The following is a 72,089-nucleotide window of genomic DNA, read 5'->3' as shown; positions in this document are numbered from 1 at the left end:
TACTCAATGAAGCAATGCTTTTTGCGTGGCAGAACAAGTAAGACGCAAGCTGCTCAAAACATGGATTACGCTACCGCAATTGAAATATTTACAGAATGAGAAATATTTACAGTTCCCCAAAATCAGCCACCTTGCACTATCAGTACCAGACTGCGAACAGAAGACAAAAAAGTCCAGAATCTTAGTTCACAATCCTCAACTGCTCAGCTTTCAAAAAACTCCACATGGAGTGGGCGACTCAATGCTGTTGCCAGAATGAAGAACGAGAATATCGTTTATTTCAAGTAAAAACAGGCGAACTTACCGGTACCTCGCTCTCTAGGCATGCAAAATGCACCCTATCAAACAAGAGGTTCGTACTGACATGTAGCGGTGCCCCACCGATTAATCACTCCCTTTGTTCCAGTAACGTCGGTGGGGGCGATTCATTCTACTGGATACAGGAAAATTTTTGAGTGAAAGCAATCGACCACGCTGGTCGGACGGCGGCGTAGAGACCTGTCCTTTGTAGCCCGTACATAAAAGGCAAAACATTGTGCTCAATTATTCTCCGGGGACAGCTGTGGAGGCTCGGAGTTACTGGCCTCCAGAGAGGGCAGAATGTCGTTTTCGCGAACAAAAGCACTGAACGGGCCTTGGCTTCAGTTCTGTCAAATCTGTTCAAACCCAGGACACTCATCCCTCCTATTGAGATTCACTGACCGCCTTCTGGCAACAAGCAGGAACTAGAAACTAACTCACTAGTGCACTTTTCCAGCGAGAAATATGTTAAACTTCCCTCCCTAGGAAATGTACCCAGTATTCTCAATAAAACAACAAGTAAATAGTGGCAGAAAATATGGAATTATCTCCCGAGCGGGAAGCCGTGCCGGTCCCCGGCACGAATCCGCCTGGCGGATTAGTGTCGAGGTCCGGTGTGGCGGCCAGCCTGTCAATGGATTTTAGGCGGTTTTCCATCTGCCTCGGCGAATGCGGGCTGGTTCCCCTTATTCCGCCTCATTTACATTATGTCGGCGATTGTTGCGCAAACACTGTCTCCACATACGCGTACACCATCATTACTCTACCACGCAAACATTTGGGGTACACTCGTCTGTATGAGACGTTTCCAGGGTGGGGGACTGCGGGGGGTGGGGAGGGTGGGGGGTGGGGGGGTGGAGTCCACTGGGGATTGAACCGCACGAAAATATTGTGGGTTCGGTGTGGAGCGGTGGTGGGGTGGGTGGACTGCTGTGGCCTGTTGTGGGGTTGTGACCCAATGAGGGCTACTGCGGGACGAAGTCTCTCCGTCGTGTCTAGGTCCCCGGTTTAACACACAATACACAAGGCAATATCTCATAACGATATGCGACAGTCATATCATAATATGTAGACTGGTAATTTCTACTCGTCACTTTTTACCTACCACACTAGTAGAAATTCCGCTTTAGAATAGAAGAGTTTGTCAAGGACAAACTTTTGCAGTTTGTTTTCAAATTTAACTGTTCCGTCTTTCGGACAATTCGTATCATTAAGTAGGTAATCTAAAGTCTTGGTGGTAGCATTTTTCATATTTCGCTCAGAATGTCATACGTGGACCTTTAACAAGACTTGAAAACCGCTTGCTGTAAATAACTTTCTGTTGTGTATTCGTACGCGTGTTGCAAAGCACTTGTGTGACTCAAAGAAACTATAGTCAATGTTTCCGTCTGCTAGAGTGGCCTGCCTGTGGTCTAGGGGCATGCAGAAGGCAAGCAGGCAGCGTACTGTAGCTCACTTAGCCGATCAGAGGGGTGGCCGCCCTCTGTATAAAAAGAAAACTGAGTAGAGGCCGCCAGCACAACCAATAACCAGCTGGCCGCCACTCCCAGCATCAACACTGGAATAATAATGGAGACATTATTCCCCGGACGCACGACCACTGAAGTAGTGATGAAGATTATGGAGTAGGTCTCGCGACTCTTTACACAGTTCATGTCGGGCTCGTACTTGTGAACGAAACACTCCTTACGTTTCACAAACAGCTAAACATCCCAGGTTATTGCGTCTATCGTACCGACCGATCGGACGGCAGGAAGAGCTATCATCACACACAAAGAAACGGAACACACGAATACAGATCTCCCTGTACTTTCGAGACCAGAGGCAACGCCGTCAGGGTTGAGTTCAACGGAGCTAACACCACACCACACTGATATCGCTATATAATCCACCTAAAACCGTAGTAACAAGCGATATCAGCACGGTTCTCAACACAGCACCGCGGGTAATCGCCTCTGAAGACTTAAGGGGAGCCGGAGGTGTCTATGCTGCCCCTGTTAAAATCACTAAGTTTGAGGAACATTTATGAATAAACCACTAAATAGAAAAATTTGAATTTTTTTTTACATATAGAGTGGTTTAGTATTGCAGTTATGACAGAGGGATTTTGGATATCTTTTCTAGTTTCCTTCGAATTATTTTTTTTTATTAATGACCCATATTTGTTTACAAATAATTGCTTTTTAATTAAACTGAATTGAAACTACAGAACATATTGCCAAATGACTGTGTTGCAATGTAAGTTTGACCACTAGGAGTGCTGTATAAAAATTTCATCTCTCTAGCTTGAGTGGATTTTGAGAAAATGTTCCTTATATTCGTAAATTCTAATTTACGGGAAATGGCTATCAAAGTTTCTCAATACATTCCTGCACTATAGGATGGATTATCAGGGTCTTCTTCTTCATCCTCCAAAAGCTTCCTCTTCTGTCTTCTTTTCTGGCCTGTTGTTCCATCATACTTGATACGCCTTTCTCTTCTTTCTGCTCCTCTTATCCTTTCTCTGTCAATATTTCTTAGTGCTCGTACAATGTTCACCCCAGCTGTAAATCCTAATCCCTTCAGAACTTCACACTTCACACTGTTCCCTTGGTTGTAGGTTGCTATTGCATCATAAATGCCAAAGTGCAGTGTTTTTATGCTTACAAACACCCTTTTAGGAATCACTTTCCAAATCAAATTGTTTACACTCTCATTAGGATTCTGCGTCTTTCCGTGTAGACATTTGTGTAACAATTCTGGCTGTGCTAAGTCATGAAAAATTGATTTTATTGTTCCCTCATGATTCTTGTACATACTGCATATTACCCGCTTTACACAAGAAGTATAATACTGCCAACAACACGCGCAACACTGAACTAATTCGAAACGGTAAACAGCAAAGAGACTATGTTCCGCGCTCTTATTCATTGTAGTATCGCAACTTGGTATTAGTGTTAATTTTCTTTTCCTTACGTTCTTCCTCTTCTTATATACACGGTTACTAAAACGTGGCATCGTAACCAGAACAAAAGTGTACGAAAATATTAAATGGAGCAAGATGTTCGAAATTCTGAGGAAAATAGGAGTAAGCTGTAAGGAAATACGGGTAATATTTGTCACAGAAAACAGTGTAGCCAAACCTTGCACACTCGCTGTATGCGTAATATAAGGCGCTGTATGCGTAACAGGCCGAGAAAATCCCAAGCAGTTCGCCAGGAAGTCACGAGAGGGTGTTAGATGCATTCAGCGGCCGCCCATTTGCTCTGCAGGCGTGGGGGAAAATGGTAATAACTCCACTTCTAGAGCGAGTAGAACAATAATTCAAAGTTTACATTAAAGAGGAATGTTCCAATTAATTTTCGGTAGGAAAAAAAAAAAATCGTAATTTTTTGGATTTGACCACCTCCGGCTCCCCTTAAAAGCAAAACACCCCGACTGGAATTAACGAATACGTACCTCCAACGGCAAGAAACTGTACGAACATACATTATCCTTGATCCAGACGTCCCCACGAACGTGCCCACATAAGCCAGACTCAGGCCAGACGTGTTAGACGTAGCCCTCATCAAGGCCATCACAGGCCGGCCGCTGTGGCCGAGCGGTTCTAGGCACTTCAGTCCGGAACCGCGTTGCTGCTGCGGTCGCAGGTTCGAATCCAGCCTCGGGCATGGATGTGCGTGATGTCCTTAGGTTAGTTAGGTTTAAGTAGTTCTAAGTCTAGGGGACTGACGACATCAGATGTTAAGTCCCAGAGTGCTTAGAGCCATTTGAACCATTTGAAGGCCATCACATGCACACTCAACGTTACTGTTGAAAACGATCTGGACTCAGACCACATGCCTGTAATACTGCACACGGAAGAAACACTGCAGGACATAGAATCACTCAGGATACTTACTGAACTAGAAGCGCGCGAATTGGACCCTGTTCAAGGAAATCCTTGATAGTCTTATTCCGGACACTCACGAAGTTAACAACACGCAATAAATTGATGAGGAGGTGGAGGCTCTCACTATTGTTGTCCAAGACGTAATGTCTGAAGTCATTCCACATACAAAACCACAAAAACACTCTACGGCCCTGCCCCAGCAAATCCTGGGCCTTATCTTAATGAGGACCCGCCACAGGAGATACTGGCAGCGTTCTAGGCGCCCGTTCTATAAACTGCACTCCAACAGATGCCAGGGTCTAATACGGGGGAAAATACAAACATTTCGAAACGAGCAATGAGGGCAGAAACTTGCAGGGCTGGATACCACACGACTTGACGTGTGGAAGCTAGCCAGACACACCACCAAGGATAAACATTACGTTCATACTCTACAAGTACCAAACGGCCCTTCATATTCCGCGAGAGAACACTTGCAGTGTCCTTCATGCCGAATCTGGCTGCTTCAGACCCGGTATTCGCCTTGAAACGGGCCAGGAGGTTGCATGACTTGTAGCACAGCCCACGCGTGACGAAATCAGACGTAGTAGTACATACGAAATTACTTGGGCTATCAAGCATATCAATGCTAGGAAAGCCTCTGGTCCCGATGGCCTCCAAAGTCGTGTCCTCCAGGAGTTCGTGGATAGAGCCGTAGAATATCTTGCGCATATAACGAATGATATCGCCAAGGTCCTGATGTTCAGGAAGCCAGGGAAAGACCACTCCCTCCCACAAAATACCGACCCATAGGTGTGCTGTGCTCGCTCAGCAAGATTGTTGAGAAGGTAATACTGAAACGCGTCACTAGACACTGCATCGTCAATACCACCGTAAGACCGGAGCAATTCGGCTTTGGGAATCACCACTCAACAACACAACACCTCCTCCATGTTGTCGAACATACAACACACGGCTACGACACGAACAAAGCCACAGGGGCTGTGTTTCTGGACACCGAAAAAACCTTCGACCGTCTCTGGCACAACGGCCTTATACGCAAACTAAGCGATGCTGGCTTCCTCGACGGACTCGTACGTCTCATACCCTCATATCTCACAAACAGACGTTTTAACACTGACGTGCAGTGCAAACAATCGACACAACACGTATCCAAGCTGGAGTACCCCATGGAAGCATTCTAGGGCCCATCTTATTCAAACTCTACATTAATGATTTTCCAGCAACACAAAAAACGACGTTAGCCATCTACGCGGGTGACACAGCCAACGCAAGACTGGAAACCGTCGAACATAAACCCACGATTACAGACGGTACTCAGAACTGCCGAGCCTTTGTTCGAATGATGGCGTATTAAAGCGAACGTCGGTAAGTGCGAAGCAGTTCTGTTCACATGTAGACGGAAGCTACTGTCCAAGCATCAACACTGTAGACAGATAGTACTACATGTACGCCCTATACGTTTCCAAGAGAAAGTCAGATACTTTGGTGTCTGGCTGGACTAGAAACTTACATGGGGCGACGACGTATAATACGCAGCCAACAGAGCGCACGTGAGGCTCAAACAACCCCACCAAATGCTCAGGAGGGAAGTACACTAAACAGGAGGGTATCGAGGTCCATATAAAAGACACTGATTAGAGCTCCGATGACGCACGCAGCTCTCGTCCGGGGATATGCAGCACCTGCATACCTGCACAGCATAAAGATCATGCAGAACAAAGCGCTTCGCATCATTAGCAACGCTCCACGCTATACATGTACCGTGGATCTTCACGATGAATACCGCCGTGAAATTCTCAAGAAATTATTCAAAAACACTCCCCACACGACTATACAGGAACTCGAGACATTCATCCTTACTCTGAGAAATTATGATCTCGACCATAGGTGGAAGCATAAGCCACTAAAGACACTGCTGGCTGGGGCATAACCACCTATGGCAAGCTAACATACATTCTCAACCGACAACACCGGCAAGCCCCTGCATATCAGCAACACTGACTGGATATACCAGCAGCTATCACAGCCGACCTACAGGCTACAGCAGGAAAGCCGACAAGCTCGAACACTAACGCACGAACAAACCGCCAACACTGTCCTACACTGCGAATCGCATATATGAACTATCGGACACTAACCGAACTGTTACAGGTGTGCTGAAGCTGACCGAGAAGCCAACACCGGTACCCATCTGCAGCAGCAGAGTAACATCGCTCCACAACATCAGACGTATCCGCCTTCATGGTACCCACTACTAACTTACCTAACGCTTACACGATCTATCGCAGTCAGCAAGCAATCCGCTACTGCCCTTAGTGTTGCAGGGTTTTTTTTCCTTGGCTTGCCCTTAGTTTCCCCTTGGCTCTTGCTTTGACACCTCTGCCCTTCAAACCGCTACCCTTCGTTCGACTTTCGTCCCAATCTATCTCCAGATGAACACGCATTAATGCTTAATCATAACCAAACGTACGCAAACATCGCAGTACCCACATTCTGCGAGACCTCACTTAGTGAAAACTATCCAATATGCAGCGACAGCAGTAGGCCTTTTTTGTTGGCCATCATGCCAGTGTGGGCGTGGAGGGGCTCCATCCTATTTAAAAGGAATAAAAAATGAACGTGAACAGGTGTCATGTGAGGTCCGCCCAGACCAAATGCAACGAAGAATAACGAACAAAATGAAGGAAGAAAAAAAAGATGTCGTATTCGCGTCTAACAGTAAAAAAGTGCGGTAGCTTCTTTGATTAGTAATCAAAATGCCTTTGGTCCCGGGTTTGAACCCGCCCTCCGCTTGAAATTTGAATAAAAATCATCATCAATGACGGCCGAAACCTTCCGGCATAAGAAGTCACCCTCATTCTGCCAGAGGACTCGTCAATCGAGAGCGAAGGAGCGTACAGAGGTTCGAGGCTCTCTCTTACCCCTGGGTGGGAAACTGTCCCTAAAGGCGGAAGAATCAGCCATGATCGACAGCACGAGCATGGAGAAGGCAATGTAAACCACAGCATGAAAGACACAAACCGTGCATCCACAGGACATGTTGCCTCTCATTGAAAAAGTGTCATGATGATCTATTCATTGGCAAAAGATTCCAGACTAGCCCCCATTCGGATCTCCGGGAGAGAACCGCCAAGGAGGAAGTGTCCATGAGAGGAAGACTGAATAACCGATGAAAGGAGAAGTTTCTACCAGTCGGGGCGTGGAATGTCGGAAGTCTGAATGTGGTAGGGAAGCTAGAAAATCTGAAAAGGCAAATCCCTCTTAATCCATTCTATTTTCATGTTTCATTATGAGGTCTGAAGATGGTCAGTAAATCTGTCAATCTGGACAAAGTGTTCGATAATGTCAAATGGTGCAAGATGTTCTAAATTATGAGAGAAATGGGGATAAGCTATAGGGAAATTCGAGTAACATGCAATATGTACATCAATCAAGAGGGAACGATAAGAGTGGAACGCCAAGAACAAAGTGCTCGGATCAAAATGAGTGTAAGATAGAGATGTAGTCTTTCTCCCCTGCTGTTCAATCTCTACAGCGAAGAAGCAATGACGGAAAAAAAGAAAGTTTCGAGATTGGAATTTAAGTTCAAGGTGAAAGAATATCAATGATAACATTCGCTGATAATATTGCTGTCCTGAGTGAAAGCGAAGATGACTTACGGGATTTACTGAATGGAATGAAGTCTGATAAGTAAAGAATATGGACTGCCAGTAAATCGGAGAAAGACGAAAATAATGAGAAGTAACAGGAATGAGAACAGTGAGAAACTTAACATCATAATTGGTGATCATGAAGTAAGTGAAATTAAGGAATTCTGCTACCTAGGCAGAAAAATAACCCATGACGGACGGAGCACGGAGAACATAAAAAGCAGAGTAGTCCTATCAAAAAGGGCATTCCTGGCCAAGATAACTCTGCTGGCATTAAACATCCACCTTAATTTGAGGAAATAATTTCTGAGAATGTACTTCTGGAGCACAGCATTGTGTGGTAGTGAAACGTAGACTGAGGGAAAACTGGAACAGAAGAGAATCGAAGCATTTGAGATGCGATGCTACAGAAGAATTTTGAAAATTAGGTGGACTGATAAGGTAAGAAAGTTCTCCGCAGAATCGGCGAGGAAAAGAATATGTGGAAAACACTGACAAGAAGAAGAGACAGGTTTATAGGGCATCTGTTAAGACATCAGGGAATAACTTCCAAGATACTAGAGGGAGCTGTAAAGTGTAAAAACCGTAGAGGAAGACAGAGATTGAAATATATCGAGCAAATAATTGAGGACGAAGGTTGCAAGTGCTGAGACGAAGAGGTTGGCGTAGGAGAGGATTTGTGGCTGGTCGCATCAAACAAGCCAGAAGACTGATGACTCGAAAAAGAAAAATAATAGCCTTATCTTCGGTTGGAAACTGCAGTGGAAGTCTCTATCCAGCTCTTTGAACGTTGAGACTAGCTATCCAATCATGTTGCTTGGGGCAGAGACTTGAGACCACCACAAGGACGGTGTGATTCACCGAACAAGGACCCTGTCTGACGCTTTGACTTGCGATACAGACAGTGAGGTGAGCATATTGAAGCTTCATCGCCCAGGAATTTATCGTGATGGCTGCTTGTCGCGCTGCATTTGCATAATTACATGTTTCATGATTTTTCAGGTTTATTGCGTGACGTATTTTGCAGTTGTTCTTTACGTGAGCAAAACTAGTGTGATGATCGAATTCGTGTCTTTCTTAGAACACGAGGAATCAATATCTGAGTTTTCTTTGGACCTGGGCATACAAGTCTATCATCTCATTCTATTCCCATTCACTAAATAACTTCAAGGACATTTTTACGAATAGTGAGCTATTTTTCTGACTTTTGTAAATGTGTGGTTCTGAAAAGCAACGTGATCCGTTGAAAGACGTTTGTATGTACACACAACAAAAAGTTTTGTATCACTTCGGTTCCGAGAGTTCCGGAACCTGTACAGAAAATTGGAACAGAGATCAATATGAACATCATTTCCGACCTTTCTATTGCTCATGAAAACCACACATTGCATGTTGTACCACAATGCAGCGAGACCTTCAGAGGTGGTGCTCCAGATTGCTGTACACACCGGTACCTCTGATACCCAGTAGCACGTCCTCTTGGATTGATGCATGCCTGTATTCGTCGTAGTATACTATCCACAAGTTCATCAAGGCACTGTTGATCCAGATTGTCCCACTCCTAAACGGCGATTCGGCGTAGATCCCTCAGGGTGGTTGGTGGGTCAGGTCATCCATAAACAGCTCTTTTCAGTCTATCTCAGGCCTGTTCGGTTGGGTACATGTCTGGAGAACATGCTGGCCGCTCTAATCGAGCGATGTCGTTATCCTGAGGGAAGTCATTCACAAGATGTGTACGATGGGGGCGTGAATTGTCGTCCATGAAGACGAATGCCTCACCAATATGCTGCCGATATGGTCGTACTTTCGGTCGGATGATGGCATTCACTTATAGTACAGCAATTACGGCATGTTCCATGACCACCAGCGGCGTACGTCAGCCCCACATAATGCCACCACCTTACTGCACTCGCTGGACAGTGTGTCTAAGACGTTCAGCCTGACCGGGTTGCCTCCAAACACGTCTCCGACGATTGTCTGGTTGAAGGCATACGTGCCACTCATCGGTGAAGAGAATGTCAATCCTGAGCGGTCCATTCGACATGTTGTTGGACCTATCTGTACCGCGCTGCATGGTGTCGTGGTTGCAAAGATGGACCTCGCCCTGGACATCGGGAGTGAAGTTGCGCATCATGCAGCCTACTGCGCACAGTTTGAGTCGTAACACGACATCCTGTGGCTGCACGAAAAGCAATATTCAACATGGTGGCGCTGCTGTCGGGGTTCCTCCGTAGGTAGCTGTCATTCAGTAGTAGCCGTTGGGTGGCCTGAGCGAGGCATGTCATCGACAGTTCCTATCTCTCTGTATCTCCTCCATATCCGAACAACATCGTTTTGGTTCACTCCGAGACACATGGACACTTCCCTTGTTGAGAGCCCTTCCTGGCACAAACTAACTATGCGGACGCGATCGAACCGCGATATTGGCCGTCTAGGCATGGTTAAACTACAGACAACATAAGCCACGTACCTTCTTCCTGGTGGAATGACTGGAACTGATCGGCTGTCGGACACCATCCGTCTAATAGGCTCTGCTCATGCATGGTTGTTTACATATTTGGGCGGGTTTAGTGACATCTTTGAACAGTCAAAGGGACTGTGACTGTGATACAATATCCAGAGCGAACGTCTAACTTCACGAGTTCTGGGAACAGGGGTGAGGCAAAACTTTTTTTGATGTGTGTATTATTCATGGAGTTTTATATACATTTTACGAACAATACATCAATTTATATTTAGTTTTCAGATATAGAATGTTTCACAGAATGATTTTCACTCCTCTGCTCATGTTTCTAAAGACCTCATATGTGCATACTTTAACGTTGCCCATGGAAGACCGACATTAGAGTGCTATGTGATCAAACGTGAGAGCACATTAACTGCCTGCACCAGAAACAGCTCTTCTTAATTCCAAACGGACTTTTCAACTATATAATGTAAGTGTGAGTTGAAGTGAATCTTCAAGACACATTTTCTGAAGCGATCAAGATTTCGAGACTTTGGCTTTAAGTGAGGCACTTTCTAGTAGTTAGATATTATAGAAAGTGGGGTGCAGTTTGTAGCGGAACAGCTTAGCGGAACAGCTAACCCAAACACATTAATAATAAATCTTTTCAAAATCGCTTTCGATACAACTATCGATCGATCCCTAAAACTCTTTGAGGAGGTTCGCAATAGATATATCTTTGAAAATTTGTAAAATTTATTAATTTTTACTTGTCCATTGGTTTAAAGTGATGAAAAGGTGTAATTTCTATTTCTTTAACTGTAAGAGTCTGCTCTACTCCAATGGTTAAGACAATAAGCTATTTAAAATGAAAATCAATACCGCAAAAAGCAAGTAATCTTATGGACGGTTAGCCTGGAGTGCTCTCTGGTGCCGTGTGCAACAGAAGATGGGAGACAAATAGTGACGAGGCCTTGAGCTGTGTAGACACTTTATCGATGGCCGAGGATGTATAATCGTTGTGATGTTAAAAATTTCGTCGAATTTTCATAGAAATGATGTGACTTTTCAGTTACACGCTGTTAGCCATCTCTGAAATCATCAAGTTGCGAATGCAAAAATTTTTGGACACACGGCGCTGTGAAAACCTGTAATCCATGGCTGCCGCTGGAACAATGACTCTGCTTGGCGTGTATTAATTTATCGCAGACATGGAGAAGATGTGTGAGCTCATTGTCCACCACCGTTCGACGACCCAGCCACAAGCGCACTTCCGGCGATGCAAACCCCAAGACAAGACTTTCACTTTGTTCAGCAAAGTAATTTTGTAAATGGAATAACAGTCACGACATACGAAAGTGAAATAACAATTAATCTGATGATTATAGTTTGTTGGTAACAATGATTAGACTTTTAGTTGATCATTCCATCACCGTTGTATCTTAAATCCTTTGTCATTTATTACAAGTAATGTATAAAAATTAAGATCTTTCGGCTCTTAATAATATTTTCAGAATTTGGTACTTCAGAATAGAATACTAACAGTTCGCATCATTCAAGGAAGCTCTATGCCTTGGTCGTCTTTACTTTTCCATTTATTGGTGTTAATTTTGCTAATTGAAAGTCCACAATCCAGTTAATAATTTTTAATAATTCATTACTTAAAGCACTTAAAGGTAGATACCAAAGCATGGTATTAGAATCAGTATGACTTGCTTCCATCTTACAGTTTCTAGTGTTGAAACGTTCCAAGTGTAACGTTCTTGTAAGTAATAGTTTTCAGCTATCAGTCGTCCTTTTGAAATTTTATTGGCAGATCTAGATTTCAGCTAGAAACTAGCCATTCTCAATGCACCTGAATATTCAATGAACTGTGGATGAAGCCCGACCAACAGGCATTACATGCATTAATCAAAAATGATAGTGCATTGAGAATGGCTAGTTTCTAGCTGAAATCTAGATCTGCCAATACAATTTTGTTGAAATCTATTACTTACAAGTCAATAACAGTCGCTGCGTGCAACAGCTTCTGAATGGAGGGTAACCTGATGTAACGTTCTTCAAAAAAATGAAATAATAAGTCTTACGATTACGTTGAATGAATGTCTGATCTGTGGAATAAGTATTGAATTCGAATTGTTGTGTCGCGTGTTGTAACTGCAAATTGTGTGCTTACTCTGTGTTATTGTTTGCAAAATTTTACACGAATTGATTTGGCAATGCAACTCCTAATACCATTAAAAAATACTGTCACTGCAAAATACATTCAGCCCTTTAGGCACTGAATCATCTGGCCCCGTTCGAAACTGTTAACTTTGGTCCCTGTGCACACAACAAATAAATTAAATTCTCTTACCTCTAAAGCAGTCAGGGTGGAACGCGATATATTCTGGTCTCTCACAAAAAAATGTAAATATGCTAACTACAGGCTCAGTAGTGTGCAATGCTGGCATTAATACTTAAAATGCACATGAAATTCATTTGGCTGATAAACGAGAACATTTAAGAAAATCCAACTTCTTTGAAAAATATATGACCTGGACTGGGAGGCGGTACTGATTATGGTGAATTTACTAACACTCAGTTCTTTAGCAAAATTATGTTGCAAGTTAAGTTTGTCTTTTCAAAAACATCTCACAATTGAAGATACATTACTCAAAACTGATCCACAAACAATGAGATTTGAACACCAAGTATTATCTAACTTCATTAATCCAACATAAATGCAAATCATCAAATTAAATATGGCTATGTTAACAAATCTTAAAAGCATTACAAAAATGAAATATTTAACTATCCTTTTTACCAAAACCGTTTACGTACATTCTGGGGTTACGCAACAATTACAAATTATCAGCCAACTCATCTATACTAACCCGCTGGCAAAAACAGAAATCATCATTAGTGAACATCTTTGCCCTATTTGAATGAAGGCTTCTACTTCCATGTTCAACAATATTGGCATACCTACATTAATCTAACTCTTGGTGGCTTCAAACAGTACACCACAAAGACTGCCTCCTCCATCGTCTTTCCCTCACAGACAGCTACCTACAACTGAGCGCCAAGCGCTCTCTTACTTCTACACTACATCTGCATCTACACCTACATGGATACTCTTCAAATCACATTTAAGTGCCTGGCAGAGGGTTCATCGAACCACATTCACAATTCTCTATTATTCTAATCTCGTATAGCGCGCGGGAAGAATGAACACCCATATCTTTCCATACGAGCTCTGATTTCCCTTATTTTATCGCGGTGGTCGTTCCTCCCTGTGTAAGTCGGTGTCAACAAAATATTTTCACATTCGGAGGAGAAAGCAGTATCTTTGGCTCTACTGTCGCGCACAGTCAGCGATCCACGTTATCGAGCCTTTCAGAGACGTTCATCGTTTATAGTATACTAGTTTCATTTTCATTTATTAATATTCTTATCTTATTCTGGTGCCACATACAAGTGTGCCCCAGTATACTCCTTTCAGTATAAAGGATAGTTAATAAATTAGTTTTTAAATTCAGAGAATGTCTCAAAGTCAATAGAAATTAAATTAGCTTCTTCGGACCTTGGTGCCCGTAAGAACCTAAACATAACATTTATTTTAGAGGGTTTAATAAAGTAAGACATAATCATCTCTTTTTGTGCGCCTGCAACACGAGCTGTTCAATGGATGGATGTATTCATACCACGAAAACGATACTAAAGTTAGGCAGCGCTATGAATCAGACGGTGTTTTAGTGAGGGTGGTTGAATTTTTACGCTCGAGTCCCTACATTCAGTAGTTACTTTGGAACTGATAGTCGATCGCCTTAATTGTTCAAGAACAATCCATATAGTACGTACACGTTTAGGTTCAGAAAGAAAGGTGATATAATGTTGTTAGTTGTCCAAATAAACACAATACAAATATTCCAGTCATGATGGGAAGGATGTCTTGTGTGCACTGGTAACTTTTGCGAAGGCTAGAACGTAGCTACAGCGAAGGCCACGTGTCATGGCAACGCAGACAGCAGCTACAGCGTCCAATTTCGCGATCAGTGTCAGATGACGCGAAACAATAGCTTTCGTAATTCAATATAAAAGTTTTGACCACACTTGATGCATTTCAACGACATTAACACTGAGCGAGGTGGCGCAGTGGTTAGCACCCCAATCCGACTGGACCGATAACTTAGCTGTTTGGTCTCCTCCCTCATGTCAACCAACCAACGATATTAACGTATGAAACAAACAATTATAAGACAACATTCGGGAGGACAACAGTTCAGACCCCGCGTCCGACTATACTGAATTAGGTTTTCCGTGATTTCCTTAAATCGCTTCAGGCAAATGCCGGGATTGTTCCTTTGAAAGGGAACAGCCAATATCCTTCCCCCATCCGACTGGACCGATAACTTAGCTGTTTGGTCTCCTCCCCCATGTCAACCAACCAACGATATTAACGTATGAAACAAACAATTATAAGACCAACTGGCCACAAAATTATCAGTTTTACAACAACTGTCAAATAAGAAAGATGAAGTAATTGTACGCAGTTTATTGCCACTTAAAAGCACAAATTGAACTGACGTAAAATCATGAGGTTTCAGTCACAAGATCCATATGAATTGCACGTTTCACTTCTGTAAGGGGCTATACACCAACACTGATAGTTTGCATTGGATCAGCTGAAAATTTTTGTTGCTATTTATCTCGACTCATCCTATGTTAAACACCCCTGGAGTTGTTCTTCGGTTGCAATATGAGAAAGTTGGTTCATTGCAGCATATTCATTAATAATAGTCAGACAGCGCTATTGTTCATTTGTGCATCTACGTTCATGTGAAGGGAAATGTTACAGGGTCATTAAAACTGTCGTCATAATGTATTGAGTACTCACAGGTTAAAATTTAAATTTAGTGACCGCTTTCAGACTACTAGCTGATGCGATGCCCAATTACTTATTTGTCCTAATCTTATACTAGGTAGTGCACAGCGTGAAACAAAATATTAACAGCAATCGTTTCCTGTCTTTTTTTTCACGTGTCTCCCCTCCGTACCTCACTCCCATCACAAGGAGAGATATGCCATTACGGTTTCCTCTATTCCACCTAGCGACCTAAAAAACTTTGGGTTAGAGACTAATTTCATTCAGCTTCGATTGTTTTTTACATTCCTCCCTCTCTAACCCTCCTCCTGCATCTCGACAGTAAGGGTGCACTGTCACTGCCATTGCCACAAGCCAACCAGTCAGCCAACGACCCCTTTGGATATGGTACACATATCTGTCACTTCGACCTATTTTTCTACGTCATCTCCTTCTCATACCCAAATCTCGTGCCTTGGTAGGCAGAAGGGTAGAGGGGTTGCTAAATATACCCAAGACCAGTTTTCTTGTCCAACATACTAATACATATCTAAGTTTGTAAGCGTTACAGATTCATGCTTTATATGCCACGCATTTCTACTATCATCCCAGCGCCAAAGGGTTAAATGTCATCACGGCTGTCACCAACCAGCGTAGTAACCACAAAAATACTGTGGATTCAACGTGAACATGTTTCAATTTCGATCATTTTTACGTGTCACAACTTTCACACATATTGGCGTTTTTACAGGTTTGTTCATAAATCTGGGGTCGCAGAAGACAACTGCAACGAAAACTATAAGATATAAATTCGACAGAAAAAAAAGATAGTGGACAGCACACTCTCCAAATTTTGGTTCATAATACGAGCAGTGGCGCAGTTGCATTAGGGTGAAGCCGTGCCAGAACACGTAGACGAATTATCCGCTCCATATCGTCGTATCGAATTTTTGCGTGCAGATAGGCAACCCAATAAACAGATTTCGAAAATGGGTTGCTGTCGCGCCTTCCCAGATGATTCATGCCAACACCTTCAAGGCATGAAATGTATACGTAGTTGCGAATATAGACCACCATCAGCTGAATAATGGAATGATGACAGTAAAAAACTTGCCGGGCCGGGGCTCGCACCTGGATTTCCCGCTTAACGCGAGCGGTCGCCTTACAATTAGGCTATCCGAGCACGGCTCACGGCCAGATCCAATCTTTCGATTGTCATCAACCATGTGTGTACAACCTACATTCGTAAATCCAATACGTATAGTCCGGTACAGGGGCCACATCTGAATTGAAAAATTGGTTGCGTGATGTTTGCGGGTAAATACGATATTGCAGTGTTCTGTCGACACCGAGCAAGCGGCTTTTCAATTAAATTGTTTCCCCTGTATTGGAATATGCACAATAGATGTGCGAGTGTAGGTTGTAGACGTATGGTTGACGACATATGGAAGTGTGGGTATGGCTATGAAGCGTTCTCTGATAGTCTAATGGTACGGCGACCGCTCGTGTTAAGCGAGAAACCCGCGTTCGAGTCCCGGTCCGGCACAGATTTCCATTGTCGCTATTCCGTTACATAACTGATGGTTGCCCATAATCGCAACTGCGAATACATTTCATATATTTTATAATGACTACAGTCACTGCAGTACCTGTTCCTTTGGACATGCGTGCATATCCGAAGGAACATTGCATTGCTGAACAACACAAGCACTGCAGTGTGGCATCTTCAACGAGTTGCACGCAGTTACTGACATCTGCCGCGACACAAGAAGTGCTCATACGGAGCACCTGTATGTGAGTGATCTTCTCTCCACTGATGTGTGTTTGTTTCCCGTACGGCTCGTAATTTTCGCACAGTCATCTTCTGAAACACAGGAGGTAAATAAATGTAAATGTTGTGTGACTAGGGCCTCCTGTCGGGTAGACCGTTCGCCGGGTGCAAGTCTTTCGATTTGACGCCACTTCTGCGACCTGAACGTCGATGGGGATGAAATGATGATTATTAGGACTACACGACACCCAGTCCCTGAGCGAAGAAAATCTCTGACCCAGCCGTGAATCGAACCCGGGCCTTTAGGATTGACATTCTGTCACGCTGACCACTCAGCTACCGGGGGCGGACAACATAGTAGGTATTTATGATTGATTAACTCTGTATGTGCACCAAGTTACGCCAAAATAGGTCCACGCCTTTCACAGTATTGCGTTACGAGTCACTCCTTTCCTACACTTACCCCGCAAATATCAATGCTAGGGTTGTCTTACCCAGACACAATTGTTTTCCTAGATTATGAGTCACATGTGTAACTCATCAGAAAGCGTTCCAGAATTATGCTTTCCTACTGGCGCCCCCTTATGGAGGGACTGAATATCTTCAGGAGCGGCACCAATGATCCAACGATAGATTCGATAATAGTATTGTTCGTTCAGAATTTCGACCACCAACTGTACCCTAAGGGCATTAGGGGCGTTTTACCACAACAATACATTTTTCTCTTTGAAATTGTTCGAGACGTTCCAGATTTATGCTCACATGTTGCCACCTTGCCACCGCACAACCTCCTTAAATAGGCGTGTGTTACTCCTAGGGTAATTGTCCCCAGCTGCCGAATCGTATACGTATCAGCACTGGGTGAAATTACTCCATATTTTCCAGATCTGTGCTGGATTATACACACACACATAGAGAAGATTCGGTTACTATGGAATACCATTTACTTGTGAGAATAATTTACTACAGCATTGATTAAATTCCCAAAAACCAAAACGAACAGAAACTGCAACTTATAGTGATCAGTTACATATCCTGTGAAAGTAATGTGTGTAAATTGTTCTTATTAAAGACAAATGAACTAAAAAGAGTATAAGACGGAGGGTACTACGAAACAGTCGGGTAATGTGGAATAGTGGGTCGAAACTATAAATAAAAAACTACATTTTGTAAAAAAGAAGAAATGAGAGACAGACAATACATTATGTCCAGTACAGCTCACAACACAGTTTCGCATTTCAGTAAGGCGACTTAGCTTGTTTTGTTTGGTATAATCATAAACATAATCTTCCTTCTCTGCGAGAACGTAATCGAGATGAGCGCACAGTGAGCAAGTCAAACAATACACCCAGCTGTCTCCTTGTTCACCCTACAAAAATTTTCCGTCACAGAACAGACGTCCAGCATGGTTGTCTTCCCGTAAAGCAGCGTGCGATTTGCAGGGGGGGATGGGGGGGATTTCCCCCCCCCCCCCCCCTCTGCATCAGACCATCCCCTCCTCTGGTTTTAGTTTATACATCCCAACCTGGGATGTTTACTTCCCACGCACTGGAGTAAAACTTTACATATAATATAAATTTGTGGAGCCGAACACTGAAAGTTTTAACACAGTCTTACTATTAATACTGTTAATATGTTTGCTTATTAATTTTGAAAAAGTGTTATGCAGTAGTTAAGCATTTCCAAACATTTAGAACTAAGTGACAAGACGACGCACGCCACATTTCCGTAGGATGCCACAATGTTGCAAGACGTCGCCCCAGCGTAAACGAGGCTTTAGAGACAGGTCTGTATTGTATGGTGGATGTGATGTATTGTGTACGAAACTAAAACCTGCGATCAGATCGAAACGTTGTGGAAAACTGAAGAGGCGTCATCCTGCAGCAAGATAACGCTCACCCACATTCTGCCAAACGGACAGCCGACGCAATAAATGAGTTGAGATTCGAGGTGCTGGAACATCCACTATACAGTCCAGACCTGGCCCCAAGCGATTTCCACATGTTTGGACCCTTAACGGAAGCACTACAGGGAAGAAGATTTGAAAGTGAAGACGTCATTGCTGGGGTGCAAAATTGGTTACAGATGCAACCAATAAACGTATTTTCTGATGAAATAAAAAAACTCGTACAACGTCGGGAAAACTGCATTGAAGTACAGGGAGGTTACGTAGAAAAATAACGCATGTTTCAGTTTTCTATAATCAGAATAAGTACATCTCTCACAAACGTGCCTTTACTTTTTGAATTCCCCTCGTATACCTGTATGTAGATGATTTTGTAAATAAGCTTTACCTATAATGTACTTTTAAATATATAACAAGGGATGGCTTTTCTGATAGTGCATACACGTGAATAGTGAGTTTCGGCATTAACATCTATTTATAAATAACTGTTTAACCGTGGGTAACGCCACGGTCCAAGCTAGTAACATATGTAATTATACTAACCCCCTAAGACATCCCCCCCCACTAGTAAAAGCACAAATCGCACACTGCTGTAAAGTAGATGAATCGAAGTACATTTCAACGATACAAGAGAATGAAAGATTCATCGCCACTTAAGTCATCCTTAGCAGCAAACGATAACTTCTTTTGCTAGGAGGTTTCTGGTTCTTCCGTTTAAATTTTCACCTTTGGGACCTTTCTTACCCTTGGGCTGTTTCTTAGCTCTTGGTTCGACCTCTAATTGACGTTTTTTGGATCTCAGTACATACTAAATCCCAACTGTCTCTTTTTATGCGGTGATATATACAAGGACAGAAACAAAGTTTTCTGTGAACAACGAGTGGTTACATAAGAACTCTTAGAAGAACAAGAAATAGATCCATCAGAGCACTTACATGATTCATATAAGCTGACATGCCAACTTGGAAAAAATTCTTTCTCTCTCTAAAGAAGAAGTCGCCAACTAAATATCGGCCAATCCATAATGAATATGAATGTGCGTTGCACTTAATGTCTAGATGGAGAATTCTATCAAGGCAACACTTGGAGAGACCTTACCTCAAGTCGCACGCTACATGTCACGTAGCGTTGCCACCTTTTAGCGTGCTACGTGAAAAGTTGCTTCAAAGTTGCGGTTGCACAGAAGATGTGTTGTCTGCTGTCGCATGCTGCAAGTTGCCTGCGTTTGTAGCACATACCTCAGTTAGTTCCACTGAAGGAACATCACAACAGTGCACCATGTCTGTGCAAACGGTAACAACGGCAGCATTCTAATAAAAAGAAAAATTAGAAAATTTTAGAAAATTTATTAAATACGGGGGTGAAAGGTTATATACCCTCTGCGGAGAAACCAGAATGAAACATAAGACACGACAGACATGCATGCGAGGCGGTGATAGAGAAGTGAATGAGAGAAGAGTGTAACTTATCGTCCATGCTATTCACTCCGTGAAGTGAGCAAACAGTAATGGAACCAAAGATAAATTTGGAAACGGTTATTACATTTTATTTATTCGTGTAGCTCACATGTAGTCTAAAATTACAGGTATACAGGGTGTTACAAAAAGGCACGGCCAAACTTTCAGGAAACATTCCTCACACACAAAGAAAGAAAATATGTTACGTGGACATGTGTCCAGAAACGCTTACTTTCCATGTTAGAGCTCATTTTATTACTTCTCTTCAAATCACATTAATCATGGAATGGAAACACACACCAACAGAACGTACCAACGTGACTTCAAACACTTTGTTACAGGAAATGTTCAAAATGTCCTCCGTTAGCGAGGATACATGCATCCACCCTCCGTCGCATGGAATCCCTGATGCAGCCCTGGAGAATGGCGTATTGTGTCACAGCCGTCCACAATACGAGCACGAAGAGTCTCTACATTTGGTACCGGGGTTGCGTAGACAAGAGCTTTCAAATGCCCCCATAAATGAAAGACAAATGGGCATCTGCCAACTCCGCATTTGTAAACATTGCACTGACTGCAAAATCACGTTCGTGATGAACAATAACCTGTTGATGCTACGTACTGATGTGCTTGATGCTAGTACTGTAGAGCAATGAGTCGCGTGTCAACACAAGCACCGAAGTCAACATTACCTTCCTTCAATTGGGCCAACTGGCGGTGAATCGAGGAAGTACAGTACATACTGACGAAACAAAAATGAGCTCTGACATGGAAATTAAGCGTTTCCAGACTCATGTCCACATAACATCTTTTATTTATTTGTGTGTGAGGAATGTTTCCTGAAAGTTTGGCCGTACCTTTTTGTAACACCCTGTATAACATTAGTAATATTATATACAACAAGAATGTTGTTGTTGTTGTGGTCTTCAGTCCAGATGCAGCTCTCCATGTTACTCTATCCACAACAGGAATATGAAAATACAAAACTACATACAAAACTAACTAAATGTCAATATCTTGGTTCCTAATCTAAAGGAATTAAAGATCAGCGAGAAGAGAAAAATTGTAAGGCTTCACAACGGTATTGTAATTCTGTCAGAGGCTTGTAAGATCATTTGAACTAAGGTCATGGCATGTGGCCGAATTAATTCAGTTGGTGCTGAGGGACTGACATTAGGGAATTAGACGCTGAAAGTAGTATATGGGTTTTGATACGTGGGCAGCAAAATAACTGTCGATGGCTGACGTAAAATGGAAAAGAAATGCTGACACGAAATAGTTAGAAAAGCTTTTCTGAAAAAGACAAATATTTGAACAAACGGAAACCTCTTTACACGACGTAATTAACACTCCTGTAAACATAACAATACAGAATATGAAAATCATTGGACACACTATGAACAGCTTCCATTCAGAGTTAAAGGCTTCTGGATGCTGTCTTGGTCGACGACAGATCATCGAAATTGTCTACACGTTTATTATGAGCTGTGTTTCATGTCAACTGGATAAACTGTGCTGTGCCTAAACATCAGCGACAGGTTTAACATGTGCCTCATCTAAAGTATCAGATATGACACCGATTACATGGAACAATGCACTGCCAAAAGCATCCGTCAGCACATTGACGGAGACATGCTTCCAGGTTCCCGGCTGTGGAGTCGGCACTTAGTAAGCATGTGTGTGTGCGTGTGTGTGTGTGTATAGAAACGAATGTGGTTAAAATGTCTCATATGTTGCAGAAACAACAAAGTCATTCTTACATAAAACCGTACTCACACTACCAGTCACACTCATTGTCACATGCATAATCGCAATATTTCACATTCTTTAAGTAGTGAAAAGTTGGTGAAATGTTCTCACAACACTCTCCCTGCGCTGGCAAAACACGCTCCGGCCTCTAGTTGTACTAGAGTAACCATATACACAGGACTGTCGTTGGTGACGTGCATATCCGCCACATCTCACGAATTTTCTGATATCCACTAACCCTGAGTCTTCAGAGATGCCCCTTTACTACTTGATTTGCAGTAAAGAGCACATAGTTTAACTTTACAAAAGGACGATATTTAATGATTCCTGTGGCTTTAATCACATCATAGTTCACCGAACACTTAATAAACTGCACGAGATAGTTGTTACCAATAATTCTGCACTTGTGGACAGATTCCAAGATACTTCCAACGCACATACGCGACAGCATTACATACCGGCCCGCCACAGTGCACTCATAAACTATATTTTTAAGTATATTTCTCTACAGCTGAAGAGAGCCACGACCGATCCGACCATCATCGGTGGCCCCCACTCCCAGACCGTAATAATTAACGCTAAGAGTGATCACTGCGACAGCTGCTATCAGACTGACACTACCAGCCGTGAGCCGCAAGTTCCTGCCGACACAAGGGAGCTTTATAGAAAGTGAGAGAGTAGACAGTAGTGCAGAAATCTAAAATAAGGAAACAGCACTGCTGTACTGCTGCAGCTTAAGGCCCTATAATCTTGCGGGCTTTCACAATAAAAATGTAGTGTAATGAGAGTGGTGGCCCTCAGCTACGTGCCCTCTGACTCAGAGTTGAAATATTGAAAGTTTTGGCTGGTTTCGTTGTCTAGGGACTGGGATACGTAGTTGCCACATTACAAGCCAAATACTGCTGAGTCTACAGTATACAATATGAATATACACAAGAATCGAATGGTCGAAGGTTCCTATCACTCGACAATTGCGAATTTTGAGCGTAACATAAACATTTACACATGAAAGATTGCAAATAAATCTGCAGGTACTGTTTTAATGACTTTAAATTATGAATACGATAGCACAAGTACCTTTAAGAATGCCTTTTATTACTGTAAAACACTTATCGGTGTCGATGGTCCAGCAATTAAATAATATATAAGATGAATAACAGGGAAACAATAGATTCCTACTGCACGTAATTCGTTAAGAGTGACAACATAGCTCCCGAGATATTCACTTCTAAACGCATACTACGTCTTCACAGTAGAAGCCACGGAAATCTGACAAGTGCCGAAGTCGGCACTACGAAATACGAGGTGCATTCAAGTTCTAAGGCCTCCGATTTTTTTTCTAATTAACTACTCACCCGAAATCGATGAAACTGGCGTTACTTCTCGACGTAATCGCCCTGCAGACGTACACACTTTTCACAACGCTGACGCCATGATTCCACGGCAGCGGCGAAGGCTTCTTTAGGAGTCTGTTTTGACCACTGGAAAATCGCTGAGGCAATAGCAGCACGGCTGGTGAATGTGCGGCCACGGAGAGTGTCTTTCATTGTTGGAAAAAGCCAAAAGTCACTAGGAGCCAGGTCAGGTGAGTAGGGAGCATGAGGAATCACTTCGAAGTTGTTATCACGAAGAAACGGTTGCGTAACGTTAGCTCGATGTGCGGGTGCGTTGTCTTGGTGAAACAGCACACGCGCAGCCTTTCCCGGACGTTTTTGTTGAAGTGCAGGAAGGAATTTGATCTTCAAAACATTTTCGTAGGATGCACCTGTTACCGTAGTGCCCTTTGGAACGCAATGGGTAAGGATTACGCCGTCGCTGTCCCAGAACATGGACACCATCATTTTTTCAGCACTGGCGGTTACCCGAAATTTTTTTGGTGGCGGTGAATCTGTGTGCTTCCCTTGAGCTGACTGGCGCTTTGTTTCTGGATTGAAAAATGGCATTCACATCTCATCCATTGTCACAACTGACGAAAAGAAAGTCCCATTCATGCTGTCGTTGCGTGTCAACATTGCTTGGCAACATGCCACACGGGCAGCCATGTGGTCGTCCGTCAGCATTCGTGGCACCCACCTGGATGACACTTTTCGCATTTTCAGGTCGTCATGAAGGATTGTGTGCACAGAACCCACAGAAATTCCAACTCTGGAGGCGATCTGTTCAACAGTCATTCGGCGATCCCCCAAAACAATTTTCTCCACTTTCTCGATCATGTCGTCAGACTGCCTTGTGCGAGCCCGAGGTTGTTTCAGTTTGTTGTCACACCATGTTCTGCCTTCGTTAAACTGTTGCACCCACGAATGCACTTTCGACACATCCATAACTCCATCACCACATGTCTCCTTCAACTGTTGATGAAATTCAATTGGTTTCACACCACGCAAATTCAGAAAACGAATGATTGCACGCTGTTCAAGTAAGGAAAACGTCGCCATTTTAAGTATTGAAAACAGTTCTCACTCTCGCTGCTGGCGGTAAAATTCCATCTGCCGTACGGTGCTGCCATCTCTGGGACGTATTGACAATGAACGCGGCCTCATTTTAAAATAATGCGCACGTTTCTATCTCTTTCCAGTCCGAAGAAAAGAAATCGGAGGCCTTAGAACTTGAATGCACCTCATATTTCAATCTTTCGCGACCATGCGTCCGTCGCGCCGTGCTGTCCAGCACTCCCCGCGCCCCTTGCGACTGTCCCTCGCGCCATACTGTTAAGCCTCTCCTGTCCTTTCTCGGAACGATGCTCTTCTCCCACTTCCGTCCAGTCTCCCAATTCACGAGCGCTGTGATTGGCTAGAGCACTCCCACATATCTTCAAGCCAACGCACATTCACAAACATAATGAAACACTTTCGAAATATTGGATTTACATTTAAATAACTTGAAATTAAATAAATATTTCTATGGCAGGACCATAAACACGCTCCAACACACATTATTAAATACATAAACGAATCAAATAGAGATACATGAAATGAATAGAAACAAAAGGTAGGCCAGTAGCCACATGTCTCTGTGCTTTCTAAAGCACAGTAAATATTTAACCAATTTCTTCGTAAGTAGTTTGTATCGGATATAAACAAAGACATAGACGAATAAATGTATTTATAACCATGCTGCTACCGTTTTTTCGTGTAACTATGGAGTACTTATGGCCTGACGCGATTAATAGTAGCCGGCCGGTGTGGCCGAGCGGTTCTAGGCGCTACAGTCTTGAATCGCGCGACCGCTACGGTCGCAGGTTCGCATCCTGCCTCGGGCATGGATGTGTGTGATGTCCTTAGGTAAGTTAGGTTTAAGTAGTTCTAAGTTCTAGGGGACTGATGACCTCAGAAGTTAAGTCCCATAGTGCTCATAGCCATTTTTGATTAATAGTAATTGGCCACTTTGACCTCCAATAACTCGTGCACTATTCAAGTTACATTCCTGTAATTTGTACCAATTTAGGTTCCCGCTAACAGCTTTCTAAAGACACGTCGATCGACAAAATCGGATGAACCGTTTAGATTTTGGAAATTCTTTACTGTGGTGTTACTTGTATAATTTATCGTCAGGTACTAAACTTTAAATTAATAAAAATATTGAAAATCTGACTACCCCATCAGAATCGTCGCGCAAATAATGGTAACGTACATGTTTCTTTTTAAGGTATCATGATTCCTCTGGCTATTATTAATTTCTATACGAACTGTGAAATGTCTGCCTTTAAGGCTTCACAAAGTCCGCCATCTTTGGCTCTCCCGGCATACAAGTCTCTTTCATCGACACAGAGTCACCAAGGAATTCCCAGCCATATGTTCGGCCTGTACCACCCGCTGGGGCTATCCCTTCTGTCCGGCTAATGTTCAGCAACATGTGTTTGCTGCCGGGCCTCGGATTGCCGAGCGCCCCGTGTGGCCATACCAACTCCCAACTTAGAATATTTCCAGAGCGTCGCAACTCGCCAGTTACCTCAAATCTACAATTACATACCCACAAAAGAGCTGCAAGTCCTCTGAGATTTTTACAGTGTTGACCACTGTGACATTAACATATGAAGATTGTACTCTGATATCAGAGTTATTTAATGGGTCTGTTTCCTCATAAACTGCATCCATATTCTTGTCGTCGTGTATGAAACCAATATAACTTTTACTGATCTTTTGTTTCTCGTTTGTTCTTTCTTTACAGTATGACTTGTCCTCCACTCAACATTTTCAACTGATCTACATTCTATTTTGTAACAAAACTCTATCAGATCTCTGTGAACTCTTAGCTCAAATGGAGCGTTGTGAATCTTTTTTGCTTTGAAGCACTGCTGCTTATGTGGAACGTGATAATTCTCAGTTCTCATTTGCTTTTTAATCAACTGTACATCACTAATTTCAGCTACATTAAAGTTACTAACTTCTAAAGCAGACACATAAATCTCATTTGCTTAAGTTATTTCTTTATTTTTTTTATTAGATACTGACCCGTTAATTTCAAAACAAATTAAGATTTCTAAGTGACTTTTATTCACAAATGATACATGATACAGTTAACTTTTAAGCAAGCTACTGTACACAACCCCCCCCCCCCCCCCATGAACCATGGACCTTGCCGTTGGTGGGGAGGCTTGCGTGCCTCAGCGATACAGATAGCCGTACCGTAGGTGCAACCACAATGGAGGCGTATCTGTTGAGAGGCCAGACAAACGTGTGATTCCTGAAGAGGGGCAGCAGCCTTTTCAGTAGTTGCAAGGGCAACAGTCTGGATGATTGACTGATCTGGCCTTGTAACAATAGTCAAAACGGCCTTGCTGTGCTGGTACTGCGAACGGCTGAAAGCAAGGGGAAACTACAGCCGTAATTTTTCCCGAGGGCATGCAGCTTCACTGTATGATTGAATGATGATGGCGTCCTCTTGGGTAAAATATTCCGGAGGTAAAATAGTCCCCCATTCGGATCTCCGGGCGGGGACTACTCAGGAGGATGTCGTTATCAGGAGAAATAAAACTGGCGTTCTACGGACGGAGCGTGGAATGTCAGATCCCTTAATCGGGCAGATAGGTTAGAAAATTTAAAAAGGGAAATGGATAGGTTGAAGTTAGATATAGTGGGAATTAGTGAAGTTCGGTGGCAGGAGGAACAAGACTTCTGGTCAGGTGACTACGGGGTTGTAAACACAAAATCAAATAGAGGTAATGCAGGAGTAGGTTTAATAATGAATAGGAAAATAGGAATGCGGGTAAGCTACTACAAACAGCATAGTGAACGCATTATTGTGGCCAAGATAGATACGAACCCCACACCTACTACAGTAGTACAAGTTTATATGCCAACTAGCCTTGCAGATGACGAAGAAATTGAAGAAATGTATGATGAAATAAAAGAAATTATTCAGATAGTGAAGAGAGACGAAAATTTAATAGTCATAGGTGACTGGAATTCGAGTGTAAAAAAGGGAGAGAAGGAAACATAGTCGGTGAATATGGGTTGGGGCTAAGAAATGAAAGAGGAAGCCGCCTGGTAGAATTTTGCACAGAGCACAACATAATCATAGCTAACACTTGGTTTAAGAATCATGAAAGAAGGTTGTATACATGGAAGAACCCTGGAGATACTAAAAGGTATCAGATAGATTATATAATGGTAAGACAGAGATTTAGGAACCAGGTTTTAAATTGTAAGACATTTCCAGGGGCAGATGTGGACTCTGACCACAATCTATTGGTTATGACCTGTAGATTAAAACTGAAGAAACTGCAAAAAGGTGGGAATTTAAGGAGTCGGGACCTGGATAAACTGAAAGAACCAGAGGTTGTACAGAGTTTCAGGGAGAGCATAAGGGAGCAATTGACAGGAATGGGGGAAAGAAGTACGGTAGAAGAGTGGGTAGCTTTGAGGGATGAAGTAGTGAAGGCAGCAGAGGATCAAGTAGGTAAAAAGACGAGGGCTGGTAGAAATCCTTGGGTAACAGAAGAAATACTGAATTTAATTGATGAAAGGAGAAAATATAAAAATGCAGTAAATGAAGCAGGCAAAATGGAATACAAACGTCTCAAAAATGAGATCGACAGGAAGTGCAAAATGGCTAAGCAGGGATGGCTAGAGGACAAATGTAAGGATGTAGAGGCTTATCTCACTAGGGGTAACATAGATACTGCCTACAAGAAAATTAAGGGGACCTTTGGAGAAAAGAGAACCACTTGTGTGAATATCAAGAGCTCAGATGGAAACCCAGTTCTAAGCAAAGAAGGGAAAGCAGAAAGGTGGAACGAATATATAGAGGGTCTATACAAGGGCGATGTGCTTGAGGACAATATTATGGAAATGGAAGAGGATGTAGATGAAGATGAAATGGGAGATACGATACTGCGTGAAGAGTTTGACAGAGCACTAAAAGACCTGAGTCGAAACAAGGCCCCTGGAGTAGACAACATTCCATTGGAACTACTGACGGCCTTGGGAGAGCCAGTCCTGACAAAACTCTACCATCTGGTGAGCAAGATGTATGAAACAGGCGAAATACCCTCAGACTTCAAGAAGAATATAATAATTCCAATCCCAAAGAAAGCAGGTGTTGACAGATGTGAAAATTACCGAACTATCAGTTTAATAAGTCACAGCTGCAAAATTCTAACACGAATTCTTTACAGTCGAATGGAAAAACTAGTAGAAGCCAACCTCGGGGAAGATCAGTTTGGATTCCGTAGAAACACTGGATCACGTGAGACAATACTGACCTTACGACTTATCTTAGAAAGATTAAGGAAAAGCAAATCTACGTTTCTAGCATTTGTAGACTTAGAGAAAGCTTTTGACAATGTTGACTGGAATACTCTCTTTCAAATTCTAAAGGTGGCAGGGGTAAAATACAGGGAGCGAAAGGCTATTTACAATTTGTACAGAAACCAGATGGCAGTTATAAGAGTCGAGGGACATGAAAGGAAAGCAGTGGTTGGGAAGGGAGTAAGACAGGGTTGTAGCCTCTCCCCGATGTTGTTCAATCTGTATATTGAGCAAGCAGTAAAGGAAACAAAAGAAAAATTCGGAGTAGGTATTAAAATCCATGGAGAAGAAATAAAAACTTTGAGGTTCGCCGATGACATTGTAATTCTGTCAGAGACAGCAGAGGACTTGGAAGAGCAGTTGCATGGAATGGACAGTGTCTTGAAAGGAGGATATAAGATGAACATCAACAAAAGCAAAACGAGAATAATGGAATGTAGTCGAATTAAGTCGGGTGATGCTGAGGGAATTAGATTAGGAAATGAGACACTTAAAGTAGTAAAGGAGTTTTGCTATTTGGGGAGCAAAATAACTGATGGTGGTCGAAGTAGAGAGGATATAAAATGTAGACTGGCAATGGCAAGGAAAGCTTTTCTGAAGGAGAGAAATTTGTTAACATCGAGTATAGATTTAAGTGTCATGAAGTCATTTCTGAAAGTATTTGTATGGAGTGTAGCCATGTATGGAAGTGAAACATGGACGATAAATAGTTTGGACAAGAAGAGAATAGAAGCATTCGAAATGTGGTGCTACCGAAGAATGCTGAAGATTAGATGGGTAGATCACATAACCAATGAGGATGTATTGAACAGGATTGGGGAGAAGAGAAGTTTGTGGCACAACTTGACCAGAAGACGGGATTGGTTGGTAGGACATGTTCTGAGGCATCAAGGGATCACCAATTTAGTATTGGAGGGCAGTGTGGAGGGTAAAAATCGTAGAGGGAGACCAAGAGATGAATACACTAAGCAGATTCAGAAGGACGTAGATTGCAGTAGGTACTGGGAGATGAAGAAGCTTGCACAGGATAGAGTAGCATGGAGAGCTGCATCAAACCAGTCTCAGGACTGAAGACCACAACAACAAACAACAACAACAACTGTACACAAGGTACTGACGGACGTAAAGCCGTGAAGAAGGGTCGTGGGCCGTGCTTGGGTAGCTTAGTTGGTTAGCCAGCACGGAAGTTCAGCATGTTCGGTCAGGGGCTTAGCTGCCCTCTGTAATAAAAAACTGAGTTTATTATCAAAGATGAACAAGTGTCATGGGACGTCCGCCCCAAACAAACAGAACGAGCAATAACTAATAAAATGAGATAAAAAAAGTTGGAAGTGCACTTGCCCCCAAAAGGCAAAGGTCCTGAGTTCGATTCTCGGTCCGGCACAGGGATTAATCTAAAAATGGCTCTGACCACTATGGGACTTAACTTCTTAGGTCATCAGTCCCCTAGAACTGAGAACTACTAAAACCTAACTAACCTAAGGACATCACACATGTCCATGCCCGAGGCTGGATTCGAACCTGCGACCGTAGCGGTCCGCGGTTCCAGATTGTAGCGCCCAGAACCGCTTTTTTTTAAATACCAGGAACAGGGTAAATGAACAAAAGATCTTTATTGGTACAACCTTAAATACAACAGAAATGCCACCCTTCCGGCGAAAATAACACAAGACATTATACTCGTACAAGGCGAGCAATTTGTTGTTATGAACAAGGTGTAGGAAAAAAAAGAAAGAATAATAATAATAAAGATGTAAGCTAAGAGGTGTGAAGCAATATACAGTGGAGTGAGGGAAAACCAGTGTTTTCTGGTATAGTGCATAAAAGAAAGGAGGCGCGTGTCCATGCGCCTACTCCACTGTGGGTTACAATGTAGAGAGTAGCGCGGCGGGTCTCAGATTTCAGCAGGGTGGGGAGGGGGGTGGGGGGAGTGCTGTCGGCGTGTGGCACCATCCAACTGAGTGGGGGTGACGTAAAGATCGCATGTAGGTAATTGGCGAAGAAGGCGCGGTAGCGTGGTCGGTGTTCGACTTCACAGTGGGCGGTTTGTAAGTACTGCCAGAAATCGAGGCGTGATTTGTCGCCATCATTATACATGTAGGTGATCGTCCATCCCTTGACCCATACAATCGCATGATTTTTGGTGGCTGGGAAATAAGTGTTCTCAGGATGGATAAAAGTCCATGGGTCAATCGAGTCCGGCGGAACGCGGAGGTAACAGGCAACGAACTGTCGGGCAAGTTTCCAGACGTCACTGGTGGCAGCACAAGTCATTTGATGGACATCGTCATCCACGAGGTGGCAAATGGAACAAAGTGGAGAGTCCTTTAGTCCGATGGCGTGAAGATGATGATTTGTGGCGAATTTTTCATTTGCGACTTGGTACCATGTTGCCCGGACGTTGGAGGGAAGAAAAGGCTGGTGGATGTGACGCCAAACCGTGGGCCACCGCGTGGATGGATGTCTCAGTTCGATATTGTTGCTAGATATGGAGCGCAGGAGTGGGGTGTAAAAATCTTTAGGTCGAGGAGAACGCGTGGTCGGTAAGTGTGTGTGAGCATAACTGAAGTCGACGATGAAATCAGAAATGTGCGTCAGATGGTGCTTGATGTGTCCCACTGGTACTGGTGGTGTTATGGTCGCGGGCACAAGAATTTCCAGCAAGCTGCGCGTAAGGGAGGTGCCCCCGTGCCACTGCTTGTGCATGGTGGACATGTACAAGGACGCCGCGCGGAGTCGCACATTGACAAGGCCATGGCCCCCCGCTGGCGGGGGAAGGGTGAGCGTGTCGTAGCGGACCTTAAAGAGCGTACCGGCCGTAAGGAAGTATCCGAAGGCAGCCTGGAGGCTGCGTCCAGTAGTTGATGGCAGCAGGAGGACCTGTGCAATGTGGACCATTCTGGACACCACATGTTGATTGAGGTATTGGACACGTTGTAAAGAATCGAGTCGTCGGAGAAGATTTTGTCTCACCGTCGTGCGGATAGTTTGGAGTGCACGCCGAAAATTGATGGCAGCGGAGCGGCGCACGGTGGAGGTGAAAATGATACCAAGGTGTCGTAGTTTTTGTACACACGGGAGAGGTGCTAAGTCATCGTGTGAGAGGCCGCGTCCAATGGGCATCGCCGCGGATTTAGCCACATTCATGTTACTGCCCGCTGCAGTGCCGTACGTTGATATCAAATCAAGTACAGTGTGTGTTTCACTCCGTGAGCGGATCAAGAGGAGGAGGTCGTTCGCATACGCACGACATCGAAAACTGTGCTGTCGCAGAGTGAGACCAGAAAGGTGGCTTGTCAGACTCCCTTTGAGTGGCCACAGGTTTATGGCATAGAGTAGGGTCGAAAGTGGGCAGCCTTGCCGTACGGAACGCCGGTTCACCACTGGTCCCGCCACACGGCCATTAACCTGAATCACCGATTCGGCGGTGCCGTACAGGCGCCGGATCACGTCGATAAAGGCTGGTGGAAAACCCATGCGGTTCATCACTGAGAACAGAAAAAGATGCCGCACTTTGTCGAATGCGCTGTTAAAATCAATGGCAACCACTGCGGCGCGAAGTCTGCACGGCGCTGCCAGTGCAATTAAATCGCGACATTCTCCTGTGGCCGTTTGTATATTAACTGAGCCGCCCGGAGTTGTCTGTTCCGGGGATAGAATGCTGGGCAGGACCTTGCGGCATCGCGTTGCCAGTAGGCGTGTAAAAATTTTACAGTCTGCGTTAAGCAGAGTAAGGGGACGGTAATGGGCAGTCGTCACACCTGGTGTCGGTTTGTGGATGGGTATAATTATTCCCGTGACGAAGGACGGCGGTACGGCGTTCCCCATCGTCAGCAGTTCATGAAACATCGTTGTCCACCGTGACGCCATTAGTGTGAAGAAAGCGTGATAAAATTCTATTTTCAATCCGTCGACACCAGGTGACTTATTCAGAGCACCTGTTTTGATTGCAACGTGGATTTCGTCACACGTAATGGGCTCCATCAGCTCATCCGCTTCGTCGCTCGTGAGGTTGCGAGTTACGTGTGGTAACACAGACTCCTCAGCGTGGTTGTTAGTAGTCTCCTCCTGGTACATTGTGCGATAGTGGTCGACAAAGGCATTGACGATTTCGGCCTGGCAAGTGACGCGCTGGCCGCGACAGGTGGTGATCTCGGTGATGAGTTGTTGTCGTCGATGTTTCCAATCGGAGGCGATATGATGCATGGTCGGATGTTCTTGTTCCGCCGAATCTTGACATCGGGTTCGCACCATAGCCCCCTGCAGTCTACGGCGTGTCAAAGTTACAATTTGCGCCTTAATCCTGCTGCGTTCCCTCTGGGTGTCGGGGATGGGCGGTTGGGCGTCCAGGTCGCGGAGAACGGCGTAGAAATAGTCGGTAGTGTGCCGGCGCCGCGTAGCAACTTCCTTTCCATACTGAATCAAAGTACGTCGAATGGCAGGTTTGGCACATTCCAGCCACCAGGTCAAGGTCGTGCAGTATTTAGGTAAGCGACGTTCACAGGTGGCCCATGTCTCGGTAACACGTCGAAGACATTCGGGATCATGAAGATGGGAGGTGTTTAGCTTCCACGGTGCACGACTACGCCAGACCACTTGCTTGGGGAAGAGAATGTTGCAGATGTAGGCACAGTGGTCCGAAAAGGCCAGGGGCCAAAGTTCTGCACCTTGGACTGCAGGTGTGAGTTCCAGAGAGACGTAAATTCTATCAAGGCGGCTCGCGGAGTGACTCGTCTGGTAAGTATGTCCAGGTGCGTCACCGTGCTGAACTTCCCAAGTGTCGCGGAGCAACTGATCTCGGACGACAAGACGCAGTTCTTTACAGGTGTTGTAGTGGGGCACTTGATCTTTAGGGTGCAATACTCAATTAAAATCACCCCCAAGCAAGTAATGGTCGCAGCGTCCAAGAAACAAAGGAGCGGTTTCTTCTGAATAGAAGAGTGCCCTGTCGCATCTGCGGGTGGAGCCTGACGGAGCGTAAATGTTGACGATACGCGTCCCCATGACGGTGACGGCCATGCCTCTGGCAGATGGAAGGTATGTGATATCGGCCACTGGAATGCCTTCTCTGGCGTAGATGGCTACGCCGCGTCCCAGGTGGTCATCAGGAGAAGGATAAGTATTATATCCCGCGACGTCCGGAAGTGTGGCCAAGTGTAATTCCTTTAGTAGTGCGATATCGACGTCCGACGCCCATATCATCTCTCGCAGCAGTTGAAGTTTCACTGGTGAGCTAATGGTGTTAGTGTTGATCGTCGCTATTCGGTAGGTTTGGAACCGTAACCCGCCGTGGAGGGGAACTCCACCGGCGGAGGATGAAGAGTGGCAAGGCAACGGCGAGATGTGCCGTACGCCACCTGACGGCATTATCAGCGGCGTAACGATGCTGCCGTCTGAGGTAACTCTGTCCTCAGCGTGTGGTCCGGATCCTCATCGACGTCCTCACTCCACACCATTGAAGGCGCTGTCGTTGTGATGGTCGTACGTTCCACTTCGGTCGCAGGGGCTGTGGACGTCTCGGCGGCAGTCGCAACGGTGGAGTCCATTGGTTCAGGAGCACCTGAGCGAGCCAGTAGAGTAGGCATCGACACAGCCTCAGTCGGTGTCATGTTGTCGTCATTCCTATCGCCGTGCTGGTTCTCCGAGGCCTCGTCGGGTCGGACGGCCTCTGGAGCATCAGGGGAAGGTGATCCGCCTCGTTCCGAGACCGTACGGCGCCTCCTCTTGCGCCTCTTAGGTGAACGTTGCTTGCGGGTTCGTCCCTCCGTGTCGGAAGACGGAAGGGAGTCGCGTCGCTCTGAGAGGAAGGCCGTCCCGGGAACGTCAAATGAAGGGGCGTCCATATGTTCAGGCGGGTGGGTGTCGGAAGTCGTCGCTGTTGGTAGTGGCGCCGGAGTAGCGTCAGGCTTTGAGCGCGACGTGTCGGCCCCGGTGGTATCCGTAGCAGCTGGAAGGGTCACCGGTACGTGGTCCGATGGGCGGCGGCCGGTGGGAGGAGAAGAGAGCGCCGATGAGTAGGTGATCGGTAAAACCGTCGTCGGAGCCGGAGGTGCCACGGTAGCGGCTGGCAATTGGGTGATTCGTCGCTGAAGACACTCAGATCTGAGGTGGCCTTCTTTGCCGCACCCGGAACGGGTCTTGGGTTGGCCGTCGTATATGACAACCGCGCGGCACCCGCTAATTTGCAGGTAAGATGGCACGTGGCGATGGAGGTCGATGGTGATCTGCCGTACACCGTTAAGAACGGGGTACGTTTGGAATTGCGCCCAGCGTTCGGCAGTGTGGCCATGTACAGTGCCATAGGGGCGGAAAGCCGCGATAACGTCTTCCGCCGGGAGCTCGAACGGGAGTTCGAAAACTCGTATGGTGCGCATTCCTAAGCCGGCATGGTCGACAGTGACCGCCCCGACATTGCTGTCGGCGTGGCAAAAGCGTAATCCATGGTTGGTGTCACGAAGTATTCTTTCACATACCGCGTCATTGGCGACTTTGACGTACACAGTACTGCTTAATATGGACAAGTGGATGCCCAAGATGTCTGAAGCTGGGATCTTAGCAACGTCGCGTAGGAAGCGTTCCACTTCCAAGGCCTTTGGTCGTGCGTATTCGTTGCAGAAGTTGAATCGTAATGTTGATTTCCGAAAACGGTTGGCCATGGTTCTAGTGCACGTAAGCGACACGTAAGTGACGGCCGCTGAAATGTAAACAACAGCGAGCGCGCGCGCTCTGCACTGCACGGCGGCGAAAGCCGGACTGGGTTTTGGCCACTCCGGCCGGCGAGATTTAATCTGCCAGGAAGTTTCATATCGGCCCACACTCTGCTGCAGAGTGAAACCTCATTCTGGATACTGCACAATCGTCTCCTAAAAATTCTCTACTCTTACCCGCTTTTTATGGTGATGTATTAATTACTAAATATTGACTCGCATCAAGCCTCTTACATGCTGTTGAGGTCTCTAGTGAATCTCGTCTTTCATTTGGTCCATTTTGAACCCTGTTAACTAATTATTTCTTTAATTGGTTCTTTATTTTCTGTAACAGCGTTTTTTTATTGCTCGTTTATTCTCCTTAAGAGATTTTTTTTATTATTTTTAAAGTTTTCTGCAATTCTCGTTGATATGTCAGCAACATATCGTCCCTATCAGAAGAATTTAATACAATATTTTCAGCAGATGATAGGTCATTTAATTCTGAACCATTTTTGTCTGACATTTCTGAAACATTTTGCACTGAAGACCTATTGTCATGTAATTCTGATGCGTGCAAAACTAACATTTCTTCCTGTAGATTTGACGCAATTTCGCACTCATAATTTATTCCACTAGCAGAATGACGCACTTCCCTATTCCTCAGGACAACAACTTTTTTGTTGTCACCCATATTTCAATGTTTCTGATTTTCTATAGTAATATCAAATTAGGCACTACTTGCTGTATATGGGCATCTACACTGATGCAGTGAATTCTGCGCTGCTCGCATTACACTGCTGCACTATGCTAGCCGCTAAGCCTACAGTGATACGATCATACAACCTTAGCGTGCTTTACGACACAAGGCCGTCCATGAAGACTGCGCGTGTTGGCTGCCCAGGTGGACTTTCGTTTGCCGGCGGCCGAGTCCTGCTGTGAGAAGGGTCGTCCACCTTGGTGCTGTGAGTGGAGCCCCATGACTCCGTAGCTCTCACACGCGCCGAAGAAGCCGCAGCTTTCGGTACCTGCTGGCGCGCGCGCACCTGCCTTTTTCCCACTTCGTCCATCTTTAGAAGAGGCGTCATATCAAAGTCTCGCGGTCTTCTGCTCTTGATGTCAGTCACTTCACACTGCACTTCACAGCCCTTTGCATTACACACATGTTATCCGCCATTACGATAACATAACCTGTCATTCGTCCTCGTCCTCTTTACGACTATTACTAATTATTACTGTACAACTGATTCTTGACACTGTTCTACGGATTGCTGTTGTCATATATGCACTAATTAATTCAATTATTCAGTTACAGCCTATATCCATCCATATTGATCCCCACCAGTGATGCCATATACAACACTCTCCTTGTGTTCGAAAGACGTAATTGTACACACAAGGTTGTTGAAGATTCGCAAATCCATCGAATGTTACTGTTTTTCTGAAGTCCACTGACCTTGCGTCTTCAGAGACGTCCCTTCCCTGCAGTAATAGCACTCGGTCGAAGACTCGTACAGAAGTGGTGGATGTAGATTTTTAATGGTGATGTTTGGAGGAAATCCTTAACTACTTGTCTTGCGGTAAAATTAACATTTTCAAGGAACGATATTTATTGAATCCTATGCTTTTAATCGGATCCAAGTTCACAATGCACTTAATAGAGAGCAGAAGATATTTGTTACTAATAATTCTGCAAATGTGGGCACATGACACTACACTCACGTGACTGCAGTATATACCGGCCCGTGCTAAGCGCTCATAGACTATATTTTACATTAAATTTCTCAACAACTGACGAGAGCCACCACCGATCCGGCCGTCTGCAACGGACCCCACTCGCATACTGCTTTTGTAATGCAATACTAAACATAACTATCAGTAACCACCACCGATACGACTGTTCAGTGTGGCCCTCGCTATCTAACTGACACTACCAGCCCTGACGTTCGATTTCCTGTCACAATGGTGTTGCTTCTTTCGGTCAGTCATAGCCACCAAAATTTTATGTCATTATATGTACTCGGACCTTGTTCAACCAATAGCAAGCTTCGGACATGAGTGATGCTATGACGCCAGGCGACGACACTAAGGTACCATGCTATAACTTCCATCTCATTCCGACACCATATTGTCCCTCTACGCAGACAGTAGGCTCTGTGCAATACTGCACAATATTATGAAGTCTTAGATACATGGTATATATGTTATGATGACGACGAACGAGTCGTCGCCAATGTGAATGACTGGTGGCCAATGCTAAATAGAAACATACAAATCTCTTCTTTGCATACACAGCAGGTTTGTGAGTGAAGTCGATAAGGGGCTGGCTGCATGGTCTGGGTCTACAACGACTGAAATAAATGGAAGTCGTTGGTAAAAAAATAATATATTGTACTTAATTGGTGGTACAGGAGTCTTCATAGTCAGGAGGAATATAATTACAAACAGAGAGCTGTAGAGGCATCACATAAGCCATACTTTATTTCCTACTTGATGTCCCTAGCAAGAGTGGCAGAGCGCACGCTAGAGACTTGTTGCAAGCCGCGGAGCGGCGCTAGTCTCGACTCCCGGATCCAGCGATGCTAGTACGGGCCGCGGTCGATAATTGCAACCCCTAACAAGTGTGGTATCGAACGTTGGCACCACAATATAAATATAAAACTGTTAAATAAAACACAAGTAACACTAGAGAAAAGCTAAAACAATTACACAGGGATATATGGCTGGCTGATCACTTAAGAAACATGGATGTATAAACCATGCTGACAACACATTGCTTCTCCCTGAAATTTTGGGAGCAATCGGACGTTTCAGAGAACCTTGAAACTCGAACTACATTCGTGTCATTGAGAGTTACAACAGAGACCAAATCTGTACGTAAATTACCTGCAGCCCTTTTGTCCAACTGTAAAACGTAGTCACCTACAATGTGACGCACTGTGATCTGTTCACCTCACATTGGAGTGTCACCCCTCTGGAGCAAGAAGCCATGCGTCACAAGGCAGTGCCTTATGCAAGTGAGAAAGACGTCATCCCATCTCTGTGGCTGCAAAGTGTCATGCCATGGCCGAGTTGTTGACTTTACTAGACGCAGCTTACTGTCTGTTACTTCCAACACGTCCTCTTCCTGCCTATGCATGAATCTGTACGCCAATAGTGAGGTAGTAGCTTGACGGGGGAAGTATCTAATTATCTTATCTGATTGGAACTGTCGCACCACCTCGTCTGCTATATCTGTCATTTTGTTTCTCCTAATACTCACGTACCCCGGCACGCAACTAAAAGACACCTGCTTCCCCAGTCTTTGTAGTTGATTAAGAGTGTCCTGGACATCCAGAACTACTTTATCTGCTGGGTACATGTGTTGTAGAGACTGAAGAGTACTCGGGTAGTCTGCACAGCCGAGGAATTTAGCAGGTGCAACACATCTCATCTGCTCCAGTGCCCTCGAGAGCGCATAATAATTCTGCATCCAACACAGTGAATACTTAAGGTGAGAGGATCTTGAGAAAACGATCAAGCAGACGAAAATAGCACTCAAGATAATCCTCACTTTTAGAGTCACCCATGAATCCAGCTATATAGTTACGGTCTTCATCCACAAAGGAAAACGGTTCAAATGGCTCTAAACACTATGGGACGTAACATCTGAGGCCATCAGTCCCCTAGACTTAGAACTACTTAAACCTAACTAACCTAAGGACACCACAAACAGCCATGCCCGAGGTAGGATTCGAACCTGCGACCGTAGCAGCAGCGCGGTTCCGACTGAAGCGCATAGCTCAGCCACAGCGGCCGGCTCCACAAAGGAGATGCAATTACAACTAAAAGGAATTTGCTAAAATGCGATAATCTCTGTATAAGTAGTAAAGACTTCTGAGATTTACTCAGACAGGTGTTTACACGCTGAAATGAAGTTTTCGACCTTCAACGGGCACGCAAAAGTTTCGTGAAGGGTCGTGCACCAATTTGCTTCTTCCCCACTCTACACCCATCTAAGTCGTGATCCCAGACAGAAGCTTGAAATAATAATGTGAATCAAGTGTTCTCAAAGAAGCCGCGGTTGCAAGACAAAAAATTAACAACAGCTCCAAATAAAGCTACATACATGCTGCTTATGGCTAAACCAGAATCCTGCCCTTAAGATAAAATCTCAGTCACAAGTAAAATTGCATGCAGATATTTAGATGTTTTCTTCGATGGCTGAAGAAACTTGTTCAGCACATGCCGACACAATGCATCAACAGGTAGCTAAAACCACGCACCAACGCTGGCAGCTACAACTTACCTCTGGAGGCTGTAAAACTATACCACAATCCAATAGCAGTTGTCATTATGGGCTTCCCAGTAACTGCTGGGGCTCACCAGCTCCGTCTGGTTCTACACAAATCCCACTAAGCCGTACGCAGCGAGGGGGTCTGCTAAGAATGACGGAAGCTTCCCGTACTACATCAGCGGAAGCTCTGGTCGTCATTTTGCGAATATGTCCCACTGACGTAGCAGTCTGATATCTTTGAGCAGCATATTGGTTGTGGCGACATGTTTTACATCATGTCACTACCTGATCAAAATTATCTGGACACCTATTAGTGCGCCGGCCGGAGTAGCAGAGCGGTTCTAGGCGCTTCAGTCTGGAACCGCGCGACCGCAACGGTCGCAGGTTCGAATCCTGCCTCGGGCGTGGATGTGTGTGATGTCCTTAGGTTAGTTGGGTTTAAGTAGTTCTAAGTTCTGGGGGACTGATGACCTCAGATGTTAAGTCCCATAGTGCTCAGAGCCATTTGAACCATTTTTGAACCTATTAGCGCACATTTATATGGGATGTGACCAGCCTTCGCCTTTATAACGGCTTGAAGGCTGTCTTGGGTACTTTCGGCGAGGTATTTGAATGTCTGTGGAGGAATTGTGACCCATTCTTCCTCAAGAACGAAACCACATGTTAGTCATGTTGGACACTGGCGTCTGGGACGAAGCCCACGTCCTAGCTCATCCCGAGAGTGTTCCGTTGGATTCTGGTCGAGACTCTTGGAAGGTCAGTCCACTTGAGACTGCTATTGTCCACAAAACATTTCCCTTGCAGATGCTGCTGCACAACAAGGTGTACTGTCATGTTGATGTGAACAGTCATTCTCTCCGAACTGCTTCTCTTCTCTTCGCATTACACAGTGTGTACATATCTCTTCTCATTTAGCGCTTCCTTCAGCGCAATAAGGGGAACATACCATAACCACGAAAACCGCCCCATATCGTAACACCATCTTCTCCGTACTTCACTGTTGGTACTACACACTATAACAGTTGACGTTCTCTGGGTATTCGTCAGTTGCAAACCATTCCATTTTGTGGCTCGATCTGACCAGGAAGACACCAGTTAAACAAAATGGGGGGGGGGGGGGGGGGGGAGGAACGCCATTACTACGGAAGACACATACAATAATTTGTAAACTACTGACCGGAACAGCTTGGATCTTGGATGTCAAGCTCTAGTCCGATACAACACACAGTAGGCAATACATAAAACTCAGTAGATTGTAAAATGAAGTCTTAAAATAAAAAAAGAACCTCACTTATGACAGTATAGTAGTACTGAAACGTGTTCGAGAATTATAAACCCGAAAAATTTTGTTTTACAGGGCGTCCAGTATTTCATACAGTATTAAACCTGTAAGCGCAGGGAGAGCCACAGATACACCCAATACTGAATAACTGTGTGATTATGCAATGCTCGACGGTCCACGTCCAGTACATAGGTCTGCCTGGTATTGGTGGTTTAGAAGTGGTTGATCCTTCGCTTTTTCACTTCACGGTCACATCACCAACAGTCGACATGGGTAGCTTCAGAAGGGTTGCAATGTCCCTGTTGGGCAGGGTCACATCCAATGACCAGTCCACATTCGAAGTCACTCAGGTATCCCTACGACTCAATCTCCTGTTACTTCTTCTCTGCTGGCAACACAAAACTCCGCTCCTCCTTTCATGCTGGCGGATCCGCCTCTCGTGATATCTAGCGGTTAATTCCGCATTACGTAGGAGTATCCGGATATTTTTCATCAAATGACATACAAAGAATTACTGTTTCCATAATAAGTAAGTCACATTTCCTTCACTGAAAACTTGATAAATGGCAACTGGGGTGGACTCTGTGGAAGTATTTACGCAGAGTATAAAGACTCGTTCTGAACATCAGGCTGAGACTACAAATGACTCAAATCATCCCCAGTGGAGGTACGTTTTATTTTATGAGAGACGTGTCACATATCAAACTTCCTGGCATATTACAACTGTGTGCCGGACCGAGACTCGAACTCGGGACCTTTGCCTTTCGCGGGCAAGTGCTCTACCAATTGAGCTACACGAGCACGACTCACGATCCTTACTCACAGCTTCAATTCTGCCAGTACCTCTTCTCCTACTTTCCAAACTTCACAGAAGCTCTCCTGCGAACCTTGCAGAACTAGAACTCCTCGAGGAAAGGATAGAGCACTTGCCCGCGAAATGCAAAGGTCCAGAGTTCGAGTCTCGGTCCGGCACACAGTTTTAAGCTGCCAGGAAGCTTCATATCAGCGCACACTCCGCTGCAGAGTTAAAATTTCATTCATGCCACATATCCCCATAGTCAGATAGATTAGCGAAGACATAATAATTATTGCGTGACTGTGGTGGTTTAGGATCCTCTCATCACGTGAAGGTCACGTAGAAGCTAGTGGACATGAACCCACTTAGAGCTAAAACCCCTTTGGTAATTAGGAATGCGGATACATCTACGGCATTGAACATTGTAAAAAATAAGATATCTAGGAATAAACTACACAAGTTCCGAGTAAATATTAAAGACACAAATAAAGGTCAGAGAGAAATTAACGGAGGTGATTGAATGGGTAAGAGAGGAGCTGCCAATGATGTGCGAATAGGCGTCAGTAATGGCGATGGTGAAAGAATGGGTTTCGTGACGTAATAAGCAAGAGACAGCGACCAAGACGAGTTAATGTATGAATGTCAACTCATAAGTAACGCAAAAACACATTGTGATCACTGAATTGTTGAGTTTATTGTAAAGTAGCATGCGAAATCGTAATTTAGTTTAGCGTGAATACATTAAAAATTATTCCATTCTATTGTGGTAGGGAGCTACAGCAACCATTTTCGAATTAATTGGGAGTAAAAACAGTCTTGGTCGCGAAATTATTTAATATCAATGACGTGTTTCATCCTTTCTGGACATCATCAGATTGTGTTAAAGTAGCTGGCTATGTAACCCGTCCGCCATAAAGCTATATAAAATTGAAAATAGGCGCAACAGTAGATGGAAATGTAATCCATCCGTCATAAGAACATATAAAATGCAAGGTTGACCTTGAATACACCAGCTGACTGCGTCATAGCAGTACAAAATAGAGCTACGCTTACAAAATAAACGCGGTTTGAGCGGCACGAAGCACAATGTCGCTTTTGGCGACCACGTAAATGCTACTATAATGGCAACAAAGGCTGTTTTCATTCTGAAATAATTATTACATTAGTAGTTAGTAACAGAATAGTATGTCCTCCTACAAAAAAATGTGATGACTCGATGTTTTATCGAATCACTCAATAACTAGGCAATTAATTTTAGTTATAGTATTAAATGTCTAATGTTAGATAAGTAGAATCAAACCTAAAGGCTGCTCATACTACAGAATACAAATTGTGTATATAGGTACAAAATTTGCGGGACATGTACAGCTTAATTTTCCTCTCGGTGCAGGTAAAACTCGAAGACATAGCGAAAAAGCAGCAGTGCAGCAAGAGAAGTCGTTTTGAAAACAAACCTATTACTCGCACATCCATTTTCTTTTGTGTCGTTACTTGTTTTCATACAAAGTCTCTGTAACTGATTATGATGTCATACACTTATGGTTAAAATGTGTGTGGCACAACTTAATATCTTTGTCACTGCGTCAGTAGAGTTAAAAAATTCTATTATTTAGAGACTATCCAATACGTTGAAATTACCTTACGGCATGTTTCAGACAAATAGGAGAGGCGGTTTTCAGAATGCAACAAATGAAAAAAATATTATTAAGCTGTGGGTAGAAAAAAGTTTATATTGTAACAAATTCCATTGCATAAATATGCTAAGAACCAGTAATTAGTGTAGGCAGTTCTCTAGACAGGCTTTTCAGGCCATTGTTAAATTCACATCATAAATAACACGTTTTTTATGCTTCAAGATCGAAAAAAATAGTTTGGTTCAGGAAGTTACCTCAAAAAACGACATCAAATGATATTATGAAAGGGAAGTGGGGGAAGTTTGTCAGCTTTTCTATCATACACCACTTTTGACTGGAAACATTCGCATAGCAAATGAAGCTTTCTATAGTTGTTTTAGCAAGTCATTGTCAAACTCTGTACAAGGCTAGTCTTATCTTTTTTTAATCCAGAGAATTCCTTCAGTCTGCAACTTTTGTTCCTATCCTGGATCTCGTATCAAACTAGAAAAAAATTTCCAAAATAGCATTTGTTAATGTTCATAGATAGAACAGTGACTGCCTCTCCTGAAACTATATTTGATTTGCTTTTTATCGCAACACTTTTATATTATGCAAACTTCGCGTCCAGTTATTTTGATAATGCATCGTTACAAATTGTAGCTACATGAATAAATATGATCTGACTTAGTCACAGTCTCTGTCGAACATGCACAAAACTTCTGTATGTACATCTATAAACAAATAATGTCAGCAGAAATGTGGACAATGAATCGCAAAGTAAGTTTATCTGAATTAAGTGAACGTTGTAGACAGTCGTCTTGATGTTGGGGGCAGGGAATGATGAGGATTAGTAAACTATAATGACATAAAGCAGTCTACGGAATGTACCACAGTTACACTTCATCTCGAGTGACTGTTCGCGTTGAATAGTGTTTATGTTCCGGTACACTACAAAGTCTGTAAGAATGACAGGCACAAGAAGCCAAAATGGTTAAACAATTTGAAATTGTGATGATGGATGCGAGTATGTGTGATTACTAGCTATTTTAACTGTCATTGAGGGGTCCTCACAAAGGCAGCAAAGTATGTATAAACAAAGTCTGGAAATACAAGTAAACTTTCAAGACGGTGAAGGCCTAACAACGGAACTGAAAGATAAATGCTAAAAATAATTTGTATCGTTGTTGTGGTCGATAATCTGAGGATTGGCTTGTTGCAGCTCTCCACGCTTGACTACCCTTTCCCTTGCTTTTTTTTTTTTTTTTAATTGTGCCATCATGTTTGTCACTTCAGTTTCATTCAGTACCTCCTCTTGAGTTATCCTATCACCTCTATAACTTCAGCACTCTTCTGTAACATCACATTTGAAAAACTTCAATTTTCCTCTCGCTTGTACTCCTTATCGTCCACGTTGCAAAACCATATAAGGTTATGTACTCCACACAAATACTTTCGGAAAAGAAATCCTAACACTTAAATGCACATTGAGGATGAACAAATTTCTCTTTTTCCCGACACTTTTCCCGCTTTTCACAGTCTGAATTATATGCCATCTATACTTCCAGCATCGTCACTTATTTAGTTTCTCAGATAACAAAACTCATCTTCTATTGTTAGTTCCTCATATCCTATTGTAATTCCGTCAGTGTCGCCTGATTTCGTTTGATTAGATTACATTATCTTTGGTGAAGTCTTCTCGGGTTATCAGCCGAGTCAAGGCGTCGTTTGCGGCAGCGTTTCTTCAGACCTGAAGATGACGAGTAGGAAACCTGTTGAAAGGTTGCCGGATAACGACGCCTTGGCTGAGCTTATTACCCGAGAAGATTTCATCACCGAGATTTTCCGAGAACGTCTAAATTCGCATACATTACACTCGTTTTGCTTTTGTTGCTGCTCATCTTATAAGCTACTTTCAAGACACTGTCCACTCCGATCAACTGACCTTCCTTGTCCTTTTGCCGTCTGTGACAGAATTACAATGTCATCGGCTACAGCTCTGCCTCACTCCCTTCTCAACAGCTGCTTCTCTTTCATATCGTACAACTGTAATACTTGCCGTCTGTTTTCTGTACAAGCTGTATACAATCCTTCGCTACCTGAATTTTGTCCCTGCTACCTTCAAAATTTCGAGGAATGTATACGGTAGTCCTATTAAAATTACTTGATAGTTGACATCTGTCATTTGCCTTTACAGTGTTGTCTCATCAGCTGGCGGCTAGCGCTCGGTTATAGGCGACATAAGCCGGGCGGGCTGCCACACAAATGCTGTAAATACATAAAGCGAGGCAATGTCGGAAGCGACTCCCGGGAGGTAGGATGAAATGCGACATGATTTGTCGACAACCGGTGTCCTGTGACTGAACTACGACGGACGACGCGTTTTTAAGCCCTCAACTTAATGTCCTGAACTAATCACAACCTCCTGACATGCAATGTATCCGAGAAAACGGCGGTCAACAATCTGTGGCAGAAATAAAATCACAATTGCATTGCTCACGGCCATTAGAGCTAACCCCTACTACCAAAGACAGAAAAAAATCCGGCTTCAGCACTCAAAGCAAACTCTAATTTCTAGTTACCATTGGTTACCTGAAACTATCCTCGCACTGGCTACACGAGCTGCCGCTTTACCAACCTATGAGAGGTTCTCGTTGGCACTTGCTTCTAGATTGCAGGAGACACAGGCAGATACTGAAAGAAAAATAAGAGCAAAAAGAAAAATAAGAGGAAATGGAAAAAGTCAGTATGATGATGAAAATGACGCGGCAAAGTATTAGAAACAAAAGAAATACATTTAAACCAATTAACTGAATAAAAATAAAAATCAAACTGTTTTGATTAGATTTAGAAAAACATGGTTGCATTTGATGGTATTCCTCCCACATGTAAGGCTAATAAACTAACCACAGCGCTACACCACTACCATATGTTCAGTGGTTAGGTTTCTAACTATAGTGACCGAGCGAGGCGGCGCAGTCGTTAGCACACTGGACTCGCATTCTGGAGGACGACGGTTCAATCCCGTCTCCGGCCATCCTGATTTAGGTTTTCCGTGTTTTCCCTAAATCGCTTCAGGCAAATGCCGGGATGGTTCCTTTGAAAGGGCACGGCCGATTTCCTTCCCCATCCTTCCCTCACCCGAGCTTGCGCTCCGTCTCTAATGACCTCGTTGTCGACGGGACGTTAAACACTAATCTCCTCCTCCTCCTCTAACTGTAGTGATGCAATCACGACGACGAATTGAAGTCTTTAAAAATTCAGCTTCACACAATGTTGTGCAAAGCTTATCTTACATAAGCTGATCTCTGAGATTATGATAACTGTATATGTGACTCTGAATCGAGCCATGTGTGGAAGGATCCAGTAGCGTTTGGTTAGTGCTGCAAATGAAACATGAATATTTCACTAGCATTGTTGTGACTGTGTGTGTGTGTGTGTGTGTGTGTGTGTGTGTTGGTTTTGGTGTGGTTATCATGTGTGATGAAATACGAAATAAAAGTGCCAGACTCATGATTCGGGATCCAAAAAAAGAAAGCTAGACAAGGAATCGGAAGCGAACTGGCCAACTGTTGTAGCAGTTTGGCAACTGCGTGCAGTTTGGCCATGACGCTGAGTGCTCTGATTGGAGGGAACTAGCTCCAGTGCGTGAAGTGGCAACTATCAAGTAACTACGATCGGACTATAATCACCAGTTTTCTTGGTTACAGTAACGTAATTATTGGTGGTGTCGCATGCCATTTCCAAACTACTGTGTGCTGTTTGTTTGGGTTTCTGTTTCTCTGATAGGCAAGAAATCAAACAAGGAACGCATACCCAGAGCTGCGATCGACTGCTGGCAGCTCAGGCGACATCCGGTCGCCATCCGACACAGGATGTCCCAAATACCTCGCTGCACAAGGCCGCCCACTGTTTGCTCATTTACCGAGGACAGTCAGCAGCCAATCACGGCAACCGAATAACTGCTGTTTTGTGCTCACCTTGAAACCCAAACATCCTTCAAGCGAAACAAAAATACAAACAAAAATTCCGTAGAGAAGCCAGTTGTCTTCAATTAAGCACAATTTTCTCACAAATATTCATTTCGAAATATATCCGCAATAGGAGAAGAATTAAGTTTTTCTTCTTCTGTACTTCAAGGTTTAGGCAATACGCCTTCTCCGAGTTCACATTTCTGGACTCGTCTTTTCGTCCGTCTTGCAACGTCTCCTTCTCCGCAGCGCTTGTATTTGTTTACAACGACTAGAATTCTGTCTTCTTCCATAATTTAAAATCTTATCTCCGTTTCTGCCTATATTTTTCCTCTTTTTCGTTTAAGTTACATACTGCAAATTCTTCCGATATATTCTCATTTGTTATGAGATCCCTTCTTGAGCAACCTTTGATAAATCTTAAAAACCGAGTTACAGCTGAAGTATGGTGCTTTTGTGTTAAGTTTTTTTCAATTCAAGATTCATTGTCGCAGAGCAAGACAGGCACAACCACTGTTTAATAAACTTGCCCGGGTTCCCGGGTTCGATTCCCGGCGGGGTCAGGGATTTTCTCTGCCTCGTGATGGCTGGGTGTTGTGTGCTGTCCTTAGGTTAGTTAGGTTTAATTAGTTCTAAGTTCTAGGCGACTGATGACCTCAGCAGTTGAGTCGCATAGTGCTCAGAGCCATTTGAACCATTTTGAACTGTTTAATAAACGTTTAATTTTGTCTCTTTCTTCATCTTGTATTTTCCGGTTTTAAGTTCCACACATGTGCTGAAATATATTGATTTCATTCTGTACATCTTTATCGTTACCTAAATTAACATCGCACCCTAAATATCGCAAACTGCAGACTTGTTCCTCTGCCTCGTCTCCATTAACAGTTACCGACGATCAAATTAGGTGTTTTCCATAGTGAACCATAACTTTAGTTTTAGTGGTGGATATTTGTAGACATTAGAATTGTCTTCTTAGTTTATATAATCTAACATTACATGTCGTAAGTTTGCTTCCTTATTCTGTACTACGACTACATCATCTGCATGTCGTATACTGTTCAGATGATACCTTCCTTTCAGTTGTATTCCTTCATATAGTTGTATCCTCTCATATACGTCATTCTTCCATTTTCTTAAGAGATCCTCAATATAGATGCTAGACAGGGTCGGTGAGCAGCTACATGCTTGCCTGATGCGTTGATTTCTTATCATTTCTACTGTTTCTGAGCCGCCTATGTTTGTGATTATTTTCGAACCTTCATAGTATGATTATTAATGACAGATTACTAGTTAGGCTGTAGAACTCTGAGGTGAGTAAAGTCGGCCTAGCCCTTAGAATGGTTCATTCCGTAAATCACTAGACGTGATTTAAGCAATATCTTACACAGCATACTCAAATAAGGGTCACCACTGTAGGGTTTAAATGATGTTGCTTCAGAATACAAACTAATTCATTAACTACAGGCTGACTCAAGTGACGTGGTTAACAATGTGTTAGACATGATTCTTACTGTGAGTCGGTCTGTGGACTTACTCTGCCCCCACAGAAGGCTATATAGGCAAATGAAAAAAAGAACTGTTTAAAGATTTCCTCAGTCACAGACATATAGGACAATGCCTGTGTTAGTAATAACAAAGCTAAAAGGAATTTTAATTCGAGATTAGTCTCGAACTGAGAGCTTTCTGAAGTGTGGCATGTGAGTGGTATTGTTTTAGCTCAGTTTTTTCTGTTGTCTGGATCTCAGAACTGTCCCGCATTTCCGTCAAACGTTGTGGCCGTTGGTTGGTGTTATAAGGCGGCATCAACGCATTAATTAGGCGATGAGATGCTCGATTTCGATGGTAATGCGTGTCTCAGCTGTTGCAAAGAAGGAAGCGTGCAAAATCAAAATGGCTCTGAGTACTATGGGACTTAACATCTGTCGTCATCAGTCCCCTAGACTTAGAACTACTTAAACCTAACTAACCTAAGAACATCACACACATCCATGCCTGAGGTAGGATTCGAACCTGCGACAGCAGCAGCAGTGCGGTTCCGGACTGAAGAGCCAAAAACCGCTCGGCTACAGCGGCCGGCTGTAAAAATCCATAAGACACCTCGCGACATTGACTTAAATTCTGGCATCCGTTTTTTGCAGTTTTAGTCATTCCAGCTGTTCTCTGCTGACCATTAAAATTACAGCATTCTGAAGACGGAATACAACAAATACCAAACTGGAGTTGAATGTTGTATGTTAACCGGGGACCTTGAAACGACGGAGAGGCTCCGTCCCCGCCGCAGCCGCAGTGGTCCACAACCCCACGACGACTACCGCAGTCCACTTCACCCCTCCTCCGCCCCACACCGAACCCAGGGTTATTGTGCGGTTCGGCCCCCGGTGTCGACCTCCCCCCCCCCCCTCCCCCCCAGGGAACGACTCACACAAGACGAGTGTAACCCCTATGTTTGCATGGTAGAGTAATGGTGGTGTACGCGTACGTGGAGAACTTGTTTGCTCAGCAACCGCCGACATAGTGTGGCTGAGGTGGAATAAGGGGAACCAGTGGGCAGGCAGATGGAAGACCGCCTAAAAACCGTCCATAGACTGGCCGGCTCACCGGACCTCGACACAAGTCCACAGGGCGGATTCGTGCCGGAGACCAGGCGCTCCTTCCCGCTCCGGAAAGCCGTGCGTTAGACCGCTCGACTAACCGGGCGGGCAAACTGGAGTTTGTAGTATTGCTTCGAGAGGACGAAGGCATGTAAGGCCTATCAAAGACGCAACGTTGGCAGACATGTGCACTAATCAGTGGGAGAATTACGTTGGGCAGAAGTTATTCCTTTAGGGGATGATATCCCTGAACACAGGACGGGATGGGATGATAAGACTTGGAAGGGCAGGCCAAAATTGTCATTATTTGTCATTTACTAATTCATATTTATTTTCAATAACCATAATACTTTTAAAAAGTGCATTAACAATACGTGTCAATATAAATATGCTCTGGCATAATTACAATCAATGGCACCACAATGGAATTCAAAAATTTTTTTTATAATTTAAAAAATATATATTAAATTATCTCAGACCCTTAAGACCGTAAATTTACAGTAAAATAATAGATTTCTATAAAACATATTCCCCAAGACATCAACATACAACCTTGGTATTAAGGTAGGTAGACACAAATAGCCATAATAAACGATCTAAATCTGAACAAGTGGAACAACAGACAAATTTTCTTCAAAAATGAAATAATATTTTCATGACACAAAATGATCTTATGCAAAAACATTAAGTACTAAAAGTTAGGACTGTAAAACTAACCTTCAGATTAGGGGAAAATTTTGTATGCAAGGCACTGCGGTAGGAACCTTACACAATAAGGCTCACTAGCTATCAGAGTGAAATAAGTATAACTGACAGAATTTAAACCTCAAAACAACCTGAAAACATGATGTCTCCACATACAGGCAGGCGTTAAAACAATAACCTTTAGGCGGGTAAGAGAAAGGCTGATAAAACTCAACTTAATCTGTAGACAGCCGACATAATCAACCTTGCGCACCACAGCGCGACGCCGTCCCAGATCCCAGCCGATACTGCAAACACTGCAGTGACGCATCAACAGGCTCCCCGCTCACGGCAGGCACGCTACAGTCACACGAGGGCCCGGACTTCAGGAACACAATTGGCAAAAGGCTGTCGACAAGAATAACATAACCTAGGCACAAACAAATTAAGCCAAGATAACTCAATCCTCTACTAACGTTACTCGCCAAAAGGCGGCTTCGAAAGCTAATGCGAAGGAGCCAGAAAATTATTCAGTCAGCTGCGCATCTAGAAATGCCTTTACACGTTTTAACATAACAAGGAGTTTAAAACAAGAGAAATTTACAACACCACTCGCCATGTATCTCAGAGGCCAAAGCTAACTCCAACCACACAACACAAAGTGAATAAATTAGAGTCCAGAAAATATACTTTAAATATAAGGTGTTACCAATGCAGATCCGGCAAAAGGCCGTTAATGCAGTCAGCGTCTTAAAGGATGCTTAACCCTTACCTCTACAATTGATGGTAATTAGCATAACGCTTTAGCCACCAACAAATACATCAAAGCCTTAAACTTGCACAATAGGATCTAAAAACAATTCAGACACATATTAACACTGACCTCTCAACTCACAAAGTTTAATTTTAAGAAATATAAATATCTCTAAAAATAATAAATGAGATGAAGCAAATTTTACAACTATCCCTATGTAATAATTAATCTTCCAGTTTAACGCAACAACTTTGGCTCATAAAACCTCATAAATCCCAAAATCGCAAAAGATTAACTAAATGTACACCAACGTATTCTGAATGAACCGCATAGTAACTGTTTCATCAAATTAAAGTGCAGCAAATCTCAGAGAGCCATGCAAGACAGAAATTGAGTGAGCACACAGGTAAATAATACCGAACATTGCACAGGAAATGCTGCCCAATTCTAACACTTGAAATTTCAGTCAACGAACGGACGACCATATCCACAATTAGGGCAATTCAGCATAACCTGAGACGAATCCCAACACCAATAACGGCGACGATTCCTCCAAGTCACACACCGGCAGTCTCGGAGCGCAGGGCTTGTTTTTCAAAGATGGCCGCCGCCATTCAGGGTCGCATTCTAGTACTCGGCTCTTACTAACCCCCGACGGGCGCGCAGCGCTTGTTTTCCACGTCGCCAAGGCAACAAGTCTACAGACACTACGCTGTAATCACACCACCTATCGAGATGCCAGTAAATCAGACAAATAAACGAACGAAAGTTTCGACTCGAGCCGGCACGGCTCAGGGCATACTGTATATTAGCGAAGACGACAGCGAGGGCATTCATGGCAAAGTGGATTTCGCAATTCGGTTGTCCCGCACATGCCACGTTAGACCAGGGGCGACCATCTGAATAAACTTTGCTTCTGGAGCTGTCTAGATTATGTGGCTTCCAGCACCAAAAAAAAAAAAAATGGTTCAAATGGTTCTGAGCACTATGGGACTTAACATCTATGGTCATCAGTCCCCTAGAACTTAGAACTACTTAAACCTAACTAACCTAAGGACATCACACACATCCATGCCCGAGGCAGGATTCGAACCTGCGACCGTAGCAGTCGCGCGGTTCCGGACTGCGCGCCTAGAACCGCTAGACCACCGCGGCCGGCTCTTCCAGCACCACCATACCACGAGCTATCACCCCTCAACCAATGAAACCCTGAAGAGGTGGCGCAGAAATCTGAAAGCCGCGCTGATTTGCCATGCGGCTTTGACCGCCAAAATGGTTTACGGAGAAAAGTTACGTCTTCTGTCGGAGTTCTTTTTCGAAAAGCAGACGTCTGTGGAACAAGAGCTGCCGTACATTTTACAGCAAGTGAAGCTGCAGACAGCCAAGCAACGCTAGGCCCCGGTATTACGTCATGGAGTTCGAAAGGTATTTTGTACACAGGGACATTGCGACATCGGTGCCACGTTAGTGTGACCACCTGTCAAAAGCCAGAATAACCACCTTCTACAGGATAAAACTGCACAATAACGTACAGTATAACAATATGCACAGCGAAAGACACCGCAACAATGGCCCGACAGGCGTCCAGTAAGTGACAAGTTGGCACAGGCTCGCGAGCCTCAGCATAGTCTGACTAACCTGAGTGACGGACCGTCCAAGGTCGGATTAGAGGGGTTCTACTGTATATAAATGTTTGCAAGATAAATGCCAAAAACCACATATGTCTATTACCAAGTCCAAATCGAACTGGATGTCAGCCAACAGTATGTGTAACTTGAAGAGAATACTGCTGTCACCCGCAGCAGGACATAACGCGGAATCAGCGGCGACGAGCGACCAAGAATCGAACCTGGGATCTCCAGCTAACCAGGCAGTTGCGTTAACCAGTACGCCACCCAGTCAGTGAGGTTCTTCGAAGTACCTACATGGACGTGGAGCCATGTCGACTGCAATGTCGTGGTAAGCTGCGTTAGGTTTGGTTGAGGACCCAGGGCGGACAACCCGACAGAGGTGGTTACAGAGATTCTCGACTGGGTTTAAATCCGGGATGTCTGGTGGCCAGGGAAGTGCAGTAAACTCATCCTGGTGCTCTTCGAGCGACGCACGTACACTGCGAGCTGTGTGACATGTTTCATTGCCCTGTTGGTAGAGGCCATCGTGCCGATCAGAAATAAACTGCATGTAGAGGTGGACACGATCCCCAAGGATAGACTCATTCTTGTGGTGACCCCTTGTGCCTTCCAGAATGACGAGATCACAAAGGGAATGCCACAAGAACATTGCCCATCCCATAACGCTCCCTTCTGCTTGCAGCATGTTTGCTTCGAGACGCTTCACGCCGTATACGCAAATGGCCGTCTGTCCAGTGGGGCATAAAACGCGATTCATCTGAAAAGGTCACCTGTCGCCACTCAGTGGGCACCAAGTTGCGGGACTGGGGTGCAGATATCAGCCTTCGTCGCCGATAAACAGCAATCTCATGGGTGCATGAACCACGCGACTGTTGCCGAGGCCCACAGGCAGCGAAGTTCGCTGAACGGCCGTTGAGGAGACATTGTTGGTAGCCTCTTTATCACGGCGGCAGGCGAACAATTTACTAACTTAACCGTTTCGGAAATACTTCTACCCTTGGCCAATGTTCATGCTCTTTTGGACGTCAGCTAAATCGCTCCGTTTCTACATTACCACAACTCCTGCACTGTTGTCCGCGTTCCCACGACGTGCTTTACATACCCTTCGCTGCAGTGCTGCCATCTTCCGTCTGTGAGTGGTTATTGCACGATGACGTCGAACATAGGCGGTGGTCACATCAATGTGATTGGACCGTTTATATAAAGAATGATCTCGTAGAGGATTTCTCATTGGCATTTGAATGTTAGTTCTCTGAGAAGGTTGCTTTATTCCGTGTGGCGGCTATTCAGAAGGAAGACAACGCGGAAACGACACAAATTTACGTGACTTCAATGTTATTACGGTCACCAGTCGTATGAATGTAGCCAAAATGCTCGCTGGTTGCTATAATATCACCATTACGCCGAATGTGGCTGGTCCAGTGCACCAATATCGAACTTAGGACGGTCTACATCTACATCTACTACATACATACTCCGAAATCCACCATACGGTGCGTGGCGGAGGGTACCTCGTACCACAACTAGCATCTTCTCTCCCTGTTCCACTCCCAAACAGAACAAGCGAAAAATGACTGCCTATATGCCTCTGTACGAGCCCTAATCTCTCTTATCTTATCTTTGTGGTCTTTCCGCGAAATATAAGTTGGCGGCAGTAAAATTGTACTGCAGTCAGCCTCAAACGCTGGTTCTCTAAATTTCCTCAGTAGCGATTCACGAAAAGAACGCCTCCTTTCCTCTAGAGACTCCCACCCGAGTTCCTGAAGCATTTCCGTAACACTCGCGTGATGATCAAACCTACCAGTAACAAATTTAGCAGCCCGCCTCTGAATTGCTTCTATGTCCTCCCTCAATTCGACCTGATAGGGATCCCAAACGCTCGAGCAGTACTCAAGAATAGGTCGTATTAGTGTTTTATAAGCGGTCTCCTTTACAGATGAACCACATCTTCCCAAAACTCTACCAATGAACCGAAGACGGCTATCCGCCTTCCCCACAACTGCCATTACATGCTTGTCCCACTTCATATCACTCTGCAACGCTACGCCCAAATATTTAATCGACGTGACTGTGTCAAGCGCTACACTACTAATGGAGTATTCAGACATTACGGGATTCTTTTTCCTATTCATTTACATTAATTTACATTTATCCATATTTAGAGTTCGCTGCCATTCTTTACACCAATCACAAATCCTGTCCAAGTCATCTTGTATTCTTCTACAGTCACTCAACGAAGACACCTTCCCGTACACCACAGCATCATCAGCAAACATCCGCACATTGCTATCCACCCTGTCCTAAACAATATTTATGTAGATAGAAAACAATAGCGGACCTACCACACTTCCCTGGGGCACTCCAGATGATACCCTCACCTCTGATGAACACTCACCATCGAGGACAACGTACCTGGTTGTCGAGAACTACTGACAAAGTTTGGTGACCGTGGTGAAGGACGCGCCGAGAGTGCCTTTGTGTTTCAAAGCATTTAAATTACGAAACGGCAAGCCGGTTGATGGTTCATGGTGCATAGCTCGAGTTGCATGTTGCGTATATAACTTTTCCCAGGGACAACAAAAATTCAGTTTGCAGTATTTCATAAAATTAATGGCCGAATTTCAAAGTTTAAAATAGTGTCAGAATCTACTCATTAAGCGGTATAACTTTACCCTAAAGGTGTAACATCATAAAATAAGTATTACAGTGGGAAACTGTGTATATTGTGTGTAAGAGGTGATCAGAAAGTTTCTGTTCGAAGGCCGTACAGTACAGAATCGGTATGCCAATCAGCCAAAATCGCTGTGAGCACTGAGACAATAGTTTTATGGACGCTCCAACTTGACGGTACCCAGTTGGTAAAACACCGTATGTTGCTACGTGTGGAGTCCACAACTGCCTACTGCACATCCTCTTCCGACAGGAATTGTTCACCCTTCGAGACCTTTTTTTAAGTAATCGAAGACGTGTTAATAGAGTAGGGAGAAATCAGGACAATAGGGCGGTTATCGAGTGTCTCCCACTTGAGCTGGGGTTAACTCTACGTTAAGACATTTGTGTATGGTGTGAGGTAACGGGCGAGTTGTGGCGCCCTGGAAATATTGTATGTTCCGAGTTGGGGCGGCCGCTCGGCCAGCCGGGGCCCGGCAGCAGACTTGTGGTTCCGATGGTTAACCGAATGAGACGGGTAGCCCCAGCGCATGGTCCAGCCCCGTGGTTGGGAATTCTGCTGTGACGAGGACGGTGCCATGTGTCAATGAAAGAGACTTGGATTCCCAAAGCGCCAGTGTTGGCAGACTTTGTGAAACCATCATGGCGGACATTTCACAGTTCGTATAGAAATTATAATAGCCAGATGAATCATGATACCTCAAAAAGAAACATGTACATTACTATTATTTGCACGACGATTCTGATGGTGTAATCATATTTTCAACATCTTTATTATTTTAAAGTTTAGCAGCTGACGGTAAATTATTCAAGTAACACCCAGCAACAAATTTCCAAATTCTAAACGCCTCATCCGATTTCGTCGATCTACGTGTCTTTAGAAAGTTATTAGTATAAACCTGAATTGGTATGAATTTCAGGCTTGTAACTTAAATAGTACATGAGTTATTGGAGGTCAAACTGGCCGATTACTATCGATCGCGTCAGCCCATAAGTATTCCACAGTTACACGAGAAAAACGGTAGCAGCATGCTTACAAATATATTGATTCATCTATGTCTTTGTTTATATCAGATATATACTATTTATGAAGAAATTGGTGAAATATTTACTGTGTGTTAGAAAGCATAGACACATTGGTCTCCTGGCCTACCTTTTGCTTCTTTTCTTTTGATGTACGTTTATTTAATTGTTTATATATTTAATAATGTATTAGTGCGTGTTTATGGTCCAGCCGTAGGTATATTTATTTAATTTCAAGTATTTAAATGTAAATCCAATATTTCGAATATGTTTCATTATGTTTGTGACTGCTTTGGCACGAAGACATGGCGTGAGCGCTCTAGCCAATCACAGCGCTCGTGAATGGGGAGACTGGATGGGAGCATCGTTTCTGGAGGGGACACGAGGTAGTTCTGGCATGGCGGCAGTGCTGGACGGTACGGAACAGGACACAGGAGTGAGTGCCGAGCGCGGACAGTACAGCGCGACGGACGCACAGTCGGCGGAAAGACATGGACAGTGGAGCAGTTTGCGCTTGGTCGCGGAGGATAGAAATATTTCGGAGTGCCGACCTGTTCTCTCGTGTGATTTCCGTGGCTTCTGCAGTGAAGACGTAGTGTGCGTTTAGAAGTGAATTTCTCGCGAGCTATGTTATTGTTCATAACTAATTACGTGCAGTAAGAATCTATTGTTTCCCTGTTATTCAGCTTATATTTTATTTAATTGCTGGACCATCGACACCAGTAAGTGTTTTGCAGAAACATACCGCATTCTCCAAAGTACTTCTGCTATCGTACTCATCATTTAAAGTCCTTAAAATAGCACCCGCAGATTTTATTTAATTGCAATCTTTTATTTATAAATTTCTAAATCAATTCGCAATTGCCGAGTGATAGGAACCTTCGACCATTCGAGTCATGTGTGTATTCATATTGTATACTGTAGACTCAGGAGTATTTGGCTTATAATGCGGCAACTACGTATCCCAGCCCCTAGACAACGAAACCGGCCAAAACTTTTAATATTCCCACGTCGAGTCGGAGGGTGCATAGTTCTTTTTTTGAAAGCTCGCAATGGAGACACGCATTATCATGAACCAGCAGCACTTCTTGCCGCAGTTTTCCCGGACCTGGTGCTCCATACACATTCTCATGCTCCGATGGATGCCTACATGCGCTTGTCCTTCGACAGCCAAGAAAAGAATAACATCGCCTTGGTACTGTTCCGACGCAGATGTTAATAACGTCGCCATAGTTAATTTAATGCACGCACGTCGGAAAGACGAGAATGCCACGCTAATCTCCTATTTATATGTTGGTTCTCATATACCGCTACTCAAATCGCGTTACGTAGCACATACCCTGCAGCAACGCCCTCGAACGGAAACGTTTAAATCGCCCTCTGTATTTAGACAGCGTACCTCGCAGCTTGCAAATTACCCACACTTCACTCGTTTCTACAGTGAGAACGAGTGCACTTAACGCCATACAACTACTTCACACATAATTTCAAACTTTTGAGAAAATTTTTCTTGCTGATACCCTCTAAAAACGCAAGAAAAGAAAAAAGTTGAGCGCTTACTGCATTTTCGTTATTCTTACAGTAAAACTTCAACATCGGGCACGAGGTTTTGATTTATCACTTCTTTACTACAAACTCTGTTCGAAATACATTTTGCAGGCAGTATCCAAATATGCCGCTGAATTTACCTGCAAAATTGTATCATTGTACGACTCGCAGCTCATGAGATATGCCATCACAAACTTCGAGATGCGTGAAAAACCAGCTTTTACTTACCCAGACAACACTCATCCAATGGTTGATAATGAGAACACTTAGCGACTTCCAACAAACTATAATCACAATTTTAAACCGTTTCTAAACTTTTTCTCTTTTATTTACTTAACGACAAATTTTTAACGCGTTAACTTGTTTCGAAAGTTACCAGATGTTTGAAACCGTTTTATGTATAGGGGTACAATTATTCAAACAATCAGAGTTGGGGGTTTACTGGTGATGGAAATAAATGATTAATGCGATCCTAGCACTTGCTGGCTCCGGTCAAAGCTTTGGCCTAGCAGTAACAGATCTCTGCCCTATACTGTTTTGACATAGCTGTGTCCACAGTCTAATAAATACAGTCGTAACACTCCCTGATGTGAAAGTTGTTACCGTTTGACAACTGGGGCTACACTAGCGCTCCAAACAGTGAGAGAGCAGACAGTGACACGTGTCGAAGGATAACGTATATTTTATTTACTTTTCTGATTAAATAACGAAATAATTGTTATATTTTTGTGTTCCATTCATTACTAAATTACCAAAGGACATGAATTATCGTGAAATAAATTTAAAAATAACATAATTTCACTGATTCAATGACATAAGCTGCAACTTGTTCGTGAATAAAGCCCTTCGAATTTGTGAATAACTGCAACTTACTTCGCTGTCTACAAGAGAATATAAATACATATTTCATGTACAAGAAGCATATATTTCTGTTGCTGTCTGTTCTTATTGCAATAGGCACTTCCGTTCACATGCAAAAAATTTTTATAGAGCCCATTTTTAAACTTCATTCGACTTTCTGATACATAAATATTTTTATAAATACAATAAAAGCGAATAAGTTGATGATCCGTGTCGTTTGGGGCTCAGACGTAGCAACAATAGTGGAATTGGTTGCTTCCTTGCTGGGAACCAGTTTTATTGCTTTTCGACGTGTTATTGTGACGTCTGTGCGGTTTTCTCTTCAGCTACATGGGGGTGGCTTATTTGAAACGTTAAATAATATAGGTATTACCTTCCATACCGGTTTACTACATTCCACATTCACTGATTTGGCTGGAAGTGTAGCGAACACAACTTAGTGTTGTATAGATCTGTGACGTCCGTCTGTAGAAAGTCAGGTCTTCCGCTGTTTACCGGCAGTTTTTTGTTATTAAAGGAGAATAACATTCTTCGATAAGTATTCGTACGTTACAAGAGAATCGTAAGGATTAATGTAATCTAACTTTCATACCTCTCAGTGCCTCTAGGAAACTAAAGAACGACAAACGTAGTGTAATTTTTCAGTTATTGTTAATTTTTATGCCACTGCATACGCTCTCTATTGTAAAAGCTATGTTGCAAATCAATATAAAGAATAGTATTTGCACTTATCCGATATCGTACTCAGAAGTGTCACTTGCTGCCCGCTTGGCGCGCTGCTGTCGCAGTGGATAACAAATATCAGACGGAGTGTCGCGACTGTTATGTTAGACTGTTGATGTGTCGCTCTCACAGACGGAGATAACTCGTGATTGACTGTGGATCAAACAAGTGATTTACCCTTAGCGCAGTTGAGCGATGTTTGACAGGACCTCGAGCACAGACTTACATTACTTGATTGGCAAAGACTTATCTTTTACTGAAGCCCGATGTGTGGTGAGGTAAGACGGTGGCCTCAGGAAGTTTGTGAATGGTACTACCACGATTTTCTGAAACGAAATGACGTCGTAAACTTTACGAGTTATGCTTGTACCGAGAAATGTGCCTTTTCTCGCGGGACAATAATAAAAATATGTACTGTGGGCGCCAAAGGCTTTTTAAATTATTGAGATTTGTATGTAACGTTGAATTGAATTGAAATTATTTTTGAGTTTATGCTTTTAATAACTGGCTGCTTAATAAAGATTAATACGAGCAGACTTTTTGTTCACGTTAGTTACTGTAATATAAGCCAGTCTATATTTACAAGCACGGGTTCTTTGTTATAGTTTGCAACTGCCCACACACGCGAGAGAACTGTTCTTACCGCCGTTAACAAATAACTGAAGTCCGAGACGTGGCTCTGGATCTCGGCGAGTAACTGAAAATAAAAATCTTAAAAAGTATGTTTTCTTCCGCTGGGTCAGGCGGCTGTGGAAAAAATATTTGTTATATTATGAGCGGGCGATCGCTTCGCTTCCGCTAAATTCGTGAATTAAAATTGCCACGTAATGGTGTCTGTAGCTGCAGCTGCGGCTGCAACTGTTGCGCTGAAAATTACTTAGAATACTGATTTTAAAAAGGAAGCGGACATGACACAGGACTCAACTTCTACAAATAAAAGTGGACAATAACTTTAAACTATTACATTAATATCACAAATGGGCTTACATTCATCAGCAATTAACAAACATGTCCGACCTCTACCAGATCAGACAAGAAACAGAGAGAGAGAGAAAGAAAGGATAGTAGAAGAAAAATTTAACTCCGTTCTTCTTCACATTAAACTTACATTGATTGTCTTGTACATAATTAGTAATCTTTGCACTCGAAAACTGAAATTAACATTTTACACAATAATAATACAAATGAAAAAAACTTTTTTTCGCCTGTGCGGCCAGTATTTTTATTTATTTATTTTTTATTTATTGATTTATTTAACCTGGCAAGATTAGGGCCATCAGGCCCTCTCTTACATCTAACCAGGCATTCTACTTATTTTACATTCATATGTTTTAGTAGGCATGTTAAACTACATCTAGTACAAAAAGTGAAATAAACAATTTGACAGGTACACCTGGAAAAATACATACATATAGAGTTTATATTCTTAGGTCACAAGTACTGTTATAATTAGACATTATTGAAGAGACAGATTTTAGATAGGAGTGCTGGCAGCAGGGAGTATGAGGGAGACTCATGGTGAAGGGAGGAGAAGAATAGAGACATGATGAAACATAATTAAGGAAATATAAAGGAAAAGAAGATTGCGTGGCTAATAGAGATAGATGAAGAGGAAGGCATCTCAGGAGCAAGATAGGAGACGCTAGCTTTGCTATTTGACAGATGAGAGGATTGGCTTGGTACATTAATTTTGTGCACTCAGTATAATATTTTGCATTGAGATAAAAGCTCTCGTCCATATTAATGCTTATTAAAATTTACGTTCTAGTTTTTTTTTTCAATATTTTTGCTGGGGACGGCACACTTTCCTTGCATCTTCCGTCTGCTGTACGAAAAATTACAGCCAAACACGACGCATGTATTTACCATTAGGTTGAAACTGTAAAAATAACGTAACTATTTCAGTTTATTCCCATTTCTTATGACTGTTTTATCATAAACAAACAGCTGTTTGTACGTCCTTTTTCGCTCGTCGCCAAGTTGTTCAGTGCTGGCTTCAGTGGCACAAGTCATACTGTAAACGCTATTGCCAGTCTAGTAACGTATGTCTGTGCTCCAAAGCGACTGCCATTCAGCTGTTATCTAGTACACCGCATTATAGAAGCAGTTCAGAAGTTTTCCCACCCAAATAGAACAACTATCGTGTTTTGATGAAGACGCACAGCGGAATAAAAGAAAATGAATATGAACACACTGTGGCCATTAAGTAAAATATGATAAAGTGCTACCTTCTGATGTACGAACAATAAGGGCTAGAAACAGAGCCCCGTGGAACGAAAACTTCTATCGCTCTTACGAAATTGAAGGCTGACATTGTGCCGCAGTGGTACCTATTCTGCCATCGCGTCCTAGGTACCTAAACTGTACATACAGCAGAAACTTTATAGTGACAATGGTGCGGCTACGATTCAATCACGGGAGATTCGAGCAACATCTGTGCCACGTCAGTATGTTCACATCTTCCTCGTGTGACTGCGAGGAAGATCTTAACCATATTTTCTTCAGTTGAAACAGAACTCATACGGAAACTGCGAAATTAATGCAGCGTCAGATGCTCCTAAGCAATGCTTTTCCTACTGACTTTAAACTCGTTTACGACTGAAGACATAAAAGCGTATACGCACTTATACGATAAGAAAATAAGAATATCGTAAAATATTTTTTTAATTTTAATTTATCTTAAGTTGTTTCTTAGAACATTAATTCCACAGTAAATGGAGGTCGGCGATAGGCCTATATAGCGGCTCAGGCTGTTAAAAAAAGAAATATATAATTTGAAGACTGGCTGTATGGATACCGCCCAGGAGCCATTAATAAGTAATAAAATAGTAGTTTAACTGAAATATGAGACCTACTTTAATTTTACATTGTCATCCACATAGTGAATATCATTTTAGGGAGAAAATTGGAGACTTCCAGGTAGTTATTTAGCGACTATTTTTATTTACCCAATATTGTAGGGTAAACTGAGAAAAGAATGTTTGACGCGCCAATCTCTTTCTGAAGGTCACAGGAGAAGTGATGCAAAAGGAAAGGAGAATGTTGCACAGTTTCTCTGCCAGGACATCTTCGAGTAAGGTACCCAGTGTCCGGAATGAGCACCAGGTATTTCTCCTAATTGCAATGTGGTCGTCATAGGAAGTGGCATACTTCCTGCACTACGAAAGATCGTATTCACCACTGGAAGACTCTGAATATATGTGAATGCTACAAAGAGCAAGGAGGCAGATAGAAATCCGCTTTTTGGTCACGTAGCAAGAAAACAACGTCATTGCTTCATTTGTCGGCCTCGTTTGTTTATTTACCGCGTTGCGATGTGATCTCAGTATTGCAGAGTACGATTCGCCCTTAATGGTCGTGCTCTTTGTAATAAGCTCTGTCTACGCGGTCGAAGAATGACCATGCGTGGCCTTCACTACTGATGGCACAACATGTCTCTCCACTCCATAGACCCTCTTCTTTTTTGTTGCATGTGTAAAACGGCGTATCCATGTTCTATCGCCAGTAATAACGCAGCTTACGAAATCATTGTCTTCCACAGAGTAATGCTCAATGAAGTCCATAGATGCTACAAACCTTGCGCCTAGTGTAAAGGTGATAGTGGGCATGAAACCTAGCGAGAGCACAATTTCTGATACTGCTAATCATCTCGGGCGTTAGAATGGCCAATGCCTCCTGAGATGCACATCTGCTGACCAATATCTGCTATAGTCACTCTGTGCCTTCCGCGGCTCATTTTCTAGATTGCCTGGACATTGTCATCTGTGATCGATGTAGACGGTCTTCCTTTCCGATCTGCACCGCCCACGTTTGTGCTGCGTTGTTAAAATTGTTGCCACCGTTTCTCTGCAGCTGGATGTGACACTGTATTTGGTCCCTATACCGCCAGAATTTCTCAGTGAATATGTATGCAACTTAGGCGTTTTGTCCATAAGAATCGTACTGTCCCGTCTACTTCGACTTTTGAAAACGTTTCCAGTTGCCGCACCATTTCGCTTGCACACTGTGATACATCTGTTACCCGTACCGCTGAAGAACTGTGTCTGCAGGAGACTGGGAACATTACTTTCGTCTGACAAGGTGCCACTCATGTTGCGCAATGGTCTTAGCGAGGGAGGACGTGTATAATTTGCATTCTGAGGTCCTTAAGAAACCCCAGCCCAGCTGTCAGACGTGAGAACAAACCAACGGGTTGGCAAAAGGAGTAACATCATCCGATGTCGCCAGCTAAGCTCGTCTCACCGAAGTAGTCAGTCCATTCCCGCCCCTGGCGAGCAAAAAATTCCCAGACGGCCTTGCTCGCTGTGACGTCACGCAGAGAACTTTTGTATCCACCAGAACTCGGAAATAAGTATTTACTCAATTATAAGACGAGGTTTCTTTCTCAAAATCGTCATTCGATTTCTTTTCCTTTATTGTCATTTCATTCTCTTCGCCCCATATGGGGGGGGGGGGGGGGGTAGGGGTGGTGAGGGGGGAGTGCTGTCAGCAGGTACAAGCCGTCGCTCTTCAGCCATGTGAGAGTAAAAAGTTTAAAACATACTAGAAAAGTCGTACGGTAGTTGACAAAATGAATGTTTGACATAATAACGAAAAAGATTCAGTTGCACATTTTAAAATACGACAAGAAGAGAATAGAAGCTTTCGAAATGTGGTGCTACAGAAGAATGCTGAAGATTAGATGGGTAGATCACATAACTAATGAGGAAGTATTGAACAGAACTGGGGAGAAGAGAAATTTGTGGCACAACGTTACTAGAAGCAGGGATCGGTTGGTAGGACATGTTCTGAGGCATCAAGGGATCACCAATTTAGTATTCGAGGGCAGTGCGGGAACAGAATTGGGGAGAAGAGAAATTTGTGGCACAACGTTACTAGAAGCAGGGATCGGTTGGTAGGACATGTTCTGAGGCATCAAGAGATCACCAATTTAGTATTCGAGGGCAGTGTGGAGGGTAAAAATTGTAGAGGAAGACCAAGAGATGAATACACTAAGCAGATTCAGAAGGATGTAGGTTGCAAGAGGTACTGGGTGATGAAGAAGCTTGCACAGCATAGAGTAGCATGGAGAGCTGCATCAAATCAGTCTCTGGACTGAAGACCAAAACAACAACAATTTAAAATACCATAGGCGGAGTTGTTGATTAAGTAAGAGATTGCCACAGATGAAATAGCAAATGCATGTTTCACATAAGATAAAAAGACAGAAGGGCAGTTGCATAAGTTAAATAAGTAAAACACCAGTGTGTTGATTGATTGAGACAGAGATATACATGAGTGAAATGATGAGTGGGCATATACAGTCAGGAACAGGGATATTGTGGGAATGTAGCAGTTGGCGTAGTGTGGTTGGTTGGTTGATTCGGGTGAGGGGATCAAACAGAGATGTCATCGGTCCCATCGAATTAGGAAAGGATGGGGAAGGAAATCGGCCATGTCCTTTCAAAGGAACCATCCCGGCATTTGCCTCAAGCGATTTGGGGAAATCATGGAAAATCTAAATCAGGGTGGACGAGCAGTGGTTTAACCGTCGTCCTCCAGAATGTGAATCCAGTGTGGTAACGACTGCGCCACTTCGCTCGGAGGGGGGATAGTGTCTGAAAGGGTGTTCGTGTGGACGCATGGTTTGGGATAGTAAAGAGGGATGCCGTTCCCGACCAAGAGTTGGATGTGGGTGGTGAGGAGTGGAGAGGAAGGGAGCCCTGACCGGGAAAGTTGGAGTGGGTTCTTTTAGATCTGGGAGGACGCGTATATATCAGGAGGATTTCATGGACGGATGAGGAAAGGCGATTAAAATTTCGTTGGGAGAGGATGTGGAGAGTGTGGAGATGTAGCGTTGGGGGAATGTGGTTGTAGAGGCGCGGCAGAGTTCTTGGAACTGTGAGAAGGGGAGAAACTAGGGAGTGGGTGGTGTCGAGTTCATGGCGTAACGTAGGATATTCAGAGCCATTCAAGATGGAGGAAAAGGGAGGGGAATTTTATAAGTTGGTTTATGATGCGGGTGGGGGAGGTAAGCGGATTCGAAAGGCTAGGCGGAGTGCATGGCGTTCGGGGATCTGTAGGACGTGATCAAAGGAGGGAGGAGCGAAAGTCTATGCAATATTTGCATAGCACAGAATGGGCCGGGTCAGGGATTTATAGGTATAGAGGATTGTGGAAGGGTGCAAATTCCATGTTCAGCCAGCACATAGATAATCATTTTAGTCTATTGAGAGTTTTCTGTTGAATGTTTCGTAGTGGGTTTCCACGCTAGTAGGCGATCAAGTATTAGTCCGAGGTATTTTAGTATATTAGTTAATTGGATAGGACGGTCACCGGAAACTACGCATAGTAAACTATTTTTGCTGAGATCAAAGATTCTGTGTTGTTTAATAAATTAATACAGGGACCGTCTTACATTTACAGATGAAGCTTGGGCTATTGAACTCTGGTGCAGATTTGTTTTGTAGAATTAGGAAAGGTAGGTAGGGCAAACTATACTCACGCTCGAAGAGGTTCGAGGCTTCCTGATGCGCGGGAGCACTACACACGTTATTGACCTTGCTCACGGGCCGATGTGGCCGAGCGGTTCTAGGCACTACAGTCTGGAACCGCGCGACCGCTCGGGCATCGATGTGTGTGATGTCCTTCGATTAGTTAGGTTTAAGTAGTTCTAAGTTCTAGGCGACTGGTGACCTCAGAAATTAAGTCCCATAGTGCTCAGAGCTATTTGAACCATTTGTTGACCTTGCTCGAACAACCACGTAGCATTTGATTCATGCGGCGTTAATGCAAGGGATATGGGAGAAATTATGAACTAGCCACCACAACAATATAAGCTCTGCGATCGCGTGGTTCCTGATGTGTCGACAGAAGTGCCGACACAGTGTGGTTTGAGGAGACAGAAATGCACACTGTAAGCTCACGCAGGATGGCGTGAGGTCTGAAACAGGATACGTAATGAATGCTATCAAGAAAAGTACGTAGCTTCTGGAATACTTAACTTTAATCCATCATTTGTATACATCGTTCTTGATGAGACATGCTTCATACGATAACTATCAATTGCTATGGCGCCTTGCTAGGTCGTAGCCATTGACTTAGCTGAAGGCTATTCTAACTATCTCTCGGCAAATAAGCGAAAGGCTTCGTCAGTGTAGTCGCTAGCAAAGTCATCCGTACAACTGGAGCGAGTGCTAGTAAGTCTCTCGAGACCTGCCGTGTGGTGGCGCTTGGTCTGCGATCACTGACAGTGGCGACACGCGGGTCCGACATGTACTAATGGACCGCGGCCGATTTAAAGCTACCACCTAGCAAGTGTGGTGTCTGGCGGTGACACCACAGTTCCAGACTGAAGTGCCTAGAACCGCTCGGCCGCAACGGCCGGCGGCTAAAATATCAAGGTCATTTGAGAGTATCTTAATCCTAAATATTTACCATCATCAACTCAGGAAATCTGCAAGAAAACTGCTGATCGTTACTGGGAATTATGGAATCTACCGAACAACTATTGGTATCGTAGGCAGAAAGCACACCAGACTTTAAACGCCTGCTAAATCTGGATCAACATTTTTTAACTGCAAAAGTTTTCCCATCATAGTCTTGACAGTTGTTTCAGATGCTGAGCGGTTATTTTTATCATTTTATTCTGCCAAGTATGGCCACGAATTTTAAAAGGAAGTTCTTTTAGTAAGAAATTGTTGGAACTTGAACTTCCACCTCCGGTACTTACAACATTGTGGAAGAAGACTACAAATTTCCTTATAATTTGGCTGTCGACGAAGCTTTTCCTCTAATAAGATACGTTATGAGACTAATGAAAGATGCATATTTAATTACATATTATTTAGCGGTAGCATTTCTGTAGAACGGTCTTTTGGTCTTTTAGTGACAAAACCTTCAGTGTTCGATCTTACTGTGACGTGAAGACAGTCGATGCGATAGTTCAAGCTATTTGTTTATTTCATAATGATTCATGATGGTGTATATTCTAAGTACCTGTACAGTGCGATGGAGGCCAGCATATTGAGAACTCACATTAAACCAAAAGAGTCCTATAAACAACGCTATGGAGTTGACAAATCGGCTCTGTACTTTCTTTCTTAGTCGGCTCGCATCGTTGTCTTGGCAAAACAAAGTATATATGTAGCTACCTACAGAAAGGATTTGATATTGCACCACGTTCAGCATATAAGGAAAAAAGGCAGATATGTTTTATGGAAATCCATGTTCTATATCTTCTTTCTTTTTTACAAAAAAGGTAAACGATTTCAGTTTTTGTAACTGCGTCTGATATTTCATTAGCAGTCCTTTCTCACTTTCATATCTCAAGCGTTCATTTTGCTGTATTTAGAACTGCTGCTGTCGTAAGTACATGAATTTTTCTGCACAAGACCAACAAAATGAATATCGCACTCAGATTGTCTCTTTTTTATTCGAAGGCACAGAGGCAGTAACACAACCAGAGCAGGAATTTTCGTAGTCATTAGAACAAACGCAGCACGTAGCAAAAGTGGTACACGCCACGTTCGTTTGGTAATTACGTGGCATACTACACGACTGTTTACGTCGCAGCTGTCCAGTTGGCGCTACACTACCGGACTGTGTTTGTTCCACCTGATGTGGCAGGCTAGATGCGAGCCCATGCCACGCCACAAGCCAGATCGCTTGCTCTTCACTCTTTGGGTGCGTTGCCAGACGTACTCAAGGTTTGCCAGAGGTAGTCAAGATTTGAGAGAGGTACCTAAGGCTTCTCAGATGTACCTGAGGCTTGCTAAAGATTCCTGACGCCTGCCAGAGGTATCCAAGGCTTGACAGAGGTACTCGAGGCTGCACAGATGTACCCAAGGCTGGACAGAGGTGCCTCATGCCTTGTCAGGGGTATTCAAGGTTTGACAGAGGTACCAAACCTTGTCAAAGGTAACCAAAGCTTGCCAGAAGTACCTAAGGCTTGCCACAGACATACCAAGCTATCCAGAGGTACCCAAGGCTTTCCAGATGTACCCAGGGTTTGCCAGAGGTATCCAAGGCTTGTCAGGAATAATGAAGGATTGCCCAAGGTACACAAGGCTTCCCAGAGATACTCAAGGCATGCCAGATGTGCTGCAAGCTTGCCAGAAGTACCTAAGGCTTGCCAGAGATACCTAAGGCTTGTCAGATGTATTCAAGGACTGCACAGGTCAGTAGGTAGGCGAGTGCATCACAAATTCCTTTGTAAAGGAACGATTAATGTGCTTTCACATCATTATTTTCGACAGAAAATCTGGCTGCACGGATGGCGTCCGGAAGCTAAAAACATTCTTCTTTTCGAGAACGCAACGGCCCCCTGGTGCAGCACTAGTTTAGTTTAATTGTTGAAATCTCTTGTCTACGTCCCAAAATTCACAGAAAGTTTCCCATAGTGGCATCTTTCAGGTCTAGTACTCAGCGAGCGAAGATTGCGGCTAGGGAGGGAGGGGAGGGGAAAGATTGGCTTATTTATCCCCTATACCGTAACTTAGGGGATTGTTTACAATTGATTCCAGAATGAAAGATTTCTGTCTGCAGCGGCGGGTGCACTGACAAAATGTTTCAAAACAGCACAGAGAGGAGGATAAATTCTGGATTAACCTAATTGTTTATGTCATTAATTTTGTTTCAGCAGATGGTTCTCATATATGTAATTTGTGTTCTATAACTATTTGTTGGGAGGCACCTGAATTAATGTCCGTAATTACGAACTTTTTTCGTCATCTGAAAGTACAGATCTCATTGATCCAGGAACTCGTTTTAACTCACTGAATCCAATGTCTAAATTTGTGACAGTTTCCATCTGTTCATAACACATTCAAGCACTATTTACCATTTGAGTAGTTAACCGATTAGAAATTATAACATGATGATGATGATGGTCATGTTCGGTTTGTGGGGCGCTCAACTGCGCGGTTATCCGCGCCCGTACAAATTTCCAAACTTCGCTCATCTGAGACTCGCTAATTTGATGAATGACGATGAAATGATGAGGACAATACAAACACCCAGTCATCTCGTGACTGATGAAAATCCCTGACACCGCCGGGAGTCGAACCCGGGACTCCGTGCTCGGGAAGCGAGAACGTGACCGCGAAACCACGAGCTGCGGACTAAATTATAACATGATGTGTAATGATAGTGGTTCAATTAGGTCTAGCACAGTAGGTAAGGCAGTAGGGTTGCTCGTTTCCGTTACATGTCCTGAACGTCGTTTTGCAAGTTCCTGTTATCAAAAAATCAATACTGGCACATACCCTGTGATTATTTTGATCATTATTATCATGAAGAATTAGTCTTGTTAACACTGAGCCGTCTTCTCACATTTCAAAATTGGTTTTTCCATTTACCCTGGGGTCTTCCTCTATTGTGGTTTTCTAGGGCTTTCTATATTTTGAATATCTGTTTTTGGCCATTCTTTCAACATGATTTAATCATTTATCTTACATATTTCAAGACCTGCTCGTACAATGTGCAGCACACTAGCTTGTGAGGGAAGAAGGTGACGTAGACCGTCTGAAGGATTAACGAATGTGGCTGATGCACCGGCCAGCCTGAGTGTGGATTTTATGCGGTTTCGCACGCTAGTGTATACGCTGAGCTGGTCACCAAATTCCACTCGTATGCAATACAGTTAAAATAAAATAAAACACAGAGCACACAGACAGGCGATGCACAGGACTTTCCCCTATTGGGTAACTGACAACTGCGACGAGAGGAAGGGTCTCAGGCCGCAGAGTTAAATAAAGTTGTCAGGTCCTTGAATACAGCAGACGCCGTACTAGATGGAGTTTATGCTAAGTAAAACAAGCATCTCGTTTGTTTCAGTTTTTCCCATTGATTTTTCTGAGCTTTCTATAAAAAATTGCCTGTATATGAGAAAACAGAATATACTAATTTCAAAAACTTCCTCCTCATGTAATGTGTACTTCAGATATTGCATTCAACCGCCGAGCAAAACGGGCTGTTGGTTGGCCCTGGCTGCCCATGTCCATAATGTCGTGAAATAAAACTTTAAACTTCATGAAATGCAAAATTTTAAATTAATTAAATGAATGAAGCCGTTTTTCACTGACGACTCAAATGTCCAGTTGAAGTTCTCGTAGATAACTTTGAATTCAGTAACGCTATTTGCTCTAAGTGTGAGCAAAACTTAGTTAAATCCCTGCCAACTTCACTGAATTTGGAATATACAATAGATTACGAATGTAAGAACTTCACACAGAGTATTGTCTCTCTAAGAAATGACCTTATTCGCAGTAAATATGTGAAATATTTCAAGAGTATTGCTCAAAAATGTAAAATTAAGTTTCTGAACAAAATATGAATATTTGTAGATTACAATAATCAGTGTGATCAAAAAACATCTACATACAGAAAGATTTATGCAATGTTCTGTGCTAGATACAAAGTGAAGTTAACGTGAACAGCAACTGACAAAACATCATTATCTTCTAATGATGACAAAAGGTGCACACAATAATAGATCTTTCGTTACAGAAAATGTTTATTTTCTCAGAATTAACAACTAATATGTAAAACATAGGAACAGTGATAATAAAAATACATACATGAAAAACGAATACACAACATAAGAGGAAGAAGGTATGGAGACCGAAAATGAAGGACAAACAAATAAATGTATCATGGTTCACGTAAAGGAAAAGGAAAGAAATTATGTGTACTTCAAAGTCTCAGTCAGTCTGTGTGATATTTTATCCTAGTATCACATGCTCCTCTAGCGTACTGATCAGGTTCCTAGCTTCTATACTGTATACATGCTACATTTTCACTGAAACTTCATATCTTTCTCGTAATATCTTTTATCTTAATTTACTTGCCCAGACATCATATTCGCATAAGACTGCATTTCACGAGAATTTACCTGCCAAAAACATCACACTCAATTTTCTTACAAATATTTCGTTATCATGTCATCATGACCAAATAATATGATCACTATTGAACCAGCCTACACTCGTTTGCATTTTCATGTTACAATCAACATCTTTTTTCAACCATACCACGTATGCAATTTAATTCGACCTGTCTACTCACACATTTTTCTTTTTACCACACATTTCTTTCTCATTTCTAGATGCCTCTGCTACATTTTCAACTCACTCTCTTCCTATACCCATTTTTCGTAATTCTGTCATGTCATGATATTTACCTCATTTATAGGAGATAACAGGAGATGCTTATCCTATGCGAGCTCTCATAAAACTATAGGTGCCTTGATATA

Source organism: Schistocerca piceifrons, chromosome 2 (genome assembly GCF_021461385.2).
Source record: "Schistocerca piceifrons isolate TAMUIC-IGC-003096 chromosome 2, iqSchPice1.1, whole genome shotgun sequence".
In the NCBI taxonomy this organism is placed as follows: Eukaryota; Metazoa; Arthropoda; class Insecta; order Orthoptera; family Acrididae; genus Schistocerca; species Schistocerca piceifrons.
This window is presented reverse-complemented; position numbering follows the sequence as displayed.